A 72,089-nucleotide genomic window follows, 5' to 3' on the forward strand; every position below is an offset into this window, starting at 1 on the left:
ATTGGCCTTTCCCGATGATGATGATACCGGGAGCGTAATTGGATTTAAAAGTGAAGGGGGCCTAGAGGGCGAAGATGCTACTCCCGGAGAGGACTAAAATATATATATTTTTTTAAAATATTTTTTTTTGTTTCTTATAAGACCGTTTTGGTCTTTTGTAAAGAAATTTGATCGGGCTGTCTTACCCTTGTAAATGATTTTGACATGAATATAAAAATTTTCTTCCTTTCATATCTTCTGAATCTTTTGCCTTTTGTTAACTTTTACAAAGGTCAAAAGTGCCTTAGCATTGAATAATTATTCGAAGGTCCAAGATTGAGATAGTAAGGACCAATAGTAAGTACTACACTCGACCATTTCTTATATGTAGTCCCTGAGTGAATGTTTGAACTCAAACTGAGGTGGCCCTTAGGCTTGGTAGATAGATGTCAAATGAAATGATTTGCTTGAAGCAGAGTAGCCTTTTTAAGCTTGACACGTAGTCCCCGGTTCAAGGTAATAGTTCGAACTTGAATCAATGTGGTCCTTCGGCTTTGTGGTTGAATGAGAATGATTTCTCAGACTCGAAGTGAAAAATAGCCCTTAGGCTTTATGGTCGAGTGAGTGTTTGCTCGAACTCGAAGTAAGAGTAGCCCTTAGGCTTAATAGTCGAGTGAGTGTTTGCTCGAACTCGAAGAAAGAGTACCCCTTAGTCTTAATGGTCGAGTGAGTGTTTGCTCGAACTCAAAGAAAGAGTAGCCCTTAGGCTTAATGGTCGAGTGACTGTTTGCTCGAACTCAAAGAAAGAGTAGCCCTTAGGCTTAATGGTCAAGTGAGTGTTTGCTCTAACTCGAACTAATGTAGCCCTTAGGCTTTATGGTCGAGTGAGTGTTTGCTCGAACTCAAAGAAATAGTAGCCCTTAGGCTTAATGGTCGAGTGAGTGTTTGCTCGAACTCAAACTAATATAGACCTTAGGCTTTATGGTCGAGTGAGTGTTTGCTCTAACTCGAAGAAAGAGTAGCCCTTAGGCTATATAGAGATCGATATCGTTGATTTTTTGGTTGGCAGTCCCTGATATATGGGGTAATTATTCAAACTTCGATCATGATCGGCCCTTAAGCCTGTTTACATAATAGATCGGGAACACGAAGTAGAAGAATATTTCTGAGATATGAGATATCGGTAAAGAAGAAATTTCTCTTTATAAGTCATTATACATGTGTTCATGTTTTGTGCCAGGGCTCGAGCAAACTACGCGGGCATGGTTCATTTGACCATTTGGCCCTTAGAAATGTTTCCTATCGAGACCCTGTCATGAAGTAACGTTCTTGCATCGAACTTGATATATTCGAGGGTAATGCCCCCCAGTATTCGAGGTTGATTGTAAAGAGGCCTCGGATACTGTTTAATTGTTCAAAGTTAGCACGATCAATGGTTGCCTCATTAAAAACCTCGCCAAAAAACCCATTTGGGACAAAACCGGTCTAAGAAAAAAAGAGTACAATGCGTGCTTTCAGACCTAAAGGCTTCGAGTTGAATAATCCATCCCTGTTTCTGGTCGAACACCTGCAAGGGTTAATTTCGAAATACAACTAAACATGTGAGGGTTGTACTTTAGCAGTAGTATCATTTTAGGTGCGACACATTCCAATTACTCGGTAGTTGTTTGTCGTTTATTACGTCGAGCTTGTAGGATCCTTTTTCCGATGATTTCGAGAACCTGATATGGTCCTTCCCAGTTCGTACCCAGTTTTCCTTCATTCGGATTTCGGGTGTTGAGGGTGACTTTTCTTAGTACCAAGTCCCCGATTTTAAAATGTCGAAGATTGGTTCTTCGATTGTAGTATCTTTCGATCCGCTATTTTTGGGCGGCCAATCAGACGAGAGCGGCCTCTTGTCTTTTGTCCAATAATTCTAGTCTCGTGTTCATGGTCTCGTTATTCGACTCCTTTGTTGCATATCGAAACCTGATGCTAGGTTCTCCGACCTCAATCGGGATCGGAGCTTCGGCTCCATAGACCAATGAGAATGGCGTTGCTCCGGTACTGGATTTCGATGTTGCGCGATATGCCCATAGGACCTCGGGTAGTATTTCTCTCCACTTTCCTTTGGCGTCGGTCAATCTCTTCTTAAGATTTTGGATGATAGTTTTGTTGGTCAATTCGGCTTGTGCGTTCCTATTGGGATGATACGGTGTTGATAGGATTCTTTTGATCTTGTGATCCTCGAGAAATTTAGTTACTTTGCTGCCAATGAATTATTTTCCATTATCGCATACAATCTCAGCTGGCACCCCGAATCGACATATGATGTGGTCCCAAATGAAGTCTATCACTTCTTTTTCTCTAACTTTCTCGAAAGCCTGTGCTTCAACCCATTTAGAGAAATCTTCAGTCATAAACAAAATAAACTGAGCTTTACCTGGGGCCGACGATGTCCATTCCCCATTTCATGAAAGGCCATAGAGATAGGACCGAGTGGAGTAGCTCCCCGGGTTGATGAATCATGGGCGCTTGTCTTTGGCATTTGTAGTATTATAGAACGAACTCCCTCGCATTGTTGCCCATATCGGTCCAATAATACCCTGCTTTGATTGCTTTGTGGACCAGCGAATCGGCACCGGAATGGTTTTCACAAGTGCCTTGATGAATTTCCCGTAGGTTATAATCGGTATCTCCTGGTCCCAAACATATTGTCAATGGTCCATCGAACGTCCTTCTATACAATGTTCTGTCTTCGAACAGGGTGAACTGTGCTGCCTTTATGCGCAAAACTCTCGATTCTTTTGAATCTAATGGAAGTTTCCCGTTCTTGAAGTACTCTATATATTTGTTTCTCCAATCCCAGGATAGACTTGTGGAGTTTATCTCGGCGTGACCTTCTTTGACCACCGCCTTTATCAGTTGTACGACAGTCCTCGAGTTGAGTTCGTCATGTTTGACCGATGAACCTAAGTTTGCAAGAGCATCGACCTCGCTGTTCTGTTCTCGGGGTACATGTTGCAAAGTCCATTCTTTAAATTGAGTCACCTGTAATTTATCCAAGTACCTCTGCATTCGATTTTCTCGGACTTCAAAAGTCCCGTTAACTTGGTTTACCATGAGGAAGGAATCACACTTAGCCTCTATGACCTCCGTTCCCAAGCTTCTAGCTAGTTCGAGACCTGTAATCATGGCCTCATACCCGGCCTCATTGTTAGTCAATTTTGTAGTTCTGATAGACTGTCTAACTACATTACCTGTGGGTGATTTTTTTATAATGCCTAATCCAGACCCCTTCGCGTTCGAGGCACCGTCCGTGAAAAGGGTCCAGACTCCCAAAGAGGTACCCAATTTTATCAATAGCTCTTTTTCAATCTCGGGTACGAGGGCCGGTGAAAAGTCAGCCACGAAGTCCGCCAAGATTTGAGATTTGATAGCGGTTCGGAGTCGATACTCGATATCATATCCACCGATTTCTATGGCCCATTTGGCCAATGGACCTGAAAGCTCGGGTTTGTGTAAAATGTTTCGAAGAGGATAAGTTGTTACAACATGTATCGAATGACATTGAAAATATGGTTTTAGTTTCCTAGAGGCGCTTATTAAAGCAAACACTAATTTTTCTAAGTGGGGATATCTGGTTTCGGCCTCGCCTAAGGTCCGACTGACATAATAAATAGGAAATTGCGTACCTCGTTCTTCTCGAATCAGGACTCCACTTACCGCTATCTCCGAGACAGCTAAGTACAAGTAAAGCTATTCGTCCACTTTCGAGGTATGAAGCAGAGGCGGGCTCGATAAATACCGCTTTAGTTCTTCCAAATCATGGTGGCATTCCGGAGTCCATGCAAAGTTGCTTTTCTTCTTAAGCAGTGAGAAAGATCGATGGCTCCTATCTGAGGATCTCAAAATGAATCGTCCCAGGGCGGTTATCCTCTCCGTTAATATTTGCATGACCTTCACATTATCTACTACCGTGATATCCTCGATAGCTTTGATTTTATCGGGGTTGATCTCGATTCCTCGGTTGGACACCATGAAACCGAGAAACTTGCCCGAGCCAACCTCGAATGCACATTTTTCGGGGTTGAACTTTATATTGTACTTTTTTAGTACGTTGAAAGTTTCCTGCAAATGCTTTAAATGGTCCTCTGCTCGCAGGGATTTAACTAACATGTCATCAATATAAACTTTCATTGATTTTCCTATTTGTTTTTCGAACATTCGATTTACTAGGCGTTGATAAATTGCACCAGCATTGTTTAGACCGAATGGCATTATGTTATAACAGTAGGTATTGTACTTAGTGATAAACGAGGTCTTTTCCTGATCCTCCGGGTTCATCTATATCTGGTTGTACCCAGAGTAGGCATCGAAAAAACTGAGAGTCTCGTGTCCAGACGTGGCATCGATCATACGATTGATGCTAGGCAAAGGAAAGGAATCCTTATGGCATGCTTTGTTCAGGTCTTTATAATCTATACACATTCTAAGTTTATTTCCTTTCTTAGGGACTACCACCACATTTGCTAACAATTCGGGGTATTTTACTTCTCGAATGGATCCTATTTTAAGAAGTTTGGTTACCTCGTCCTTGATGAAGGCATGTTTGACCTCGGACTGGGGCCTTCTTCTTTGCTTTACCGGATGGAATTTTGGATCCAAGATCAGCCTATGAGTGGTTATTTCCGGTGGGATCCTTGTTATGTCAATATGGGACCAAGTAAAACAGTTTATGTTAGCTATAAGAAATTGAATAAGCTTTTTCCTGAGCTAGGGATCTAACCCCGTGCCCAGGTATACCTTTCACTCGGGCAGATGTTCGATTAGCATGATTTGCTCCAGTTCTTCGACCGTTGATTGGGTAGCATCGGAATCAACGGGGACCACAAAGGATCGAGGGACCCCATAGTCATCGTCTTCGTCAGTCTTCAGATTCTCTAATTGGGTCGAGGCTGATGTTTATGATTGCTATTTAGTATCCCATTCCTCTTTCGAATCTGATCCCTTTGTCGATGATAGTGAGGATATCAGAATCATTTCATTGACGGCAAACATTTCTTTTGCGGCTGGTTGCTCCCCATAGACCGTTTTGATTCCCTTTGATGTTGGGAATTTCAGAACCTGGTGAAGGGTCGAGGGCACTGCTCTCATGTTGTGGATCCATGGCCTCCAGAACAGGGTGTTATATCTCATATCGCCCTCGATTACGTGGTATTTCGTTTCTTGGATGATCCCGGCCACGTTTACTGGCAAGATTATTTCACCCTTAGTAGTTTCACATGCCATATTAAATCCTTTTAGTACCAGCGTCACGACCCAAAATTCCCACCTTCGGGACCGTGATGGCGCCTAACATTTCACTTGCTAGGCAAGCCAACGTTAGAATATAATTAGCCAATTTTAACAAAATTTTAAATTAATTAATAACAAGAAAACAAATGCGAAAATAAAGTCTGAAATAAAGTGAATATTTCATAATAATCGCGATATCTAAATACCATCCTAGAACTGGAGTCACAAGTGCACGAGCTTCTAGAATAATACAAATAAAGGTCTAAATAAAATTCAAGCTGTTTGAAATATAATACACAGCTGAGATAAGATAGAAGGGGACTTCAAAACTGCGAACGTCGTGCAGTTATACCTCAAGTCTCCACTGGTAGCTGTATCTGGGCAAATCTACAGTACGCCGCTGGGACCAACTCTGAAATCTGCACAAGAAGTGCAGAGTGTAGTATCAGTACAACCGACCCCATGTACTGGTAAGTGCCGAGTCTAACCTCGACGAAGTAGTGACGAGGTTAAGGCAGGTCGCTTACATTAACCTGTACACAATAATAATAATAATATGAATAATAATAATAATAATAATAATAATAATAATAATAATAATAATAATAATAATAATAATAATAATAATAATAATAATAACGGGAATAGTAGTAAGACCGGTAACTAATCTCAATAATTAAAGTCAATTCAGCAGTCACAATCCCTCAACTTGTTTCCATTGCGGCGTGCAACTCATTCCAACAATATAAACTTTAAATAAATATATTGCGGCGTGCAACCTGATCCCCCAATATAACCTTTCAATTAAATTCCGTTGCGACGTGCAACCCGCTCCAACAATATAAACTTTAAATAAATCTGTTGCGGCGTGCAACCCGATTCCCCAATATAATCATTTTTATTTCCGTTGCGGCGATCCCCCAATATATTTTAACAACTCTTAAATGTAATAAAAAAATACTTCAATAAATACCACGTTCAATAAGAAACTATTAAGCATCAAGTCATATAATAATTATGCTTTATTAGAAATAAGTGATGACAAGTAGCAATTTATTGTGGAAATTAAGGATGTAATAGGCATTTTAATAATTAGTATGCTAAACGTCAAGTGGCAACTAAGTCACATAAATCAAATAAGCATGTAGCAATGATAGCATGGATTCAAGGCATGATATTGAGCAAAAAACAGGAGAGAAATAATTAATATAATAATTAATTCATGATTTAAAACGATTTATGATTTTTCAAGTAATTATGCAAATAATTAATTTGACTATGTATAGACACTCGTCACCTCGCCTATACGTCATTCACATAAAATTCACGTAGCAAATAATTCAAGGGTTCTATTCCCTCAAGTCAAGGTTAACCACGGTATTTATCTCGCTTCGCAACCAAATTCAAGTTTCCAATATACCCTTGCCTCGCGAATTAGTGTCCGAAATCCTCAAATCTAGTCATAGACAATTCAATATATTCAATACAAATCGTTGGAATTAGTTCCATATGAATTTATAAATTTTTCGGATTAAAATCTGAAATTCATCCCAAAAGTTCACAGTGGGGCCCATATCTCAAATCTCGAAAAAACTTACGAAATTCAAACACCCGTTCCGAGACGAGTTCAACCATACAAAAATTACCAAATTCCGATGTCAAATAGACCTTCAAATCTTAATTTTACATTTTTGGAAGATTTTATAAAAATCCCAATTCCTTCCATCTAAATCCGAAATAAATGATGAATATTGACGTGCATTTATGAAATATAATCACTCTTGGTTATAGAACACTTATCCAATTCAAAGTCGTGAAAATCCCCTTTGAAATCGCCCAAATCCGAGACTTAAAACTCAAAAATGAGTAAAAATGGCGACTTCCGAATTTATGGGCTCTGTCCAGTCTTTTTTGCATCTGCGGATACAAGTTCCGCATTTGCGGACTCGTATTTGCGAGACAAATCTCGCATTTGCGATTCCAGGCTGCCAGGTGAAGTTCCGCATCTGTGGACATTCCTGTCGCATTTGCGACTGTGCAGAAGCGTTGATGAAGCCGCAGAAGCGAGAGGTTCCGCATTTGCGGTCCTCCGTTCGGAGAAGCGGTCGCACACCTGTGTGATTCATCTCCGCAAAAGCAAAGCCACAACCCAAGGCCAAAGTTGCGGAAGCGATCAGCTTCCCGCAGAAGCGGCTGCGCACCTGCGGTCACCATTTCGCAGATGCGATTACACCAGGTTCTGCCAAGAACCAGTTGCTTTCAACATGCTCTAAATGATCCGAATTTCGTCCGAAACACACCCGAGCCCTCGGGGCTCCGAACAAAATATGCACACAAATCCAAAAACCTCATACTCGCTCGTTTAATAAAAATACCAATTTAACATTTAGAACTACGAATCAGACACCAAATCAAATGAAATTTTTAAGAAAACTTTAGAATTTCTATTTTAACAACCAGACTTTCGAATCACGTCAAACCAACTCCGTTTCTCACCAAATTTGATAGACAAGTCATAAATATAGTAATGGACCTATACCGAGTTCCGGAACAAAAATACGGACCCGGTATCAATAAAGTCAAATATTGGTCAATGTTTTAAAGTCATTAAACCTTTAAACTTCAAAATTTCGACAACATGCGATAACTCGAGCTAGGGACCTCCGAATTCAATTCTGGACATACGCCTAAGTCCCAAATCACGATACGGACCTATTGGAACTGTCAAAACACTGATTCGGGTCCGTTTTCTCAAAATGTTGACCAAAGTCAACCCAATTGAGTTTTAAGGCTCTATTTCTCATTTTAATCAATTTTTCATATAAAAACTTTCCGAAAAATTATACGGACTGCGCATGCAAGTCGAGGAATGATGAATAGTATTTTTTGAGGTCTTAGGACACATAAATAATTATTAAATTTAAAGATGACATTTTGGGTCATCACATTCTCCACCTCTAAAAACAAACATTCGTCCTCGAACGGAATTAGAAAAAGTACCTGAGCTGGTGAAAAGGTGTGGATATTTACTCCACATGTCCGACTCGGACTCCCGGGTAGATGCTTCTACCTGCTGACCTCTCTATTACACCCGAACTGAAGGATAACTCTTAGACCTCAACTGTCGGACCTGTCGGGCTAGAATAGCTACCGGCTCTTCCTCATAAGTCAAATCCTTGTACAATTGGACTGAACTGAAATCTAACACATGGGACGGATCACCATGATATTTCTGGATCATAGACACATGGAACACCGGATGAACCACTGATAAACTAGGTGGTAATGCAAGCCTGTAGGCTACTTCGCCCACCCTTTCAAGAATTTCTAAGGGTCTTACATACCTAGGGCTCAACTTGACCTTCTTTCCGAACCTCATTACACCTTTCATAGGTGAAACCCGGAGCAATGCTCTTTCTCCAACCATGAATGCAGTATCATGAACTTTACGGTCAGGATAACTCTTTTGCCTAGACTGAGCTGTGCGAAGTCGATCCTGAATAACCTTGACCTTATCTAAGGCATCCTGTACCACATCGGTACCCAACAATCGAGCCTCTCCCGGTTCAGACCATCCAACTGGCGAACGAGATCGCCTTCCATATAATGCCTCACATGGATCCATCTGAATGCTCGACTGGTAGCTATTATTATAAGCAAACTCCGCAAGTGGCAAGAACTGATCCCAAGAACCTCCAAAGTCTATAACACAAGCGCGAAACATATCTTCCAATATTTGAATGGTGCGCTCTGACTGTCCGTCTGTCTGTGGATGAAATGATGTACTCAACTCAATCCGCGTGCCTAACTCACATTATACATCCCTCCAGAAGTGTGAGGTAAACTACGTACCTCGATTTGAAATAATAGACACGGGCACACCGTGAAGGCGGACAATCTCACGAATGTAAAGTTTAGCTAACCGCTCTGAAGAATAGGTAACTATCACTGGAATGAAATGTGCTGATTTGGTCAACCTGTCCACAATGACCCAAACTGCATCAAATTTTCGCTGAGTCTGTGCGTCAAAGAGGACTACAACTGGGCCGGTAAGCACATAGTGGTTCCTACGCCCGAGGAGGCGATCACTACCCACGTGGAGGGTTTCCTGAGTGTTTACACTTATCCCTTCATGTTGGGCCCCTTGGACCCGGTCATCATCGCCTTTTGTAAGAGGTACGAGGTGACCCTAGGTCAAATTCATCCCTCCTTGTTGAGGATAGTCATTCTCCTCCGCTTCTTTGTAAACAAGATCGAGGGGTGTCCCTTCACCATTGACCACCTCATGCGTCTGTACAGTCCCTGACTCTATCGAGGGGGGCTAATAAAACTTACTCGTCGGGCCAGTTAGGCCTCGTTTTCGAGCATCGACGAGGATCGGGACCGAGGCTGGTTGGGCCAATTCATTCGAGTGAGGACCTTAGACTTAATACCGGCTGAGGACATGCCATTTCCTGAGAAATGGAACACGAAGCGTAAGTATAACCTTACTTTTAAGGTTTTATTTATCAATTTTCTTTTGCCTTTCTTCTTATTGATTCTTTGTGATGTAGTTGTTGCTCGGATGCCGGATGCAGTTCCTTGACTCAAGAAGTGGGTCGAGGGAATCGTGTTGCAAAAACCCTATTTCGAGTGCGCATGGCGCGAACTTTCGAAGGGCCGGTGGGAGGCCCGTGCTCACTGTGAGATTTCTCTACTGAGTGAATTAACACTTAGTTTTCTTAACTGCATCCGTTCTCACTTTTTCTTTCTTGTAGGTCTTTCTAAAGATGTCAAAATGAGGCCCCCGTCCGGTGATGAATACATCCTCCCCGAACCATCTGTTCCGAGGCAGGATAAAGAGAAGAAAAGAAAAAGGGCTGTGAGTTCTCCGAACTCGGAGAAGAAAAAACCAAAAAAGAGACTGGCGTGTAAATCCAAGGAAAGTGCCAGTGTCTGGGAGGTCCCATCCGATTCTCTTAGTCGACTGAGGGACGAGTCCGAAGAAGAAGAAGAAGCCTCCGAGCTGATGACCCGCATGAGAAGTGGTATCGAGCTGCCTCAAACCGGGGTAGCCGATGAGGAGGAGGCATCCGAGGCCTCCGAAACAGGGAAGGACGAGGCCATTTTGCCCCTAGTTGGGGAGGTCGACAAGGAGACCACAACCGGTACTCTTCGGGCTGAGGGAAATGCCTCGAAAGATGCGCTCGGTGTGATAGATCTTTCCAGGTCACCATCATTCACCTACTCAGTGATAAACAAGGGCCAGATGCTGAAAGGACGCCCAAATGAGGGGCCTCAAGGGACGGCAGATTCCTTCAACAACTTCTTCAATGGCTTAGATTCTACCGCCTTGGAGGATGTCAGCGGGTTAGGAGATTTACCGATACCAAAGAAGGTTCCATCTTCGAGAACCAGTGGATCTTCTTCGAGTCTGAGATTAGTAGGCCGGTTCCCAGCCCCGAGTGCAAATCCTGATCGAAAGCGGTCAATCATCATATCCATACCAGAGGATGCCCGGGTTCTCTCCGCCCCCGTGAGGGTTGCCAGCTATCTTTGATGCCTGGTGACCGAAAACGATCAGGCCAAAATGGATAAGGTGGAGGGCCCCTGTCTTTTCAACGAAGCTAAATAGGCGTTAAATCAGGTAACTTCGAATGCCTTTTTATTATTTACTTAGATTAAGTTGCAAAAAATCGTAACGTCCTTCTTTGTGTTCGCATGTCTCGATGCTTCATCACGAAACTTTTCTCCGATATCAGGAAGAGTTAAACCAATACGAGGCCGAAACCCGGGTGCTTGTTGAAAATAGGGATGCTTACAAGCTGTGATAAGCTTCAGTCTTAGCTAGAAGAGGCTCGGAAGGAGCATGCCGGCCTGATCGATCAGGTAAGACGAGTATTTGAAGTTAGTGACAATAATTCAGACACAGTAGTTAACAACCCGAACCTGCAGGTTCAAAAGAAACTTGACCAGATCGAGCAGCTCCAGGCGGAGGTGGATACGGTGAAGGCTAAGGCCGAAGAATGGAAAAAAAACATAGACCGCCTGGCCTCGGAGAAGGAGACTACCCATGCATAGTTGGCTTTGGTCGAGGTCCAGCTTCGGGCTGCAAAGGAAAAAACCTCGGTACAGGCCAAAAAGATCAAGGAGCTTCAATCTCAGCTGAACTCGGCTATCTCCGATCAAGAAAATCTGGCCAAAGATCTTGAGGCAGCCAAGTTAGAGGTTGCCGTGGTCAGGGCCGAGGCTGACGATAGGGTGGCTCAGCACAAGGTCTATGCCAAGGCGTCTCAGGACCAAGCGAGGAGTATGTGAAGCATGCGAAGTGGCAATCCCAAAGGGAGGCCCTCGAGGGAGTCCATGCTTGGGATTTTAATTTATTGGCTGAAATCGAAAATGCCAAGATATACGAAGCCAAGACCAAGAATGTGGCTTATCCCGAGGAGGAAGATTCCGAGGGGTCCAAAGATTCGGGTGAGTCCGATGGTGGCGAAGACCCCATAGGCGATGGCGTGGCCCCCGATGAAGACTAGGCCATTTAGGATCTCTTTATGCGTTTTTGCCTTTTGTTTTTTGTATCATCTTTTTGTTGAGGCCGTTTTCGGCGTTTGTAAAGAATTTGTACCGGCGCTATACGGTTCTTGTTAAAAGAATTTTTGATATATATAAGGCTTTTCCCTTTCACAGCTTTTGAATTTTTCCTTTGCTTTTTTATTTGTATTGGCAAAGATCGAAATGCCTTAACACGAAATAGTTAGGTCATGTTCAATGGTTCGAACAAACCTTGCCTTTAACATTATTTTATTTTAAGGCATCGTGGGGATTCAGTGTTACCGAAAACGTTTCCCCAAAGTAGTTTAGGTTCATAATTTACCGAGGGTAGCCTTTAAAAATGGTTAAGAAATTTCAAGGCTTTGTTGATTTTGTTACGGTCTTCAGACGTCTCCTAGCCGTGTTTATGTGGACGTAGCCTTTATAGTTCAGGTGTTGTCCCGTGTTAATATCATTATCCCGAGTTATCCGGGTTTGCCTAAGATGGCAGTCCCCGAGTGGGGGTGGACTTAGCCTACAAAATTTGGGGATTGCCTAACAGGTCTTTATAGCCCCGAGGTCTAATAGCTTGGATCGTTCGAGTTTGTTTTTCAGACGGCAGTCCCCGAGTGAGAGAGTGATTATTCGAACTCAGGTTAAGGCGGCCCTTGGGCTCATTTCCTTTAGGGGATCAGAAGCACGGAATTCCTTGAGAAATGTAAAGGAAAAAGCTTTAAAAGACAAGATGTTTGCAAAAAAGAGACTTCTCTTTATTCTTGTGCATAATAGTAATGTATGTGTACATGCTTTGTGTCAGAGTTTGAGCAGTCTATGTGGGCACAGTTCATTTGACCGTTTGGCCCTTACATTAAATCCTATCAATCGAGACCCTTCAATCCCGAAGTCTTTTTCCTTGCTAAAGTCGATATCAGAGGGTAATGCCCCCAGTGTTCGGGGCTGTCTGAAGAGGGGCCTCGAACACTGTTATGATCATCATCACTGGTTCGTTGCTAGCCTTCAATTCTAAGTTATCACTATTTACTTGTTGCCTCGTTGGAAACCTTGCCGGAAAACCCATTTGGGAAAAAACCGGCTTAAGAAAAAAAGAGTGCAACGCGTGCTTTCAGACCTAAAACCTCGTACTGTCCCTTCTTGGTTACCTACAGGGGTTAGTTTAAGATGTAAATAAAGGAAATAACGGGTTTATACCTTAGCAGTAATATCGCTTTAGGCGAGTTATATTCCAGTTGTTTGGTAGTTGCTCGTCGTTCATTGTTCCGAGCTTATAGGATCCTTTTCCGGTGATCTCGATAATTTGGTACGGTATTTCCGAGTTCGGCCCTAATTTTCCTTCGTTCGGGTTTCGGGTGCTTAGCGTGACCTTTCGTAGTACCAAATCCTCGATATTGAAGTGTCGAAAGTTGGCCCTTCGATTATAATATATTTTGATGCGCTGTTTTTGGGCGGCTAACCGGAAAAGGGCGACTTCGCGCCTTTTATCTAATAGCTCCAGGTTCGTACTCTTAGCTTCGTCATTCGATTCCTTGTTGCATTTTGGAATCTGATACTTGGTTCCTCGACCTCGGCCGGTATCAAATCTTCGGCGCCATAAACCAAAGAAAACGGGGTAGCTCCGGTATTGGACTTCGAGGTTGTATGGTATGCCCATAGGACTTCGGATAATATTTCCTTCCATCTTCCTTTGGCATCGGTTCACCTTTTTTAAGGTTTTGGAGTATGGTTTTGTTGGTAGATTCAGCTTGTCCATTCCCACTAGGGTGATAAGGTGTCGATAGGATCTTTTTGATCTTGTGGTCTTCAAGGAATTTGGTTACTTTGCTTCCGATGAACTGTTTCCCATTATCGCATACAATCTCGGCCTGCATTCCGAATTGGCATATGATGTGGTCCCAAATGAAATAGATGAGCTCCTTCTCCCTGACCATCTCATACGCCTAAGCTTCCGCCCACTTAGAAAAATAGTCAGTCATAAATAATATAAATTGAGCCTTACCGGGTGCCCACGAAAGGGGGCCAACGATGTCCATTCCCCACTTCATGAACGGCCATGATGACAAAACCGAATGCAGTAGCTCCCCGGATCGATGGATCATCGGAGCGTGTCTTTGGCATTCATCACATTTTCGAACGAACTCATTTGCGTCTTTTTCCATGTCGATCCAGTAATAACTGGCTCTGATTATTTTTCAAACCAGCGATTCGATGCCCGAATGATTTCCACAGTTACCTTCGTGGATTTCCCTCAAAACATACTCAGTATCGCCCGCCTATAGACATATTGCAAGTGGGCCATCAAATGCTCTTCTGAACAAGGTTCTGTCTTCGGACATGCTAAATCGAGCTGCCTTTGTACGCAGGGCCCTCGACTCTTTTGGATCCGAGGTCATTTTACCGTATCTGAGATATTCCACATACTTATTCCTCCAGTCATAAGTCAAGCTCGTCGAGTTGATCTCTGCGTGTCCTTCTTCTACCACCAATCTCATAATTTATACGACTTCTCCCGAGTTGAACTCGTCGTCTTCGACCAACGACCCCAAGTTAGCGAGGGCATCGGCCTAGCTGTTTTGATCTCGAGGTACGTGTTGCAAAGTCCATTATTTGAAATGATGTAATGTCACATGTAATTTGTCCAAGTATCTTTGCATTCGTTCCTCTCTAACCTCGAATGTTCCATTGACTTGGTTTACTACAAGGAGGGAGTCGCACTTGGCTTCGATCACCTCTGCCCCCAAGCTCTTGGCTAGTTCAAGGCCTGCAATCGTGGCCTCATATTCAACCTCGTTGTTAGTCAATTTCACGGTCTTAATAGATTGCCTAACTATATTACCTGTCGGTGGCTTTAGTACGATGCCAAGTCCGAAACCTTTTGCGTTTGAGGCACCATCCGTGAAGAGGGTCCAGATTCCCGAGGAAGTTCCTGAGTTAACCAATAACTCTCTTTCGACATCGGGTATTAGGTTCGGTGTAAAGTCGGCCACAAATTCTGCCAAAATTTGAGACTTAATGGCGGTCCGAGGTCGATACTCAATATCATACCCACTTATTTCTATGGCCCATTTGGCCAATCGGCCCGAGAGTTCGGGCTTATGCATAACGCTCCTCAATGGGTAAGTAGTTACGACACATATGGGGTGACATTAGAAGTAGGGTTTTAGCTTCCTAGAGGCGCTTAGCAAAGCGAGCGTCAGTTTTTCCATGTGAGGGTACCTAGTTTCGGTCTCACCTAAGGTCCTACTTACCGCTATCTTCGAGACCGCCAAGTACAAGTATAGTGGTTCGTCCGTCTTCGGTGTGTGAAGAAGGGACGGGCTCCATAAATACCTCTTGAGTTCCTCCAAAGCTTTTTGGCATTACGGTGTCCACGGGAAGTTGCTCTTCTTCTTCAACAATGCGAAGAATCGATGGCTCTTGTCGGACGACCTCAAAATATATCATCCCAGGGCGGCTATTCACCCGGTTAGCCTTTGCACGGCCTTTACATTATCCACGACCGTGATATCTTTGATGGCTTTGATTTTATTTAGATTGATCTCGACTCCCTGATTGGATACCATGAAACTAAGGAACTTACCCGACCCAACTCCAAACGCACATTTTTCTGGGTTCAGCTTCATATTGTACTGCTTCAGTATGCTGAAGGTTTCCTGTAAATGTTTTAAATGGTCCTCTGCTCGTAGGGATTTAACTAACATTTCATCAATGTAAAACTCCATTGATTTTCCTATTTGTTCCTCGAACATCCGATTTACTAGGCATTGGTAAGTAGCACCGGCATTTTTTAATCCAAATGGCATTATGTTATAACAGTATGTGCCGTATTTAGTGATGAAGGAAGTTTTTTCCTGATCACCCAGGTCCATCCGTATTTGGTTGTACCCGGAATAGGCATTGAGAAAACTGAGGATCTCGTGACCGGACGTGGCATCGATCATACGGTCGATGTTGGGCAAAGGAAAAGAGTCTTTGGGGCATGCCTTATTCAAATCTTTGTAGTCTACACACATTCTTAGTTCATTCCATTTTTTAGGGACTACCAATATGTTTGCTAACCAATCCGAGTATTTAACCTCCCGAATGGGCCCTATTTTAAGAAGTTTAGATACCTCATCCTTTATGAAAGCATGCTTGATCTTGGACTGGGTCTTCTCTTTTGTTTAACCGGTTAAATTTTCGGGTCCAGGCTTAGCTTGTGAGTGGTTATCTCCGGCGGGATTTCTGTCATATCGAGGTGGGACCAAGTGAAACAATTTTCGTTAGTTATAATAAATTGAATGAGTTTTTCCCGAAGCTCGGAGCTTAGCCCCGTGCCCAGGTATACCTTTCGATCGGCCAAGCTTTCTCGCAATATGACTTGTTCCAACTCCTCGACTGTCGATTTAGTGGCGTCAGAATCATCAGGGGCTATAAAAGATCTGGGAACCCCATAATCATCATCCTCGACTTCCTTTTGTTTGTCCAAATCTGCCGAAGATGGTATCAGTGATTGCTATTTGGGCCCATTTTTTACCATCTGTTTTGGGCCCTTCAATGTTGAAACTGTAGATGCCGGTATCACCTCCTCGACCGCGAACATTTGCTTCGCAGCCGACTGTTCTCCGTAGACCGTTTTGACTCTGTCAGGTGTTGGGAATTTCAGTGCCTGGTGTAGTGTCGAGGGCACCGCCCTCATGTTGTGGATCCATAGCCTTCCGAATAAAGCGTTATACCTCATATCCCCTTCGATCACATAAAATTTAGTCTCCTGGATAGTCCCGACGGTGTTTACGGGTAATGTTATTTCGCTCTTAGTTGTCTCACATGCCATGTTGAATCCGTTCAGAACTCAAACTGCAGGCACGATTTGGTCTTGTAGACCGAGCTGCTCCACGACCTTTGATCGAATGATGTTGGCTGAGCTACCTGGATCAATTAACACACGTTTAACCTGGATTTTATTTACGAGTACATATATTACCAGTGCATCATTGTAGGATTGCGCGATCCCTTCCACATCTTCTTCGTTGAAAGATAAAGTTCCCTCCGGTATGTAGTCTCGAGTTCGCTTCTCCCTCATGATGGATACTTTGGTGCGTTTCAACATCGGCCCCTGTGGGATATCAACCCCTCCAATGATCATGTTAATGGCGTGTTGAGGTTCTTCTTGTTCTTCCTGTTTGTTAGAATCCATGTTCCTGAAATGATTCTTGGCTCAGTCGCTCAAGAACTCCCGAAGGTGCCCATTGTTGAATAGATGGGCCACTTCCTCTCTCAACTATCGACAATCTTCCGTTCTGTGACCGTGAGTGCCATGATATTTGCACATCTGGTTAGGGTCCCTTTGGGTTGGATCGGACTGTAGAGGTCAGGGCCATTTAGTATCTTTGATGTGCCCGATAGCTAATATAATGGCGGCATCATCGACATTGAAGTTATATTCCGATAGCCTCGGTGCGTCTTTGGACCTGTCGAAGCCATTTTTGGTCATAAGTCCCTGACTGCTTTGACCTCAGTCATTTCTCTTTTCGTATCTCATGGAGTTTCACCCGGACCCGCTGCTTCTTCGATCTCTATTATACGGCTGATACCAATCGCTGTTTGGCCTCGGTTCGTGATATATATCTCTCCTGACTCTGTCGAGGGTTCTGACGGGATAGATAGACCCCGAAGGGCCCCTCGAGTTGATCATCTTCGACTTTGATTTTTTATTGATACCGGTTATGCACGTTGGCCTATGTAACAGCCGAGTATTCTACTAAGTTCTGCTTCAGCTGCTGTAAAGCCATTGAGCTTCGAATATTAAGTCCCTGAGTGAAAGCTTGAACAATCCAATCATCGGCGACCAGTGGCAGATCCATTCGCTCCATTTGAAACCGGACACGAACTCTCTGAGAATCTCGTTATCCTTATGATTGACTTTGAAAAGGTCTGATTTCCTAGTCTCGACCTTGATGGCACCTGCGTGTGCCTTTACGAAAGAATCTGCAAGCATAGCAAATGAATCAATAGAATTAGGAGGTAAATTGTGATACCATATCATAGCTCCCTTCGATAGGGTATCCCTAAATTTTTTCAACAGAACAAACTCGATCTCATTGTTTTCCAGGTCATTCCCTTTGATAGCACATGTATAAGAGGTTACATACTCGTTTGGGTTAGTTGTTCCATTATACTTGGGTATTTCAGGCATACAGAACTTCTTGGGGATCGGCTTCGGAGACACGCTCGTGGAAAAGGTTTTTGCATGAACTTCCTGGAATCCAGGCCCTTCAATATCGGAGGTGCTCCTAAGATTTGGTCTACCCTGGAATTGTAAGTTTCTACCTTTTTATCGTTAGCCTCGATCTTCTTCTCCCCCGATTCTATCCGTTTTGTCAACTCCTCGAGCATTTTTATGATCTCGGGGTTAGCCCCAGATTCGTGTTCGTTTGACCTTTCTATGACCGGTTCATCCCTGCGGATGACTTTTCGGGGAAGATCGGGCTCAACCCTACTCGGTGCACGGCTTTGGTTCTATAACTGAGCTATCGCCGCCTATTGAGCCTGCAACATTTCGAAGATCACTCGTAGACTGATCCTGTCTCCTTCAATATTTTGCGTGTTTTGAGTTTTTCGATCGGGCTCCATCACGAACACTATTTTTGGGGTCGGTAGGCAAGTTTGTATAGATAGCCACATGTGAATTAGCGTCAATCGGATCCGCGATTGGAATTCCAGCGGGATCAGCATGTGGTATCTCGTTACTGGGCGCTATGTTGTTATTTTCACCTTGGTGACCTGACTCGTTGTCAACATGCAGAGGTGCTGATTGAGAGTTTGACATTTTTGTATTTTAACTTGGAATCAAAGACACTTCAAAGAGCAAGTGTAAAACAGTATGTATGGAGATTTGTATCAAATAACCACTATTATCCTTAGCCCCACGGTGGACACCAAACTGTTTGAGCGGACTATCTGTATACGGTAGAAACCGAGCTCATCTATTGCATGGCAGATCGGGGATGAAACATAATGGATTGAAGATCGACCCGGGGTTCCATCGAACCAAGGCACGAGGTTAGAACATGCGTCTTCAAGATTATCGAGTCCGAAACCCCGGAACTGACCATGACTCCGAATTAGCTCGAGAACACATTATCAAACCAAAATAACGGAAGGCCGAAATATCCGTAACCGGTCGGATATCACGGCGGAAATCTCGGCACCTATCAATGAAACCGATTAATTAGCAAATCATGAGATTTTTTACCTTATATAGATTTGTACCTAAAGTAGGACTCCTCTACCATATAAAGATGGTCTGATTATTTGTAGAGGGGAGGGTAACACGCATCCAAAAGAAATGAACTGTTATTTCTAGTCATTATTATCTTATCACTTTGTTCCGGCACCGATTGCAGCATCTTTGACTGGAGAGTGACCAACCTTCAAGGCCAAGATTGTTCAACCTGCGCGGTTTGTATTTACCTTTTTATCATTTATTTCAATTTGAATCTGATTTCTCATTTTTATATCAGGTTAGATCACGTATCCTTAAAATTATGTATAAATTCAATTATTATCCGATTTTAAAAGTAAACAGATAGCTTATTTTACATGTGAAGTTGAGTAAGATTTCTGACAACGGCAGAGAGCTTTTGGAGATTTAATAAAGTATTTTCCCTCAAAACTTGATCTCTAGTACTGCTACTACAGCTCGTTTATTTTCAACTTTTTAGTCCTTTTACGTGCTTAAATCGTAGCCTTTCACAATCGTAATATGAGTTTGTGCTTTCTACACTGAATAGTGTAAGGTTTTCTTACGCAATTTGATAGATTATTCTTCGTATCAAGTCTGATATAATAATTTGATAAGAGTAATATTTGTAATGACCGGCTAACTATATTGATAGTGTAAATATGTTTACATTGTTAGGGGTCGTTTGATAGGACGTATTAGGGGAAAATAATACTATATGTATTAGTTTTAATATTATTTTTCTTTTAACCTATGTATAATTAATATATATATTAATTATACACTTTATTTGGTATTATCCTATGTATAAAAAATATATAGCAAACCATAGCATTAGTAATATCATAATTTTTAATACATGGATAAGCATGTATACACCCTTATGCAATGTATGTTATTTTTAATACACCAAACCAAACAATAGATAAGAAATAATCGTAGCATTACTAACCCCGCATTACTAATACATCATATTCAGTACTATTCTTACTAATCCCAACATATAAAATATGTTTATAATATTAATGTATATAACTTAAATTTTTGTTACGTTGTTCTTGGTTGAAAAGTGGTAAATCAAATTGCGATATTCTCATCTTTCTTACCTATATTAAAATTAAAAGATAGATAGAAACAATTAGATCATTTGATTGAAATGTATATTAAAACTAAATCACTCGCATGATTGGAGATATACGATTAATCCTTTGATCTTTTATGAATTATGTGTGTTTATGATTAGTGTTCTTTAATTTTTACTAATATTCTCATATATTGTTGATTGCTAGCCAGTTGCCCATAGAATGATTACGTGCCAATTGGCATTAACTGGAAAAGCTAAAATCAACTTTTAACCTGTATTGGACAGTTTCTTGCCAACGAGAAGCTTCCACTATTATCTCCAAAATTCTTACATAGCATAAAATTTATTGGTAAACGAAAAGATAAAAAGAAGTGTAAAAAATGGTTTGAAAAAAAATGTAAAAAAATGGATCTATAAAAACAAGATTTTAAAATTTCCAAATCCAAATATTGAAATAGCTCGCAAACCATACAAAAGATGTAAATCATATCTAGTGCGACGAGTTCTGATTGATGAGGCTCCTAGTTAAGAAAATTGATCCTAGGTCTCCCATCTCCCTTGCGGTCTCTTTGTTTTTATTGAGCTTATTAATAGAAAAAGTCTAAAATTTGTGTTAGGACATTATTTATAAAAATTCATGATTTTTTTATCAAAATATATTATTTATTAATAGAGAAATCAAGACAGTGGACGTGATTGGTGCATCACCAACAAAGTTCATTAAATGGAGAAGGAAATCCTTAAAATGAAAAGGACCCATTACACCAAGGTTTTGGCGTTTAAAGACAAAATTCTAATCTAAAGGTGATTTTTCTTATTTGTCCAATTTTTCATTGACAAAATTAATTTGTATTTGTAAAAGAAAAAATTATGCGACACATCAAATGCATCTAACTATTTTTACCATTCGTAGTTATACTTTTAAAAAATTATCATTCGTAGCTATCTTTGAATTTTATAGTAAATTCATAAAATAAGAGATAAATTATTTTAAATTAAAATAAGAGAGCAACAAATTCTTAATAATTAGAAGTCTCGAATCATTCAATTTTTTTGTATTTCTATATGTTGCGCGAACAAATAATACACTACTATATGTAGTATTTCGTTTTGACTGTATTCATAAATTTATGACTATTCATACTTTGTAAAATAGCCACTATTATTATAAAAAAGAAAAGAATCAATTTCAGCATCTCCAGAAAAAAAGAACAAAAAAACAACTACATATGAAAACACAACATGTGGAACTAATCTAGTCATGGCCCACATTTCAACTGCCCCCCTCCCCCCCCAACAAACAAAATTGTTTCTTCCTCTTCTTCTCCATCCTCTGAAATTCAAAAACTGTAAAAACAAAACACACAATTTTCTCAAATCTTATTGAATCAATAATTCACGAAGATAAGAGAATCTTGATCCATCTTCCCTTTCTCTCTTCTCATCACATATTTACAGAACAACCCAACAAAATTCCAACTCATTTTCCCCCCAAGATAACATTATTTTCTTGTTTTTTCTGTCGATTCCTATTCTCTAAAAATCAAATCTTGTTCTTCCAAGATAACTTTGTTTGTTCTTGTTTTCTCACAATTTTATAATCAAAATCAAATCTTTTAATATTTTTTCTTGTTTTTTCTCAATGCAATCACCTAACATTCTTCCTATTTCTAACCCCAATTCATCAAATATGATCCCAACATCATCTACAGCTACTGCTGACACAATGTTAATTCATGTACAAGAAAATGATGATTCTAAGATTGAGAAAAAACCCCTTTTGTCTAGAACCTTTAGTTACACTCCATCTTCTTCTTCTTCTTCAAATTTGCTTAAGCAGCAGCAAAGGAGGAGACGTATTGCAAGTGAAAACTCCCTTTGTTCAGTAGCTGTTGAAGGTTGTAGCCAAGATATGGGAAGGGCTGCTTCTGATACTTTTATTGTTACTAAGCTTAGCTTTACCCTCTTGAGATATCTCGGGTAACTTTTTTTTTAGCTATATTTTGGTAATACTCCCTCCGTCCCATTTTATATGTTGCGCTTTGATTGAGCATTAGAGTTTAAGAAAGAACGAAATACTTTTAAAATTTATGGTCTAAAACAAGTTACACGTATTTGTGTAGCTACAAATTATGGGTAAAAGTAGAAATGTGTCATTTTTTGGACAAGACTAAAAAGGAAAGTGCATAACATGAATTGGGATAGGGGGAATAATAGTTTTGTTGTTTACATGTTTGAATTTGTTTATTGTTTTGGTTTGTCTTCTTGGAAAGGCTTGAAAGTTCTGAAATTTGATCCTTTTCCCCTTATTTTGATGTCTTAGATTGTGGTGATGATGTGATTGGCATTACTATGTTTGTATCTTTCTGTTAACACAATTAGTCTCTCAGTTTTTGGTTGAAAGAAGCAGAAAGAAAATAGATTAGGAGTGGTGTTTTATGACTTCTATGTGAACCTATTAAGGGAATAGTTATTGGCCAAATGTTGCATAATATGTGGATCTGTCCAGAGGCGAAGCTAGGATTTTTAGTTGATGAGTTCTGCACCACAATCCTTTTTATTTACTAGGTTCCGAATAGACTATTAATATATATTCATTGAATTTTTAACACAATACAGGGTTTGAGCTAAAGCTACTGAGTTATGACAAACCTATAACTATAAGGTTGGCTCCGCCTGGATCTTTCGGTTCATGGAATGGAACTGGATATTGCCAGTTGCTACCTAGCAAATTGTAACTTAGGCAAGCTCTTTTAAACTACATTTTGAGTATGCTTCATGAGACCTCAAGTAAAAAAATCTCCCTTTTTCTACGTTTAAGGAAATTTACTTGTAAGAAGACATTTAAAGTAAGATAACCAACGGAACTATAATCATTAACTTTATTATCATTCTACTATTTTTAGTGACGCACATGCTAAGTGACGGGCGTGTGGGCGTGCACTGTTGGGGGTTCGTGACTTGGTCGGTCCCGTAGCAACTATAAAGTTGCATACTTTGTTAAAACCATTGATACTTATATGTTTTAGAAAAATTTCTGTAAATTGGGCTGAATGCCATGTTTGGGCCTTGCGCCAATGCTGTTTGGACCCTTAAGGGCTGTCTTACCATCCTCTAATTGTTTTCGATTGAAAATCTATACTCAGTCATGTTTATACTTGTTTACCGTATAACTCAGTTTTATGACTCTATTTTGATGCATATAAATGTTTTGGGCCGAATGCCCTGTTTTACTGAAATGCCCGAGAGGCTTGAGTTACTTATGACTGAGTGAGGCCGAGGGCCTGATTGGTGAGGATGAGTGTGGATCGGGGTTGCCCGCCTGCAACATACTTAGTCCCTGGTCTGTATCCATACCTCATCATTTCTCTAATGTCCATCTTTGATCTCTGTGGTGACTGCATCCCCGGGTTTTGCTCGGTATCTTCTATTTTCGTTGTCTGCATGATCTCAACTGCATGCAAAGAGACCTCGTCTAATCCTTCTAAGAACGGAACTGCATGTTCCTAATAAGTTGATTGGATCCATTCGTCGTGGATTACAATATCTTAGCAAGCCCACTCGAACTGCATGCACTGGTGTAGGGTATGCGGGACTACCCCTGCCCTGTGTATCCAAGGTCTTCCTAGCAACAGGTTGTATGAACATGAAATATCCATCACTTCGAATAGTATGGGAAACTCAACTGGTCTAATTTGCAGGGCCAAATAGATTTCTCCAATGACGTCCTTCTGTGACCCGTCAAAATCCCTTACCCTCATGTGACTTTCCTTTACTTCTCTCAGATGAATACCCAACTCTCATAGGGTAGAGAGCGGGCACATATTGACTCTTGATCCCCCATCAACGAGTACTCTAGACACCAACTTATCTCTGCATTTGACGGTGATGCGTAAAGATTTGTTGTCTATAGGAAGTTCATCTCTTCGGAAAGTGATCATATTTGCTTAAACCATCTTACCGATGGTTGTTGCTAGTGCCTCACTGGTGGTGTTGCTCGGCACACTCACCCCACTTAATACTTTCATCAGGGCGTCTTTATGACTGTCAGAACTCATTAGTAGATCCATGATTGATATTTGTGCTGGGGTTTTCTTTAATAGTTCCTCCATGGAGTATTCTTTGGTTGACATCCTCTTCCAAAACTTGGCGGCCTCCGGATCTGTTATATTCCTTCTCTGAATCGGTTCCTTTCTTAAATTTCCTCGGTTTACATCCTCATGAGCATAACACCTCCCTGACCTGGTCATTCCATGAGCCGCTGCGGAATTCGTCATCTTGGCATTCCCTTTCTGCTAATATGACCACAAGACTGTCTTGTATTCCTGATCCACTTCATCTAGACTGTAAGACAATAGGGTTGTAATTTCAACTACTATAATATAGTGTTGCATATTGCTAGTATAATGTGTTTCTGAAAGATTAAACAACAACCATAACTAAGCCTCAGTCCCAAACAAGTTGGGGTTCCTGAAACCCCAACTTGTGTTTCTACATGTGTTTCTGAAAGATTAAACCTGCTCAAAATTTACGAGTGGTTGAGCATTACATGTAACCATGGTTTTTCCAGCTTCAGAGAAAATATAGAGTTTACGATCAATTGTACTTCACATTTAGGAAAGAGGCTATCACTAAGTAGAATTGAGCACCGCCTTATTTCACCTTTCATGTGGTTTAATGGGTTGTGGGAACTTGAAAGTAACTTAATATTAATGAAAACTTAATATTAATATAGAGATACCGAACCATGATAGTGGTTAACTTAAGGACAGGAGCAGACGCCATAAATGGCAGTAAGATTAGTGTTATTCACCTTCGCTTCTCATGATTCAAGATAAGCTAGCGACGCATCTATCTTTGGTGGTTTGGCCATTCAACTTGCATATTCAAGAAGCCGCTTTCTAACAATGACAAGTTGGAAGTGAAGTGGAAGGAATAAGCTTTGCCTGCCAGTCTCCTCGGAATGATTTCTCTCCCTGCCTCCCCCTCCCTTTCCTACCAACCAAACTTTGGGAGAGGAGAAAACACTTCTGCTGATTTTCTTCTGTCCTTCATCAATGTAAAGGAGTTATGCGTAATCATTCCGACCTTTTTCATACCAGATTATCGTCTTTTAGATCAGCATGTCCAAGTCATCCCCCTAGAGATATGTGGTCCATCTTAGATGGTCAAGTTAAATCAATGCTTTCTCTCTGTGCCCGTATTTGCTAGATCGGTTCAGCTATCTAAAGGCTCCACCCCCATCAATTTTTACCCTACACAGCGACTTATTGGATATTCTCTGTTGTTGCACATCTGTACATGTATTTAAGTGGACTACTAGAATTCAGCTTCTCCACTTGCTATGAAGAAACCACTTGATTGTTTATCACCCAAATGGTTCATTTCACCCTACCCATTCATGAGGAGCTTTTAGAATGCTTAGCACTCTTTTAATATTAACCATTTTAGCTAGTCAATCAATGTCATTGCAGTACTCTCTTGGTAACTCTTTTAGTATTCTAATCTTTTATGCTTGTCAATACCGTCAGTCTCTTGAAAATTGCAATCTGTAACCCTTTATCTGCCTCCTTGACAAGTTTCATTTTACAGTTCCTAGGTCCAAGATGCTTCTATAACTTCTGTCCCTTTCTCCTCCAATCTTTAGATGACAACGCTGGAAACCTTCAAATTGGTTATTTCAACTTGTGTTATGGAACTCATTTTGGTTGGGAAACTAACAACCAGAATGGAGTATTATGGTCCACTACTTAAATCCAATGTAAACACCATTGCCTGGATGTCTATGAACAAAGTTCTGATTGGCACTTAACTTGCCTTTCACTTTCTTAGGTATCCTCCAACCTCATGACACTCTGGTAGCACTTCTCCATTTCAACTATCCTATTATTGATCTATTGGGTAATGCTCCAGTAGCATTTCTCCTTTTAAACTATCGTATTATGATTCTATGTGTTACGTTTTAATCTTTCGTATCATTCTCCTGGAAAATCGAGCCTAAATATCTTAATTGTTTGCATTTAGGCACCACAATCCTGTCTGATCTCACCTCAACTTTACTCTTCTCATACTTTCGTGCATATAGTAAGTCTTACTTATACTTATCCTTAAACCCTCTCTTTACGGTGCTTCTCCAATGTTCAAACTTTTGGTTGCCACCTAGCTAGCTTCGTCAATTAATAAAATATCAGCAACAAATAACATACACCATGGGACCTTATCTTGTATAGTGTTAGTAGCTCATCCATTAGTAGGGTAAACAAGTGAAGGTTCAATGGTTTCATTCCACGGTTATGGTTGCCCAAGTAGCTTACGGTTTTATTATAGTGATTGCTTGCACTTGTTCCTGTATTTTTCTTTGTTTTCTCCTGAAGTGAATGCTTCATTTATTTATTTTTTATTTTTGTGATTGGAAAATTGTTATGACATTGTACTCTTCAGTAATGAATATTAGCTATTGGGTGTTGAACTTACTAGCTATCCGTGAATGAGAATAAATTTTGAACAAAAGCAGAATCTTAATGTCAGTGTATATGAAAGGCACTTTCTAAATGTTTTCTGGTCATCTATCTTTATTCAGGGTAGGCTACAGATGGATCGTCCGGTTTCTTGCCCTTTGCTGTTATGCTATGCTACTTATGCCTGGTTTTATTCAAGGTCTGGAACATCTAGGATATGTCGTCCGAACACCTGACTTTAAATACCTTGATCACTTCATATGATCGTATTTACATGTTATCTTGTGGATATCATCCTTTCCATTTTCCTTGTTTTCTTTTCTTCCTTTCTGCTTTTGCCCCCTTATATTTTAGAATATAAAGTCCATAAATAAATCATGCTTGTCTGATGCAGTTGGGTATTACTATTTCCATTCCAGTCAAGTACGTAGAGGCATTGTTTATGGAGATCAACCGAGAAATAGGTATTACGTTATAGGATCTAGCCCTTATTTTCATAGAATGCTTGAGCATACTTTTATGTCTTCATACCTTGTTAAAGTCTCATGGTGCAGGCTTGATCTATACCTGCCGAAAAACATGAACGGGCCAAAGCCTGTTGTTGCATTTGTAACAGGTGGAGCATGGATTATTGGGTGCGTAACTAAGTCATTTCCTTCAATTATGTCCATTTATCCTTTTAGTAACTGAGGAATATCCTTTGCTGCAAAATCTAGTCTGAGATAATATCAGCTGCAGCTTCTAGCTGTTCGCTAAGTGTGGAAACTGTTGCTTACATTGTAAACTATGCCTAGTTACATGGCTACATTCGTAGAAACTTTTAAGCTTACATTGCAAACTATGCATGGTTAAAATAGTTTCTCCTTATTTTCTTGTTTGAGCTAGTCAATGACGGTTTAATGAAATTTTGCTCTTAGTTATACTTTCTTCTTTGCTTTACAGTTACAAAGCTTGGGGTTCTCTTCTAGGACAACAGTTGTCAGAAAGAGACATTATTGTGGCATGCATTGATTACAGGTGATCTCTATTTATATCTGAGCAAAAGCAGTGCTTAGTGGGAACTGGGTGTTTTCGGGCGTAATGTGCTTTTACTTGATGGATCATTTAGATGTATATTAAGGAACTCATGCTCTCTGTTCTTGCACAGTTATGAGTTACACAGTTTTTCATTTGTTATTTACGCAGGAAAGCAATGGTCTTTTTTTATTACTACGTGATACACACATTATCTGAAACCAAAAAGAAAAGATTTAGCTTTCTCGCATTCATTAAAAAAGAAGCTTTCTTGTATTATAATTTCCAGCTCATTCAAAAGAAGCCAGCCAATGTTATAGGGAAATATTAATTTACCAAATGCAACATAGATTCCAACGCATCCATTGTTTCTCACACCTTGCATATACTATACGTTGGGTCATTAGATGCACGCTTCGGTTGCACTTGCATGCAACCACTAGTCAAGTTTGATATCTAAAGGCATTACAGTAATTGGTTGCAGAAATTTTCCTCAGGGAACAATTAGTGACATGGTTAAGGATGCTTCTCAAGGTATCTCCTTTGTTTGCAATAAGATTGCCGAATATGGAGGTGATCCTAACAGGTATCTAAGATGTCTTTCTCCTTACAGTTTTTCATCAATAATTCCCTTTGATTAAGAATGAAATATTGTGGTTTATTCTGCTTGTAGAATTTACTTAATGGGACAATCAGCTGGTGCACATATCGCTTCTTGTGCCCTTTTGGAGCAGGCAATCAAGGAGGCCAGTGAGGAACAGAGAGATTCTTGGAGTGTCTCCCAAATTAAGGCGTATTTTGGTCTATCGGGCGGGTAAGTTCTTGTTCAAGTTCCCATGATTACAAGGCTTGTAGTCTTTGACACTTCTTCCTTTAGGTCTTTTGCAAATCTTAAATTGCCAGATGAAATTAGAATCTGAATTGAGCTGAATCCAGCTTTCTTTTTTATATTTGAACGATATACAAGCTTAATAAGACAGAAAATATTAGAGCCCAGTAGAAAACAGGCGTGAATTTATCTTGCTTATTTAGATGCTGAAAATATTGTTTGTTTCTTTTGGAGCTCAAAATTTTACTTGTTTCCTTAGAAAGCATGAAGTAATTTTGCAATAGAATCAAAAACTATAAATCGCTTAATGAGGTCACTGGCAAAATGTTTAATGACGTATATTTTTTTCTTGAATTGGGTAGTAGCATTGATGGAACTAATACCCCTTTTTAACACCTGAATAGGTATAATTTCCTGAACCTTGTTGACCACTTTCATAGCCGAGGTCTGTACCATTCAATTTTTCTAAGGTATATATTTCTGACTTCTGGTACTATATTAGTGCTTTTACGGATGTTTACTGCTTATAAATTTTTCCAGTACATATCACTGATCTTTCTTTTAACACCTGCATAGCATAATGGAAGGGGAACAAGGGCTGCGACGATATTCACCTGAAGTAATGGCACAGGACCCGAACATTAAAAGTGCTGTTTCTCTCCTTCCTCCTATTGTTCTTTTCCATGGTACTGCAGACTATTCCATTCCGTGTAATTCCAGGTCTGAACCTCCTCCTTATGCATTTTTGTTATTGTTGCTATAACTGCACCACGTATTATTCAGCCATTTTCCCCCTTTTTTAAATGTAACTTTTATGCCTTATAGTTTCAAGTTCATCATGAGTCTGAATTTTGGGAAGAGGATAGTTTTTTATGCTCGATATAGTATGTATAGTGATAGATGATCTAGATTCCTCACCTTAACAAGTAAAATTTCTATGTAAGGCATTTCCAGTGGATGCAGCCAGCTTGTCACTTGGATATAAGCTGTATAGGTAGATATGAATAACTACCGAGGAGTATAAAGCTGGTTAATTAATTGTAGGACTGAGTGGTAGCATTTTTTATAGAAAGGTAGCCCGTAAAATGATATCCACAAAATCCAAAATAGTTGGATACAGTGTTGTAAATAGCGAGCGCTACAGCGCTAATAGCGTGTAGCGACGCGAGGCGAGACAGCATCGCTATTTTGGTCTGTTGCGTTGCGAGGAAGAAAAGGCGAGCGCCTCTGCATGTGTAGCGAGAGGCGCTGTGAGGCGAGAGGCACTGCGAGGCGTCGCTTTTTGAATAAAACGGAAGAAAAGGCAACATTAATATTAAAACACAAAGTTAGGGCTTGGGTTTCACTTTTCTCCTTCAGCGACGAGCAGCGACCTTCTTCTTCTCCTTCAGCGACCTTCGATCTTCTTCTTCTTCTTCTTCCATCATCAGCCATCATCACCAGGTATGTTACTTTCTTTTCTTCTCTTCTTCTTCTTCTCCTTTTTTCTTCTACTTTCTTCTTCCTCTATTTCAGCAGCGACTTCTTCTTCTTCTTTATTTTTCTTCTTCTTTCTTCTTTCTTCAATCATTCAATGATCAGCTCTTTCTTCTTTCTTTCTTCATTTTTCTTCTTCTTTCTTTGCTGATTTCCAGAGGCAGTAGCCTTTTTTTTTGCTCTGTTTTTCTTCTTCTTATTAATATATTATTGTTATTGAGTTTTAGTTATATGTATATAATATTTTATGTTTTTGTATAAATTGTCGCTTCACATAAAAAAGGCGAGCGCTTCGCTGCGCGCCTCTCGCCTCAGTGAAGCGGGCCCTCGTCGCTATTTGTCGCCGCACGCTATCCGAAACACTGGTTGGATAAAATGGTGTCACTACTATGACATCTTATAAGTGTATTTAAGAATGTTTGATCTCAATTTGGACCAATGATGTTGATAATGAAGATTCAGGGTAAAGGGGGGAGGGCAGAGGCGGACCTAGGATTTGATAGTGGCGGGGGCACCACTATCGAATAAAAATTTGAGCAAATGCTGGAGTGAGAATCGAACCCAAACACTACACTAAAAGTCAAGTTTGTGCCGCATCAAATCGACCAATGCCGCCTAAGCTTTGAGTTTTAGGGTGCCAATTAAAATATATACCTATTATTTAAGATATATACACATATACATGCACTTTTTCGAAATTACCGGGGGCCGGTGACCCCCTATCCTAAGGGTTGGTCCGCCTCTGGGGAGGGGGGGAGTTGAGTCTTTGGCAAGTAGTGAAAAACGGCCTTGCCGAGTTGAGGGCTTGGCCAGAAACTTATCATGTGGTGCAGTTAACATATCTGCCAAGGGTATTAGCAGGAAGGGATCTCCGCTATGTCCTTTTTATCTTTAATGCCATTTTGTTTCCTAATGTATTGATGAGTGAAGTGAGGACATTTGACCTTATATCGGGAGGACCTTTTTTCAAAGTATCATGTACTTATTTTGCACTACTCTATGCAGATCCGAATATCCTTTGCACTCTTTGCTAACATATTTCTTTTAATCCAGCAAGAGTTTTGCTGATACTCTTAAAACACTCGGTGTCAAAGCTGAATGTATCTTATATGAAGGAAAGACACATACAGATTTGTTTCTTCAGGTAATTCATGCCTCGTTTTGCTTATTTCACACTTCATTCATTTCCTTGTTCGTGTTTGATTCTTTCTTATTATGGGCTGTGCTAACATTTAGGATCCAATGAGAGGTGGAATAGATGATATGTTAAATGATCTAATTACAATGATTCATGGTGATAACTTGGAAACTATCAGAGCAAATTCGACTCCAAGAAAACGCCTTGTACCTGAGTTCATGTTGAAGTTGGCTCGAAGTGTTAGCCCCTTTTAGCGATCATTCTACTGCTGCGTTCTTCATTGGATTCTGTCGGATCATTGTGCATTGAACGAAGAGTTCGACTAAAGGCCAGACCTTTCGAATAGATTAGCTTTCTTCCTATTTTTGTCCCCTGCTTATTCCTTGTTTTAGTCAGGTTATAGTGGATTTGCAACAAAAATAGGCATACAAATAGGTCATTCTTGGAAAGGAAAAATCCTTCACCCAATTATTCTTATGATATTGTAACATATTTTTAAGTCCTTTTTCTTAGCTATTGTGTCTCCTTTAGAGGAAAGTTCTGTGAATTCTGGATCCCAAGCCACTGTAGCACTAGTGAAGTTGCAACTACTTAGACTACAAGTCAAGTTCCAATTTTTTGCATGGTTTACTATTTTGTAAGTATGGTTTATTAGAATAAATAATTCTACCCATCTCTCATTGTATCTATATATTGTATACGGTCGAAATAGATTTCGGCCTTCATACGTTTGATCGAGCTCAAGTGTTAAAAAGTCGGAATGAGATTTTGGGAGTGAGCTCCGAAGTTGGTACTAACGAGCCTCGAGCCCGAAGGTCGCTCGAGGAGTCGGCTCGATAAGGTGACCGAATCGATCCGCAAGGCACTGCTTCGATGTCGGAAATGTGCGACGCCCATCTCGAAGGTCGAACTCGAGCCAAGACCGAAGGGCCCGACCCGGTAACGAGTTCGAGCTAGTGTCGAGTTCACAGACAAGAGCCGTTGCAATCGCACCAAGAGAGAGAATTTTGGCGGAAATCGAGGAAGAGACAAGTCATCATGGGTCTTCCACTATATGCTTTATTTTATTATTTTTTGTAATGACCCTCTACTATAAAAGGGGAATCCTTGTAAGCTATGGGGGGCAGAGAAATAGAAAAACACACTGTAACAAAAAATCACTTCTCATATTGAAAGATATCCCTTTGTGCTTGTTTTACCTTATCTTATTCATTCTTGTTGCTCACTATTTGCATTCTCATAGTCTAGAATACACATATCTCTATTTCTCTACACGATTTATATCAAATTGTATCGCATATCCTTAGAACCATATATAAATCTAACGTTATCCGATTTTTTCGGTAAACAGTTTGGCGCCCACCGTGGGGCTAAGGGTAACAGTGATCGTTTGATATAAATCTAAGGTACACGCCAGCTTGCAACTTCAAATCAGCAATGGCTTTACCTATTGACCACGAAGTCGGCCTTCAAGATGAAACTAACAACTTGGCACCCGGGGCCGGAAGGCCACTTAACGATGGCACCGAGGCTCGAATCGAAGTACCCGAAATTCGAGCCGAAGTACCATTGGATGTCAATTCACAAATAGCTTTGGAGGCGAATTAGCGTTCCGAACCGGAAAGAAGCATTCAGGGCGGTACTCGATCCGTAGCCCGAGACACCCATAACACAGGGAAAATCGGGGCCAGCTTACGTATGATCTTCGAGATGTTACAAGCCCAACAAGTAACAAGTAGCAATAGCTCAGTTACAGAGCCAAACTCGCGCACAAAGCAGGCCGGATTCCAATCCACTTCGAGAAATCACCCCCAGAACGGAGCCCGCCATAGTGAAATCAAACGAGAAAGAATCGGGGACCACTCCCGGAATCACTAAATTGCTCGAGGAACTCACAAAACGAGTCGAAGCCAACGAAAAGAGAGTGGAAACATACAATGCTAGGGTCGATCAAATCTTGGGGGCTCCACCGATGATAAAAGGGCTTGATTCGAAGAAATTCATACAAAAGTCTTTTCCTTCGAGTGCGGCACCGAAACCCATCCCCAAAAAATTTCGTATGCCCGAAATCCCCAAATATAACGGTACGACCGATCCTAACGAACATGTTACATCTTACACATGTGCCATCAAAGGTAACGATTTGGAGGACGATGAGATCGAATCCGTGTTGTTGAAAACGTTCGGGGAGACCCTCTCGAAGGGAGCGATGATCTGGTATCACAATTTACCCCCAAATTCCATCGATTCTTTTGCCATGTTAGCGGATTCGTTCGTAAAGGCACATGCTGGTGCCATAAAGGTTGCAACAAGGAAATCAGACCTCGTCAAAGTAAAGCAAATGGGTAATGAAATGCTGAGGAAATTCGTATCCCGATTTCAAATGGAACGCATGGAATTACCACCGGTTACAGACGATTGGGCCGTACAAGCTTTCACCCAAGGGTTGAACGAGCTAAGTTCGACAGCATCACACCGGCTAAAACAAAATTTTATCGAGTATCCAGCAATAATTTGGGCAGATGTACACAACCGATACCAATCAAAAATTAGGGTCGAGGATGATCAGTTGGGAGCTCCGTATGGACCCGTGCATCAGAATAGGAGAGCTACTAAAAACCAAAAGGAGATCGACAAAGAACAAAGGTCGAACAGAGACCGTTATCAACCATACGTCGCAGATCGGGTGAACAACGGTTCAACACGCAATACAGTTCGAAACAATCGAAGGATTGATCGAGGGAAAAATTCTCGGGGACTTATGAGTAAGAGCGGCTTTGATAAATATGCCGATCCTATAGAAGCACCTCGATTATCAGAATATAACTTTGGCGTTGGTGCATCCTCTATCGTGTCGGCTATCGGATGCATCAAAGACACTAAATGGCCTCGACCCATGTAGACTGATCTTGCCCAAAGAAATCCCAATCAAATGTGCGAATATTATTGCACCCATGGCCATAGAACGGAAGATTGTAGGCAACTGAGAGAGGAAATAACCCGCTTATTTAACAAAGGGCACTTTCGAAAATTTCTGAGTGATAGGGCAAAGAACCATTTTAAAAACAGGGATTTTGGCAAGCAGAACGAGCAAGAAGAACTGCAGCACGTCATTCACATGATCATCGGCGGCATCAATACCCCTCAGGGACCAGTGCTTAAACGCACTAAAACATCGATTGTAAGGAAAAGCGATCTCGGACTCAAGATTACCCATGGGGACTTTGTCCTTCGATGATGAAGATGCAGAAGGGGTCATCCAACCTCATAACGACGCACTGGTAATATCCGTACTCATGAATAAAATTAAAATTAAGCGTGTGTTAATCGATCCAGGTAGCTCGGCCAACATCATCAGATTGAAGGTCGTAGAACAGCTCGGCCTGCAGGACCAGATCGTACCCGCAACTCTATTTCTCAATGGGTTCAATATGGCATGTGAAACCACCAAAGGCGAGATAATCCTACCCATAAACGTGGCCGGAACCATCCAGGAAACAAAGTTTCACGTGATCGAAGGCGATATGAGATACAACGCCCTTTTCGGAAGGACATGGATCCACAACATGAGAGCTGTACCTTCGACCCTACACCAGGCCCTCAAATTCCCGACGTCGAGAGGTGTCAAAACGGTGTACGGAGAACAACCAGCCGCAAAGAAAATGTTCGCCGTCGAGGAAACTAAACCAATATCCCCGCCTTCACCGATAAAGGGATCGGGCTCAGAAGGAGAACGAGACACCAAATAGCAATCACAGACATCGGCTTTGACCCAGCCAGATAACCAGAAGATCAAAGAGGATGATGATCAAAGGGTCCCTCGATCTTTCATGATTTCCGATGACTCCGATGCCACCAAATCAACAATCGAGGACCTAGAGCAAGTCACATTAATCGAGCACTGGCCCGAGCGAAAGGTATACTTGGGAACGGGATTGAGCCCCGAACTAGAAACTTGTTCAATTTCTTATCGATAACATTGATTGTTTGGCCTGGTCCTATTTAGATATAACAGGGATCCCCCCGAACATAACGATGCATCGGCTAAGCCTGGACCCCAGGTTCAGACAGGTGAAGCAAAAGAGAAGACCCCAGTCCGAGGAAAAGCACGCATTCATAAAGGACGAGGTAACCAAGCTTCTCAAAATAGGGTCCATTCGGGAGGTGAAATATCCCGAATGGTTAGCCAACGTAGTTATAGTGCCTAAAAAGGGGAACAAACTTACAATGTGTGTGGACTATAAGGATTTGAACAAAGCATGCCCCAAAGATTCCTTTTCGCTGCCCAACATCGATCGCATGATCGATGCCACGGCCGGCCACGAGATCCTCACTTTTCTCGATGCCTATTTCGGGTATAATCAAATCCAGATGAACCCGGAGGACCAGGAAAAGACTTCATTTGTCACAAAATATGGAACGTATTGTTATAATATGATGCCCTTCGGGCTAAAAAATGCAGGGGCTACTTACTAACGCCTAGTAAATAAAATATTCAAAGAACAAATAGAAAAATCAATGGAAGTTTATATTGATGACATGCTAGTTAAATCCCTGCGCGCAGAGGACCATTTAACCCATTTGCAGGAAACGTTCGAAATTTTGAGGAAATATACATGAAGCTCAACCATGAAAAATATGCTTTCGATGTTGGTTCGGGCAAGTTCCTCGGCTTCATGGTGTCAAATCGGGGAATCGAGATTAACCCCGATAAAATCAAGGCCATCGAAGATATCATTATTGTGGACAGCGTGAAAGCCGTACAAAGGCTAACAGGTCGGATTGCAGCCTTAGGCCGGTTCATTTCGAGATCATCTGATCGAAGTCACAAATTTTTCTCTCTACTCAAAAAGAAGAACAATTTTTCTTGAACCCCGGAGTGCCAACAAGCATTAGAGGAACTAAAATGATATCTATCAAGCCCACCACTACTTCACACTCCAAAAACAGACAAAAAACTTTGCTTGTACTTGGCAGTATTAGAAATCGCCGTGAGCGGTGTCCTAGTTCGAGAAGAGCAAGGTACACAATTCCCCATTTATTATACGAGTCGAACCTTAGGAGAAGCAGAGAATAGATATCCGCTCCTAGAAAAATTGGTGCTTGCACTGATAAGCGCCTCTAGAAAGTTAAGGCCGTATTTTCAGTGCCATCCCATATGCGTATTGACCACTTACTCGCTTCGTAATATTTTGCACAAACCCGAGCTATCAGGCCGACTGGCCAAATGGACCGTCGAACTCAGTGGGTATGATATCGAATATCAACCCCGTACGGCCATCAAGTCTCAAATTTTAGCAGACTTCGTGGCCGATTTCACGCCAACCCTAGTACCCGAAGTCGAAAAAGAACTTTTGTTGAAATCAGGTACATCATCGGGAGTATGGATCCTTTTTACGGACGGGGCTTCGAACGTGAAAGGGTCCGGGCTAGGCATAGTTTTGAAACCACCCACGGGTAACACTATTAGGCAATCTATTAAAACTATCAGGTTGAATAACAACGAGGCCGAGTATGAATCCATGATTGCAGGTCTCGAGCTAGCCAGAAACTTGGGAGCAGAAGACATTGAAGCCAATTGTGACTCTTTGCTGGTAGTGAGTCAAGTAAATAAAACCTTCGAAGTTCGAGAAGGTAGAATGCAAAAGTATTTAGACAAACTGCTTGTCACTTTGAACCATTTCAAACACTGGACTTTACAGCATATTCCACGAGAACAGAATAATGAGGCTGATACGCTTGCAAATTTGGGATCGTCGGTCGAGGTAGATAATTTGGGCTCGGGGAATGTTGTTCAACTTTCGAGATCGGTAATCGAAGAAGGTCACGCCGAGATAAATTTTACAAGCTTAACCTAGGATTGGAGAAACAAATATATTGAATACTTGAAGAGCGGAAAGCTCCCATCGGACCCTAAAGATTCTAGGACCCTACTGACTAAAGCTGCTCGATTCACGTTGGCTTCGGACGGAACGCTGTATCGAAGGACATTCGATGGACCGTTGGCAGTATGCTTGGGTCCAGGAGATACCGATTACAGCCTACGAGAAGTGCACGAGGGCACTTGCGGGAATCACTTCGGTGCCGACACATTAGTTCGAAAAATAATCAGAGTAAGGTATTATTGGATCGAAATGGACAAAGATGCGAAGGAATTTGTTCGTAAATGTGACAAATGTCAAACGTTTGCACCAATGATCTATCAACCCGGAGAGCAACTTCACTCAGTCCTATCCCCGTGGCTGTTCATGAAATGGGGAATGGATATCGTCGGCCCTCTGCCATCGACCCCAGGTAAAGCCAAATTTATTTTATTTATGACTGACTATTTTTCTAAATGGGTTGAAGCATAGGCGTTCGAGAAAATAAGAGAGAAAGAAGTTATAGACTTTATTTGGGATCATGTCATATGCCGATTCGGATACCCGCCGAAATAGTATATGACAATGGAAAACAATTCGTTGGCAGCAAAGTAACAAGATTCCTCGAATATCACAAAATAAGAAGGTTACTATCGACGCCATACCACCCCAGTGGGAATGGATAGGCCGAATCAACGAACAAAACTGTCATTCAAAACCTAAAGAAGAGGTTGAATGACGCTAAAGGAAAATGGAGAGAAATCTTGCCCGAAGTCCTTTGGGCATACCGGACGACGTCAAAATCCAGTACGGGGGCGACCCCATTCTCCTTAGTATATGGGTCTGAAGCATTAATACCAGTCAAAGTTGGTAAACCTAGTACCATATTTCGATTCGCGATGGAAGAATCAAATAACGAGGCTATGAATACCAGCCTCGAATTATCGGACGAAAGACAAGAAGATGCTCTCATCTGATTGGCCGCCCAAAAGCAGCAAATCGAAAGATATTATAATCGAAGGGCCAAGCTCCGCCATTTCAAGCCCGGGGACTTAGTGTTAAGAAAAGTCACTATCAATACCCGTAATCCGAACGAAGGAAAACTCGGACCGAATTAGGAAGGACCATATCAAGTGCTTGAGAACATCGGAAAGGGATCGTACAAGCTTGGCATTATAAATGGCAAATAGCTATCAAGCAGCTGGAGTGTATCACATCTGAAACGGTACTACTGCTAAGGTACGACCTTTCCATATTCGTTTACATTTCAAAACTGACCCCTGCAGAAGTCCTAACAAGGCTAAGATGGATCTTTCGATTGAAAGCACGCGTTACACTCTTTTTCCCTTAGATCGATTTTATCCCAAATGGGTTTTTCGACAAGGTTTTTAATGAGGCAACCATTGATCGTGCTGCACTTACAACAATATCCAAGGTCTCTTTACAATCGACCTCGAATACTGAGGGGGCATTAGGCCCTCAAATACATCGAGTTCAGATGCAAGAGAGTTATTTCACAACAACAGGGTCCCAATAGGAAAAATTATAAGAGCCAAAAGGTCAAAACGAACCATGCTCATGTAGATTGGCCCGAACCCAGGCGCGAAACATGAACACATGTATAATGACGTGCGAAGAAAGTTCTCTTCTTTATCGACATCTTATATCCAAGGAAAATTCCTCTATTAGGAGATTTATTATGCAAACAGTCAAGTTAAATTCGACCATTATGCCTACGGGCTACATTGCATCGAGTTTGAATCATTCACTCGACTGATAAGCCTACGGGCTACCCTTTATTTTTCGAGTTCGAGCATGCACTCACTCGACCACTAAGCCTACAGGCAACTTCGACCATTATGCCTACGGGCTACATTGCATCGAGTTCGAATCATTCACTCGACTGATAAGCCTACGAGCTACCTCTTATTTTTCGAGTTCGAGCATGCACTCACTCGACCACTAAGCCTACGGGTAACTTCGACCATTATGCCTACGGGCTACATTGCATCGAGTTCGAATCATTCACTCGACTGATAAGCCTACGGGCTACCTTTTATTTTTCGAGTTCGAGCATGCACTCACTTGACCACTAAGCCTACGAGCAACTTCGACCATTATGCCTACGGGCTACATTACATCGAGTTCGAATCATTCACTCGACTGATAAGCCTACGGGCTACCTTTTATTTTTGAGTTCGAGCAAGCACTCACTCGACTGATAAGCCTATAGGCTACTTTTATTTTGAGTTCGAGCAAGCACTCACTCGACCATCACGCCTACGGGCTACATTACTTCACTCGACGATTACGCCCACGGATTATATTTCTTCAAGTTTGAATCATTAACTCAACTTTGATTGAATTGTAACGATCCTTGTGAAAACATTTGTAAGGCACGCATAAAGTCTTCACAAATCGGCCAAAGTTGTCTATATATAATTTTTTTTTTACATGATTGATTACAAACAAAAAATTATGAACTAAGCTTCCTGATCATCCTCAGTGGCGTTTACTTCTCTGTCAGGCTCTCCCCCATCCCTGGATCCGCTCTTGCTACAGTCATCATCATCATCATCGCCATCAGAAGCCAAGGCTTCAACTTCACCTTCGAGCTCTTTAGCCTTTTTTATTTCTTCAGTAAGGTCGAAACCCCGAGCATGTATCTCCTCGAGGGTCTCGCTCCGAGACCTACATTTAGCAAGTTCGGTAATCCAATATGCTCGGGTGTCGGTAGTGTCTGCCGCCTCTCGTGCCTCCATCTGAGCAGCCTCGGCATCAGCCCGATACACGGCAATGGACTTATCCGCCTAGATTCTCGACTGCTCAACCTCCGCCTTGGCTTCAGCAAGCTGGGCTTCAAACTCCTCGATCCTCTTAGCTTGAGCCGAACCCTTTTGCTTAACGTTTCAAAGCTGAACATCGGCCGATAATAAGTTGGTCAAAATGGTCTCTTTTTCCGCAGCGAGGCGATCGACAGTCTCCTTCCACCGATTACATTCAGCTTTGATTTGATCGACTTCTTCCCGAAGTGACCCGATCTTTTCAACCTTTTGCTTCAGCTGAGACAATGAAGGGTTAACTTCCACAGTCGAGTCAAACCCATACTTTAACAGAATGAGGCTCACCTACTTGTCAAGTTCGGCCTCTTCTTCACGAGCCTTAGCCAAATCTGCTTGGAGGTCCTTTATAGCCTCGTCCTTTTAGCTGTAAAGAAGCCGCAAGGCGTCTCTCTCCCCCGAGACCTTCTGAAGCTCGACCTCACACTGGCTAAGGTCGACTCGAAATCTACTAATGGCATGCACAGTAGGGAAAAAACACGAGTCAAATTCGGAAAAGAACAAAGAAACCAAGTATAGTAAAATCATTACCCGAGTAATGAAACGTTGGGCCTCTTCTAGTAGAAGAGAAGCGTCCCCAATATCGGAAGCATCACCGACTCCGGTAAAGCAATCCCGAAAGGGATCCCCTGCACTAGAGCCTCCGCCCATATTGGGGGTTTTCAATTCTCTAGCTTCCTTTAACGCCTCCTCAGAAAAGGTAGGAAGAGAAGGTGAATAACCCACTGTCATAGTCCCAAGCGAATCACTCAGGGCGTTCCGATCAAGACTCGGGATCCCAGAGTCAACCCCAACCGGTACAGCTGCCATCGGCTCAGGAGCTTCGGTGATCTCGATAGCTCTCGCAGATCGGGTCACCAAAGCCGAGGCACCTCCTTCTTCCTCTTCTTTTTCTTCTTCTTCTTCTTCTTCTTCTTCTTCTTCTTCTTCTCTCAGTCGTTGGACCGAGTCAATCGAAAGGGCAATTGCCTTCCTCCTCACCCTTCGAGTTTTGGGCTTGGTGACCTCTGACTGAGAGGCAGCTTTGCGCTTCCTGTCTTTCCCCGGTTTCGGGACCGGGGACTTGGTTCCTTCTTCACTGCTTGAAGGCCTCAAAGCGGTGTCCTTGGTTATGCCTGCATGAAAGGAAATCGGTAACGAATGGAGCATAAAGAATACTTCAAAGGAGACGAGAAGTAAAACCTTAGGCTTCCCATCTGCCTTTAGCCAAATCACGCCAAACGCGTTCGGCATAAGAGGAAGTCGAGGCTAACTTTCGAACCCAATCCTCGAGATCGGGCACCGCTTGTGGCATCCAAGGGGAAGTTGTATATCAGGAAGAGACATCAGAAAAAATCGGGAAAGGATACAAAAAGCAACGTCTTATGAGAATAACTTACGGCCGAAATTCCATTCCTCGGGGAACGACATCTTCTCTTCCGGAATAAGATCACAGGTCCTCACCCGAATGTAACGCCCCATCCAACCCCGATCCTTTTCTTCGTCGATGCTAGACATCAAAGCCTTCGATGTCCGACGATAAAGTCTGATTAATCATCAAAAGATTTGAGGCCGATACAACCGTATGAGGTGATTCAGGGAAAAATCCAGCCCCTCGGCTTTGATGGAGAAGAAGCGAAGTAGGATTACTATACGCCATAGAGAGGGATGAATTTGACCAAAGGTGACCTGATATCTCTTGCAAAAATCAATGATCACCAGGTCGACCGGACCCAATGTGAAGGGATAAGTGTAAACACTTAAAAACCCCTCCAATGGGTAACAACTCTCTCTTCGGGGGATGGAATTTGCAACACAACCTCGGAACCCCAGTGGCAGTCTTTTATAACGGCCTCGAGATGACCCTCTGTTATAGAGCACATATACATCGACACGTGCTCGCATCGACCCGGGATGTATAAAGGATTCTCAATCTTAAAATCGATCTTTAGAGTACACGGTGCGAGAATGTAGTCATAGGTAGACGGCTCCACCGGCGCCTTGTCGCCGGACGACCGTGAAGAAGAAGTTTTCTCCTTCTGAGGCACAGTTTTCAAAGTCTTGGCCATTGATATAGGAGGAAGAAAGACAAAGGAAAGTGAAAAATTGACGACACCAAAACTCTGGTAGCAACAAGAAAGGAAGAAAAGATGAGAAAATTTGAGGGAGTAAATGCGTGAAAGAAGTAAATGATAGATGGAAGAGCTATTTATAGGCTCGCATCATGACGGTTCAATATCACAGGTGGCCGACCGCCATCTGACAAACATTAAATACCTTGAAAGGCTGAATCGATGGGACAGCTATCACATACGTCATAATCGATCCCTGTAAAAACGTCGTCTTATGACCCGATCAAACCACCAAAAATCACATCGATTCTCACCGCATCCTTCGTGAGAAATGGGGGGACTATCTGTATACGGTCGAAATAGATTTCTGCCTTCCTACGTTCGATCGAGCTCAAGTGTTAAAAAGTTGGAATGCAATTTTGGGAGTGAGCTCCGAAGTCGGTACTAACGAGCCTCGAGCCCGAAGGTCGCTCGAGGAGTCGGCTCGATAACCTTATCGAGCCCGTGACTGAATCGATCCGCAAGGCACTGCTTCGAGGTCGAAAATGCACGACGACCATCTCGAAGGTCGAACTCGAGCCAAGACTGAAGGGCCCGACCCAGTAACGAGTTCGAGCCAGTATCGAGCTTACAGACAAGAGTCGTTGCAACCGCACCAAGAGAGAGAATCTTGGCGAAAATCGAGGAAGAAACAAGCCATCATGGGCCTTCCACTATATGCTTTATTTTATTATTTTTTGTAATGACCCTCTAATATAAAATGGGGAATCCTTGTAAGCTATGGGGGCGAAGAAAAAGAAAAACACACTGTAACAAAAAACCACTTTTCATATTGAAAGATATTCCTTCGTACTTGTTTTACCTTATCTTATTCATTCGTGTTGCTCACTATTTGTATTCTCATAGTCAAGAATACACATATCTCTATTTCTCTACACGATTTATATCAAATTGTATCGCATATCCTTAGAACTATATATAAATCTAACGTTATCCGATTTTTCCGGTAAACATATATATATACACGTTAGGCGTCCCTGTCACGTAACGTTTCTCTAGCCAAGAATCTCATTATTGATCGAACTGATGTGGATCCAATTCATTGGCAAATGAAAAATATATGGTCTTAACACAGAAAAAAAAACCTAGAAAAAATAGTAAAGATTTATTAAGACAAGAGAGCTATAGGTGAGCAAGCAAGAAGAATAGGTACAAATAGGCGAGGCAAAAGGCTCTCATCTCTAGTAAGATTGTGTTCAAAATATGATAATCTAACCCTTATCGGCTCATATTAGCGTGTGCTTTGTTACAGATAATCATTCCTCGATCTTTGAGTCTTTTCAATGCCCAACTATGCTATAGCAAAATTCAGCATACTAATTAATATCATGGCAAATGAAGTCCATACAAAATTTAGCAGATAATTTTTACATTTTTTTACTTTTTTGTTATCCGCCGATTACTCTCAGAGCTTATCCTTAATATATTGACAGAAACAGACAGTTGACATTGCAAGCTTACATTTTTTGTGTTAATTGACGAAACTTATAAGGTATCACCTAAAAGTTTAAATTGTGGACAAATATTTTTAGAGAATAAGGGTTCTAAAATACGCAAATACACTATACTTTGAATATATGTACAACAAATTTAATCATCACACAAGAAGTGAAATGAAAGCCATTCGAGTAATATATTGGCCACTTCTTTTCTTGCAAAAAACTTCGTAGTGGAGGGAGACAATTACAGCCGTCAACTTGAGAATGCATACTAAAAGTTGGCCCAATTGAAAAAGAAAGGGTAGAATTTTCAAACTATTGAAAAAGGTTATAAAGAAACGAAGATGTTCTATGTAGTTGTCTATCTAAAGCGACCGTTTACATAATTTTCGTCCTTAAACTTTGTGGAATCGAATAAGGAATCTAAATATGAATGCAAGAGGAAACTTTTATTTTCATATATTGGTAATTTGCTTCATTTATGGGCATTATTACAACTATTTAGAGAGTAAAATAATGCTTTCTCTAAGTCTGATAACATAGATTAATAGAAATCATGTTATTATACAAGGAAAAAAGAATAAAATTAATAATCTAGAGGGTAAAATGGACATTTAAGAAAGTCAATTGAGATATAAGGGAGAAAGTGGAAATTGTTCAAAGTTGGAGAGGAAATTTGATTTTAAAAGTAAAGTTAGGGGGTGTAAAATGTTTTATAAATCAAATTCATAAAATGCGCAAATGTAATTTATAAGCAGTGTTTTAAAAGATGTGGGCGTAAGGCGGGACGTTTTACATATGTCTCAGCGGGGCGTAAGCCCCGAGGCGCGGGGCGTAAGCTCCATAGGTATTTAATTTTTAATATTTTATAAAATAATATAATGAAAGTTAATATTTATAAACAGGTAAAATAGCATAAAAATTGAAGAAAACTATATATATGTGTGCTTCATCCCCACAAAAAACTAATCAAAACAATCTATTATACGTTACTTACAATCACAAGTAATTTGAGTCTAAAAGAATAAAGTTTTCTATATGGAGGAACAAAAAGGATGATTAACCTGCAATTTGAACTTTGAATTTGTTGCTATGAAGAAAAATGTAGTTCTCTTTGTATTTGTAAAAAAAATTAAATATTCGTTGCTTTTGGGAGATATTAGCAAACTAGCAGACAAGATAAAAAATTGGAAAAACCATGAATTAGGGCTTAAATCAATAAAAAAGGTCTTTACTTTTAAATTTAATACTTTTGAATTCCTTTTTAAACCTTTTGAGTAATTACCAAACTAACTTTTGAGAATTTGAGTATTATATGAAAGGCTAATTCAACAAATTTTATTTTAATTTGAAAAAGTCTTTGGGGCTTACTCCTTACTAAAAAAACGTGCCCCGAACGTCCGGGTGTACACCCCGAACGCCCGGGCATACGCCCCAAATTGCGGGGTGTACGCCTCTTGAGACTTTCGCCCCACACCATCGCCCCAGGGCGTTTTTGGTACGCCTCGTCCCGGGACTTGCCCCAAAAACGCCTTTTAAAACCGAGTTTATAAGTCGGGCAGACCAAATGCTATTCATATATCGTCGTACATCAATATGCGATTTGTAAGCGATTTATAAGTCAGCATTCTTGTGATGCCACTTTTTCTCCAGAACTCCTGCTTTCCCTCCAAAACTACCTCTCTTTTGAAGAGGATAAATATTGAAAGCAGCAATGGCAGGTTAGAAACTTAGAATTCTCAATACGGAAAAGGGTCATATATGCCAGTGCACTATGCGAATTAAGACAGATATGCCCGTCGTTAATAGTTTGGCACAGATATGCCCAATCCGCCCAATACTTGCTCATTCATGTCCTTAGTTTAACAGAACCATTATTTTGTCTTTCTAAATAATTAATAACTGGACCCAACCAAAATCTACTGACCCGATCCGTTAGGACCCGACCCACCCTTATTTCAAAGATATTTTTTGATATATTATTTTTGTTTGATTGAGAAATTGTGTGATAATCATATTTATTTATTTGAGTAATTTGATAATCGATTTTTTTTTTGTTATACATCATTTGGAGAAGTAATCCTACTAAAAGTAGTAATTGATATTTATTTATTATTTTAATAATATAATATTCGAATTAGTTTGTGTTTTCTTCAATCATTTTACCATCTATTTTTATTTTTCTCAGTGGTGCTTGTTATGAAATAATATTTGTTATGAAATAATTAATTAATAAAAATAAAAAAATAAGCACCACTGTTTTAACAATTTATTACTTATTTCATAACAATTTGTAATGCATAAAATAATCCAATAAACTAATAATCAATCATATAATGATAACTTATCTAAACAAAAAAACGGATCCATCAGATTAAGTTATAGACAACATGGAGTTATTGGTATTTGTATTGGTGAAAAATACAAATAGATAGTGAAAAAATAAAAATAGATGGTAAAATAATTGAAGAAATTACAAACTAATTCGAATATTATATTATTAAAATAATAAATAAATATCAATTATTACTTTTAGTGGAATTACTTTCCGAAATGATGTATAACAGAAAAAAATTGATTATCAAATTACTCAAATAAATAAATATGATTATCACACAATTTTTCAATCAAACAAAAATAATATATCAAAAAATATCTTTGAAATAATGGTGGGTCGGGTCCTAACGGATCGGGTAAGTAGATTTTGGTTGGGTCCGGTTATTAATTATTTAGAAAGACAAAATATGGTTCTGTTAAACTAAGGGAATGAATGAGCAAGTATTGGACGGATTTGGCATATCTGTGCCAAACTATTAACGACGGGCATATCTTTCCTAATTCGCATAGTTCACTGGCATATATGACCCTTTTTCGTATTGAGAATTCTAAGTTTCTAATTATTATAATTAATTCCATAAGAAAATACTATTTTTTTTAATAAAATCCGAAATTAACTCAAAAATTGCCCGTAAGGCCCACATATCGAAACCCGATAAAAGTTACAGAGTAAGAACGCCCATCCAACCACGAGTCCAACCATATAAATTTTACCAAAATCCGACATCAACTCGACCCTCAAATCTTCAATTAAAGTCTATGAAGATTTCTACCATTTTCAACCCAATTCTTACCCATTTGAACTTAACAATCCTTCCACGACCTTATTGGTATGTATACATAATACTCTTACACCCAAGAATCATACTATTAATCACCCATATTTACTCCAATCCCGAAATCGAAGAATTGAGGAAAGAAATTCTTACCTTTTTGAAACCCTAGCAAGATCCTTGTGATATCTTCAAACCTTGAACAAAAATTGATGGATAAATGACTAAGTCTTCACTTTCTCTCTCTAAAATGCTCTCACATCTCTCTAAAATATCAGATTTTGGTTAAAAACTGAGCTTCAAGGGCTATAAATCGAAGTTGGGTCGGGTCAAAAATTAGAAAGAATAGAAGCTCCGACGCAGTTATGTGATCGCATAACAGGTATGCGGTCCGCATACTGGCCGCATAATTTGGCCTCCAAAGCTGGGCGTTACTGACCCAGTCTGCGGTCATTATGCAGTCCGCATACTTGTTCTGCGGTCGCATAATGCACCGCAGATTTTTCTCAAATCTCGCCCCTCACCTGATCCACTTTGCGACCATTATGCGGTCCGCAGAGTGATTCTGCGATCACATATTGGTCGCAGAAATGACCCTTTTCCGACAAAATTTTCTTTTACACATCGGCGCATTGTTCAACCCACAAAGTCCGAGCCGCAGCTCACAAGCTTGCCGCGAGAAATTTCTATAATCTTTGTACTAATTGATCTATCTCGGCACCACTAAACCTTAATTTCCTTAGCAAAATTTTCTCCGGGGTCATTACACATAAGTTAATATCCGGTCAATCTTTTCAACTTAAATTCTAAACCTTGGAACTAAGCTCTCCAAATTATTTCAAAATCTCACCGAACCCAAACCAATTACCCCGGCAAACCAAATAACAACTGTAATTCACAATTTGAGCAGTAATTGGGAGAACAGGATTGCAATAGTCAAAATGACCGGCCGGGTCATTACGGTTCTACTTCAAGCTTGTCTTTGTACATCAATGTCTACTGGTGCTGGTTGGTTCTACTTCAAGCTTGTCTTTGTACATCACATTTTCATTAAATGTGACATTCCTGTTTCTTAGGATCTTTCTATTTTGATCATCCCAAAATCGATAACCAAAATTATCATCACCCATAGCCAATAAAGAAACATTTCTTGGCCTTAGGGTCAAGCTTATCTCTATCATTAGAATTTACATGCACATAAGCAACACAACCAAAAATTTTCAGATGTGAGAGAGTTGCCTCCTTTCCTGTCCATACCTCCTTAGGAATTTCAAAATCCAGCGGTACAGAGAGTCCCATGTTTATGAGGTAAGATGCCGTGTTAACAGCTTCAGCCCAAAAATACTTCGGCAATCCAGAATGTATTCTCATACTTCTCGCTCGTTCATTCAGGATTCTGTTCATCCTCTCAGCAATGCCATTTTGTTCCGGTGTTCCAGGAACTGCCTTGATCATTCTAATCCCATTCTCAGAGCAGAATGCTTTAAACTCTTGACTATCATACTCTCCTCCATTATCAGACTTCAGACATTTTAACTTTAGACTTGTCTGATTTTCAACTTCAGCTTTTCATCTTTTAAAGGTAATAAACACATCAGATTTATTTTTCAGAAAATAAACCCATACCTTTCTTATGGAATCATCAATGAAGGTGACATAATAGAGTGAGCCTCCCAGAGAAGTTACAGGTGTTGGTCCCCACACATCTGTATGCACTAGTTCCAGCTTCTCTTTCTTTGGCGTCCTTCCCACCTTTGAGAAACTAACTCTCTTTTGTTTTCCGTAAATGCAATCTTCGCACAAACCTAATTCAACATGCTTTAGGTTTGGCAACTTTTCTTTGGATGCCAACAACTTCATTCCCTTCTCACTCATATGCCCGAGCCTCCGGTGTCACAATGTTGTATCATGACCATGATCAACTGTTGCAATAGTATCTCGTTGTATTGCAGTTGCATACAACGTTTCCTTCTTGAAACCTCGTGCAACAACCAAATTTTCTTTGGTTATCTTTCACGATCTGTTACCGAATGTTGTTGTATATACTTCATTATCAATCTGACCCATAGATATTAAATTTTTCTTGAGGCCAGGAACATGTCAGACATTTTGCAATTTTCATAGCGTGCCTTGTGAAGTCTTTATATGAAGTTCACCTTTCCCTACAATGTCCAGAGGTTCGCCGTCTGCTAGATAAACTTTCCCAAATTTTCCAGCAATATAATTATGCAATAATTCTTTGCATGATGTATAGTGAAAGGATGCACTTGAGTCGAGAATCCAAGATTCGACTGGACTGTGTGCACAACAAATTAGTGCATCACCGACTTGTTCAGCAATTGCATTTGCTGAATTATCATCCTTGTATTGATCGTTCTTCTTCTTCTTTGGCTCTCTACACTAACTACTGTAGTGGCCTTTTTTATCGCAATTCCAACACATAATGTCTTTGCAATTTTTGAATTGCCCTCTTATCCTTGACTTTGATCTGCCACGACCATGACTTTATCCACTTTGGTTGTTTCTCCCCCTGCTTTCGGTATTCAAAGCATATCCAGGGGAATCACTTGATTCTCTCAGCGAATATCTTCGCTTAGAATAAAGTCTCTAATATCATCCAATTTGAGTTTGGTACTTCCCGATAAACTGCTAACTGCAGTTACTGTTGCAGACCAACTCTTCGGTAGAGATGATAGTAGAATCAATGCCCTGACTTCGTCATCGAATGTTATATTGATAGAACTCAACTGAGTTAATATTACATTAAACTCATTGATATATTCCGTAACATATCCACCTTCTGTCATCTTTAAGTTGAACAATCGACGCATCAAATAGACTTTATTTGAAGCAGATGGCTTCTTGTACATATTTGATAATGCCTTCATCACGCCTGCAGTGGTCTTCTCGTAAATGATGTTAAACGCCACATGTCGTGTTAGCGTCAAACGAATCACACCAAGAGCTTGGCGATCTAATAGATCCCAATTCGCTTTGGCCATATTCTCTGATTTTATCTCGGTCAGAGGTAAGTGTAACTTTTTCTGGTACAAATAATCCTCTATTTGTATTTTTCAGAATCCAAAATCTTTGCCATTGAACTTGTCAATCTTAACCTTCCCTTCTTCCGATGCTATTTTTCACAAAAATAATTTATGAGAATAGTGCATGTGAGTAGTAACGATGATCAATAATGTCGCACTATTCTTGAGAATAACACCTACACCGATACCGTACTTTTCTACCAGAATTATACTGTTTGTGCTTTGATACCAGTTGTTGGAAAATGTGTCAGGCTAATAGAAGGGAAAAATATTTGAAATAGAAAAGCAATAAATTGCATAAGATAAGACAAGATTTACGTGGTTCGATAATTTTGCCTACACCACGGCCACACAAAGAATAACTCTTTATTAATTGAAGAGAGAAAGAAGAAGTTGAGGGATACAACAACAACAACAATAACCCAGTATAATCCCACTAGTGGAGTCTGGAGAGGATATTGTGTACGCAGACCTTACCCCTACCCTGGGGTAGAGAGGCTGTTTCCAAGTCAAGAAATCATAAGAATGTCGATGTAAACGCTTACATCATAAGTTCATCTCTTTTTGATTTTTCTTTCTTTTATTTTGTCCACTTTTCTTTCCTTCACATACAATAACAGGTTTGCTACTATCAAATTTTTCATACAGTAAGTCAACATTATCAGCTTCTATATTACAACAATTATTTACCGGAAATTTGCAGCAAAATTTAATAAAATGGATTTCTTGATAATGTAAAGTAGAAAACAATTACGAAATAAATTCTTGTAATATTTATTTATTATTTGACTAGATCCTGCAAAGTAAAAATTTGAAAGTGTGGTATTTCGTAGTCATCAACTTGAGAAGACTTAAACTAAAAAAGAAAAAGAAAAAAGAAAGAAGACTTAAAGTGGACCAACTGTAGTGTTATGATTTTTAAGTGTTAGTCCAAGAAGACTCCAAGTCAAGCCCCCTAAACGAGAAAAGAAAGTGATAATTTTCTAAGAGTAATGCCTGTTGAGAAAAATTATAAAAAGAGTTTAGCATATACTAATAGTGCAAAAATAAAATTTATACTATCAAGTCACCAAATATTTACATGTTATTATATATAAAAAGTAAAATTTGTATTCTTGAACGTGAAGCAAGTTATCTGCTATAATAGATGATAAAAAAAGGCAGCCCGGTCACTAAGCTCCCGCCATGGGCAGGGAAGGACCGGAACACAAGAGCCTATTGTACGTAGTCTTACCCTGTATTTCTGCAAGAGGTTGTTTTTTCGCCTTGAACCCGTGGCCTCCTGTTCACATGACTAGAGGCGTAGCTAGGATTTGAAGTTTATGGGTTCAAGATTTTAGTTTTCTTAAGTCACTGAGTTCTAAATAAATAATTTATACATATTCAATAGATTTCTTAAGACAAATATATGATTTATACAAAAGCTACTGGGTTCGGCCGAACCCGTAGCCAAAAGGCTAGCTCCGCCTCTGCACATGATATCAATTTTATCAGTTACACCAATGCTACCAAGGCTCCCCTAATAGTGATCTGATAGTGCAAAAATAATTTACACTGTTGGTGAATATTAGTTAAACTCACTATAAAAAAAATTAGTATATAAGCTACTTAATTGATTAAGCACCCTCATATAGTCATATTTTAGAGAATTTATCCCTTTTCTCTCCAACTTGATCTTCTTCTCTTCCTCATAGCTTTTGAAGCCATGAATTACAAAACATTCTCATTTTTCTTCTTAGCCTTTTTTGTCTTAATTCTTTGTCTATCCTCAACAACATCCTCTCGGAAATTATCAGGTTTAGTAATCCCTTACTGAAGTGTGATAATTTCTTTTTGGTCCTAACTTTTTGTCCAATTTATTGTTATTAAGAGTTAATAATGTGTATAATTTGGTTTTCGTTTTGTTCTTTTACGAGTATTTGGATTTGCAATTTTAATTGTGAGAAAACAATTCTGCAAAAAAAAAAGTGTTTTGGCCCCTGTAACTGCTATCTAATAAATATTTCTGGTAAATATTTGTTAAAATTGGCTCTTGAAATAAAGATGGGCAAATTGGCACAAAGAGAGATTTATTTTATTTAATCCATGTTTTTGCATATAAATAAGTTCTAAGTGCATTTCTGGTATGTTTCACATATTATGTGTAAAAACAAAATTCCTTTTTTCTGATATTTTATATGCAGACAAACACTGTTATATAAAATGAAACTACTAGCATAATAGTTTGTATTTAGATTATAGCCGATTTAATTCTGCTGTATTATAATTTAAATCATCTTTGGATTTAGGTTATAGAGGTGATAGCTATAAAATTGGAGAAGGATTGTCCCTTAAATTTGCAGTGCCACGTCGTTCGAAGATGTATACTCCAGGAATTCACGCTGACCCATCAAAATCAGGGCCTGGTAAACTTCAGCACAAAATTATTATTTCATCCATCTCAATTTCTTTGGTACTATTTTATTGGTAGCGGAGGTTGAATTACAAAAAATCTAGATTTTTTTACTGGTAATTAATTGCAAAAAAAATTATAAAAAATCAAGTTGTCATTTTGATGATTATCTTTCAAATAGTGAAGAACGCAGTATGATTAACCAGTGGTTTCGGGTTCGAGTTGATTATAGATTGGTAGGGAGTTCTTTATCCTCTAAAGCGGAACTTTCTTGCGCAAATTCGTTACGTCCCAAAGCAGGTACTAGACACGGAGTAGGAAACCAAAAAGAAAAAAGAAAAAAGGACTCATCCTCTGTAAGTTCTTGTTCATTTTATATTTGCCTAAGAATACACACTATTAAGTGTATGCGTAAGTACTTGTATATATATTATTATTATTATTATTATTATTATTAAATATTAAATAAATATTTGGACTTTGGCTTGGGCCAGACCGGTTATTAAATTAATATTTGTATTTTTATTTATATAACAGAAAATCAGTTTTATTTGAATTAAAAATCCAAATAAACAGGCACACATGTTAATGAAATAAGGTGACTTTTTGTAAAAGGCATGACTTTTGCTCTATAAATAAACGTAAGATTCCCTACAAAGAGATTCAGAAAAATATGCAAGTATCAAATAGTGGCTTGTTGTATCGTGAAAAAGATTGTCTGTATTTTTTCCAAATCTGTATACATGCAATAACTTCTTTAAAGAAAGTCGTTCTCACACCTCAAGCCTTCTCAATCCCGTTTTCCAATTATTGTTTCTCTAACATCCCCTTCTTCTTTACATGTTTACAGATGGAGGATCATGAACAGAGATTGAGATATAAAGGGCTGAGTAACATAGTTTCTATTCAACTAGAATTTTTCTGAATGGAGTTAAGCTTGTAATAAGGATTTATCTGTGTTAAGTTTGAATTATGTTTACACTTCTTCTGAGTTTTTGCTAATTGTGTGTAAAGACTTGCTTATAGGAGACGAGTTGTAGGGCATGGCATTAGCTTGTTGAGTATGTGTTTAGATTGTTAAATTAAGATGAGGTATTTACTCGTTGAGTATGCCACTCATGGTCCCCAACTAATTGGTCGTAACAATAATTTATTGAAAATCTTAAATTGAGAACGCATAATTTTTGTTTTGTTTTGTTTTTTCGCGTACGGTATCCGTATTGGAGCACGACTATGTTCGGATTCACGCCATGTAAGGCCCATCTAAGGGGGAAGCGCGCCCCAACAGGATTTTTTTCATACCCATCACTCGAACCCGAAACATCTAATTAAGTACAGAAGGATCTTATCCATCCCACCACAACTCATGTTGATAACGAGAACATGGGTCTTAAATCTTAATTATCCATCCTAATTATCTATCATAACTATTAATTGCAAGTAATATTTTATTTTCCTGTTAGAATTAACTAATACGAAAATAAACGGGTGAGATCAAATTTCTGTACATCCTGCAATTGCATGCGCATCCACTCGTTTTATCTTCTTTAACTAGTCGATTCGTAGCAAATAAAAACAAGAATTAGCAACAAACAAATTCTGTAGCTAAACAAAATAAATTCATCGATGACTCTATTTAGTGATGGATTAATGATATATTATCAAAAAATTCTATCAGCTACGATCGATGTGGCGACAGATTAGCGACGAAATTCACAGCTAATTCTATTTTTTTTTTTTTTTTTTTGTAGTGAGCAACATGAACATGAATTGCTCGATGCAGATGTAAACAGTACCTTAACATGTTATAATGAAACCGTACAAGAGGAGCGATGATGTTAATAAACATAAAATATTCTGGATTTTTCGGATTTTTTTTGTTAAATAAATATTATTTCAATCTTACTTTATTAAAATTACGGATAAAGCTTTGAGAATTAGTGAATATATATTCAGTAAAATTTGAAAAAACTAATAAAAATATTATCTATTAAATATTCTTATGGGAGAATTTCTTTAGTAATACATGATAATTATTTTCTTAGTCATCTAACAATAAATTTTCATCGACGTATGCTTTCAAGGTTAACCGAATTTAATAATTAAACATAAAATTCATCAATATAATACCTAAATAGTGATATGTTCTATTTAATTTAAATTGTTGAAATACTATTTCAAATTCGAAAAAGATACAACAATTTAATAGATTTTGACATATGAATATAGAAGAACTGCAAAGAGATTGATGTATTTCCATAACACAAAGTGATGGTACAACCTACTATTATTTAAAGTAAATAAAAATGGATGCACTTCATAATTCTATTAAATATTACATCACATGAGAGGATTTCAAATATTTCTTAAAGAAAATTGATATAAAGTCTTAAAAGTATATATAAAAATTATATTTTTATATGTCGTTTATATGTCGGTTTGGTCCGAATTTTTCTACTCAATACCCAACCAAATCAAACCAAATCTAATCGGGATTTTTAATCGGTTTGGATTGACTTTTTGGGTTGATGCAATTTGTCGGTTCGGTTTGAACACCATGAACGTGCCTGCCACTGTTATTTGGCTAAGCCCGATTTTATCAAAGGAATTCATATTATTAAGAGATTCTTACACGTAAATTCCCAATCTTTCAGCTACCAATGTAAGACTATGTTTGCGCTACCAACAATTTCTTTTATCTAGTCTCCATATATAACTCGTTCTACTTATAATTTACCAAGCTTGTTGATAACACCTAAATCCTATTTCTTTTGTAACTACAAATAAGAAACGCCCAAAATGCTAATCTGATCTGAATTGATCATGGAACGGTATCCTATTAAAAAAAAAAAAACCAAAAGACGAATTTAACACGAGAATAAGCATGTCAACTCAAATAAGTTCCAATGGACTTTATCTCAGAGTAAAAATAACTAAGGCCATTCCATTTTAATCATGAAAATAGTAGAAAGAAGTTGACCTAATGCTGCAAATAAATTAGAGCAGGAGGAGTGAAGATAAAATGGGAGCTAGTGGCCAAGAAGGCGTGAAGAAAACTATTCTATTTTCAGAGGGAAAAAGGGAAGAAAATGGATCGTAAAATAGATAGGCCAACGAATTATTGAGGAGAGATGATTAGGTATGACATGGCGCTACTTCAGCTTAATTACTGAGGGCATGATCCTTGATAGGAAGGTATGTAGGTTGAGAATTAGGGTAGAAGGGTAGCGGTTAAGCGGGCGTGTCTTATTTATATGCAAAGGCGAATCCAGAATTTGATGGCTACGGGTGCCACTATTTTAATGCAAACTAACCACTAGTAAAGAAGACTGAATTAGGGTGTACATTCAGTCGATTCGATCCGTTTTGGATTAATTCAGTTCGGTCCGATTCGATTTATTTTGAATTTATTCAATCCAATTTTAAAAGATTTTTATGCATAAACGAATATGTGATGCACCCCTTCAATCTACATGCAAACTAATTAATATTATATTATGTCTTGGATGCATCACTGTAAAAAAATTCTATAATTAATAAAATAACATTAGATGGATAAAAAGAGAAAGTGATTAAAATACATCCAAATAAAATTTGAAGATCGAGAAAAAGACAAAGGAAGCAAATATATAATATAAAAATGAGATTGTACAAAAAAAAAATAATAATAACAAAGATGAAGAAAATAAGAGAAATTAACAAAAGGAGCATAAAAAGAAGAAGTAATAGGTGAACAACTAAAACATCCGGAGAGTCTCGATCCTAAATATTGCGTGTGGGACTTCCGCACTTCAACCATGGTACCTTCAGTCATTTTGAGACTTTGGGTGCCACTCGTTGGTTATCTAAGATATTTTGAGAAAAATACTAGTATATATATAAAATTTTATTCGAAAGACCGAGTGTCACGACCCCAATTTCCCTCCGTAGGATGCCGTGATGGCACCTAGTCTCTAAGACTAGATAAGCCTAACAATTTGCGGAATAAATGAATATAAAACTGAACTCAAATCTCAACATATGATATATAAATAGAAACTGCGATTCAAATAATTACAACTCCCAAAACCCGGTAGAAATAAGTCACAAACTTCTAAGAGAAAATACTAAGTGTCTCTATACATCACAGTCTAAAGAAAATAAGAAAAACAACATAATAAGGATAGAGAGGGACTCCGAGGTTTGCGGATGCTGACAGATATACCTTGAAGTCTCCACGTACGGTTCAACTCACTGGTATCTGGCCTGGTAGAAAGAACCTGGATCTGCACAAAAAAACGTGCAGAAGTATATTATGAGTACACCACAACGCTACCCAGTAAGTGCCAAGCCTAACCTCGGTAGAGTAGTGACGAGGTCAGGTCAGAGCCCTACTGGAATAAAAGGAAATGAGGCAGAAAATATAATAATACAATAAAATAATTGAAAAATGAACAACAAGAAATTTCAGAAAGGTAACAACACAGTAAATAGAGGTAAATAACAGGAGCGCTCCCGAGGTATCGTCTCATAGTCCCAAATGTAAATATACAACAAGGAGATCTTCCGAGGTACTGCCTCGTAGTCCCAAAAGTAAATATGCAACATGGGATCTCTCGAGGTACCGCCTCGTAGTCCCAAAAGTAAATATGCAACAAGGGATCTCCCGAGATACCGCCTCCTAGTCCCAAAAGTAAATACACAACTCGTAACCTATGGAACAACGAATTTACAGCAAGGAATCATACAGTTAAAGACTAAATACAAGATCACAGAGGCAAGTAATTCAACTAAGTATGTTGCACAAATTTCAAGTAAAAGTTAAGACACGTAGACATGCGATACTAGGATTAACATAACAGCTACACATGCTAAGGCAATTCAGTTAAGGAATTTAAAACAAGACTACTCATCAAGAACCGAAATTTCCGTATTTATCTTGTGTACGCACTCGTCACCTCGTGTACACGACGCTCACATATCACAAATTATTACAACATTACCAAATCCTAAGGGGAGGTTCCCCCACACAAGATTAGACAAGTTACTTACCTCAAATCAAGCTCAATCAGTCAATACGAATGTTTTTCCCTCGACTTTCCGACTCCGAATGGCCAAAATCTAGCCAAAAGCAATTACATACTAGAAATACAACTACAAGAAATTAATTTAAATAATAAAACTACGACTTTAGTAAAGAATTAAAAATTCGCCCCAAAAAGTCGACCGGGCCCACGTCATGGAATCGGTAAAAGTCACAAATTACCAACACTCATTCGACCACGAGTCCAACCATACCAATTTTATTAAAATCTGACACCATGTCGCCACTAAAATCCCCAAATTAAACTCTCCAAATTCCTAGCCTCAAACTCCCAAATTTTACCTAAATTAAACACACAAACTAGGTAGAATAATTAATGGGGAAACAAGATTATTGATAAAAAATGAGCACAAGAGACTTACCTCAAGAAATTTCTCGAAAATGCTCTCAAAAATCGCCATGACCCGAACTCAAAATGTTTAAAATGAAGCAAAATCGCGAACCTTTGTATTTAAGTGTTCTGCCAGTACTTCCGCTTCTGCGGTGTCATAGAAGCGACCACTCACCTGCATCTGCTGCTTCTTCGGCTCTTGCGTCGCCTCACTCCACTTCTGCGGACTCCCTTCTGCAAACCTCCAAGCCACTTCTGGTCCCAACTTCCTTGCTCAATTCTGCTTCTGCAGTTCAAAGCCCACTTTTGCGGGTGCACATCTACGCAAACACGTCCGCTTCTGCGGACATGCCTCCCAAGCACTCGTCCGCTTTTGTGATCACTCTTCTATGGAATCGACTCCGTTTATACGACCTTCAAGGCGCACCTGCGGCCACATGCCATTTCCCTCAGCCCCACATCTACGCCCAAATGCTCGCTTCTGCGAGCTCACACCCGCAGTCAATCTTGCGCAGGTGCGATTGCATTAAAACTGGTGCACTTCAGCCATTAACACAAGTCTAAATTTAATCCGTTAACCATCTAGAATCCACCCGAGGCTCTCGGGACCTCGACCAATTATACCAACCAGTTCTAAAATATCATACGAACTTAGTCGATCCTTTAAATCATATCGAACAACACTAAAAACACGAATTGCGCATCGATTCAAACCTAATAAACTTTAAAACTTCAAACTTCTACATCTGATGCCGAAACCTACCAAATCAAGTCCGATTCATCTCAAATTTTGCACACAATTCATAATTGACATTACAGACCTACTCCAACTTCCGGAATCGGAAACCAAACCACGATATCAAAAAGTCCACTCCTGGTGAAACTTCCCAAAAATCATCCAGTTTTTCAACTTTCGCCAATTGACGCTAAAATGACTTACGGACCTCCAATTCAATATTCGAATATGCTCCTAAGATCAAAATCACCTTACGGAGCAATTGAAACCGCCAAAACTCCATTCCGAGGTCGTATTCACACATTTCAAACTACGGTCAATTCCTAGAACTTAAACTCCCAATTTAAGGACTATGTGTACCATTTCACTCCGAAATCAAAAATAAATCTTTCTGGCAAGTCACGTAACCACAAAATAAAATAGAGGGGGCAATAAATAGGGTTTCGAGGCTAATACTTTCAAAACGACCGGCCGGGTCATTACACCTGGCATGCCACCCCCAATTACATACATAAATCCCTTTGTTTATATGCAGGTATCATTAGCGCTAGTCTCGTATTTTTAATTCTTTCGTATTTGCATATTTCTTTTTACTATATATATTATTTTTTTCGTTTCGGTTATTATATCACATTCGCTTGTTATGGTTACTACTTATTGTTTCTACTTTCCTTTTAGTTTTTTTTCCTCTCTCGAGTCAGAGGCTATCGGAAACAGACTTTTTACCTTCGTAAGGTAGGGGTAAGGATTACGTACACTCTACCCTCCTTAGATCTCATTTTGTGGAATTTCACTGAATTTGTTGTTGTTAAAATAGATATTGTACTTAAGTCTTTATAGTAAGTATTCCAATGTATACGTGACATAGTATATTAATCCAAAACACATGCAACATTTCACTAGAAATATCAAGTACCACTTAACCTTAATAACTATATTGAGTTCTTGAAAAAGACTAATTGAATACTAACTCATTCTTACTCATAGCTGAACTAGACATCATAGTCATCAACTTGAGAAGACTTAACCAGCTAAAGTAATATTACCTCCGGCTAAAGTAATATTACCTCCGTTCCAGTTTATGTGAACATATTTCCTTTTTGATTCATTTCAAAAAGAATGATCCATTTCTAAATTTGAAAATAATTTAGCTTAAACTTCCAATTCTGCCCTTAATGAGAAGCTTTTATAGCCACACAAATACTCTGGACTCCTTTTTGACTTGTTTAGGACCACAAATTTAAAAAGTCTTTATTTTTTCTTAAATTTCGTACCCAGTCAAACAGGTTCACATAAATTAGAACGGAGGGAGTATAAAATAAATTAACTTTTAGCTCAAAACTCCAAGTCAACCCCCATAAAATTGATAAAGAAAATTGAGAATTTTCTAACAAAGGGCAGTTCATTCGTTTCTGAATTCCTAATCAATATTGTACTCTTTAGGAAAATTATATATAAAAGATTTAGCATATAAGCTTATTGATTAATTACCTCTTCTAATAGCTTTTGAAGCCATGAATCAGAAAACATTCTCTTTATTATTATTCATATTCTTTTTTGTCTAATTTTCTCTCTATCCTCAATAACGTCCTCTCCAAGATTATTATCAGTTTTAGTAATCCCTTCTCTGTATAATGTAATTGTTCTTTTGTTTTCGTCATAACTTATTATTATTATTATTAATAGTTGATGTGAATAATTATCAGTTGAAGGAAGTAAATAAGTTTATTTTTGTGAAATATGCCATATAGAGATTTTGATCTAGAAATACAACTACGGAAACATTTTCTACTTCAAATTAGGACGGTGGCATTTGGACAAAAAACAGGCTTTTTTTCATTTTGTTTTAGATTTATTCTTGTTTTGTTTAATTTTGTTTACCCTTAAAATAAATAACAATTGAATTTATATGCGGTTAAAGGATATGCGATTTAATTTAACGCGAATGAACTATGAAAAATAAATAATTCAATTCAAAAAAATCAAAGCGATCAAACCAAATGTAATAGATGAACAAGTCTAGCTTTGCAATAGACGTTTGGAAATCGGTCCCGATTTCGCCGTCAGAAATCTTCTCCTTCCAGTAAACGTTGATCTGCAGTTGATATCAGGCGAGATTTACGCCATAACATCCGGTTGAGGACAAATATTACGGCTCCCTCCTTATCGTGCCTAACCGTCGTTTCCCTTAATCTGGGCCATTCACTCTGCTCGAACCCGATGCTCAGCCATATCCGATCCCGGGTGCATCATCCGTCCTCCCCGGGCTCTGTGACGGGGATTCCCTCGGCTCTACTCGAGGTCATGTCAAATCGTGTTTCCCTCTCGTTTCTTTATCGGAAAATCGGGGATAGCTTTATCCTCGATTTTACCCGTACACAGATAGTCCACTCACTTCTCGGAGAGCAGATTTATCGAAACGACGAGAAATGATTAATTAACTGCGGTTTCTTCCTCCGTACGCTACAATCGGGTCGACAAGTCAATGAAATATCCCATCAGTCGCGCCGTTCTGACTTGAGACACGTGTCAGCCACCGGTTGACCATCCTCGAATGAAAAATGTTACGCATTAATTATCTTCCTCCTATAAAAGCTTGGGTTTCCTTTTTTCCCACTTTTTTACCTTTCAATTTCAAACCTTTTTAAGTTACGCCCGAACTTTTTACTTGCTCATAATTCCTTTAAATCTTCATACATTGTTTTTCACATCTTCATTTCTTCATCTCCGATCTTCAAATCTTTATATTTCTTCTTTGAATTTTCAAGTTTGACCTTCAAACCTTCATATCCGCCTTCAAACCTTCACAGTTCTAGATATCGATGGCGAAAATCTCAAAATCTGTGCCTCAAAATACTGCTCCTTCAACTACTACTCAGGCCACTGACATCGAAACAACCCTGCCGGCGACAGCCCCAGAATCTCCCCTTAAGGACTTTATTTCCGGAGGCTATTCTATAGACAACGATTTTATGAAGGTATCATATAACACACCGTTGATATTGCAAGCTTACATTTTTTGCGTTAATTGACGAAACTTACGAAGGTATCACCTAAAAGATTAAATTGCAGAAAAATATTTTTAGAGAATAAAGGCTCTACAACAAGTAAATATACTATACTTTGAACATATATACAACAAATTTAATCATCACACAAGAAGTGAAATGAAAGCAAATCGAGTAATATATTGGCCACTTCCTTTCTTGCAAAAACAACTCGCAGTTGAGGGAGACATCACATCCATCAACTTGACAAGGCATGCTAGAAGTTGGCCCAATGGAAAAAGAAGGGTAGAATTTTCAAACTATTGAAAACGGTTGAAAAGAAACGAAGATGTTATATTTAGTTGTCTATCTAGAGCGACTGTCTATATTTCTTTCGTCCTTAAACTTTATGGAATCAAATAAGGAATCTAAAATATGAATGCAAGACGAAACTTTTATTTTCATATATTGATAATTTGCTTCATTTATAGGCATTATTATAACTATTTAGAGAGTAAAATAATGCTTTTTGTAACGACCCGGTCGGTCGTTTTTACTATTGCAATTTTGTTCCCCCATTTATTGCTTAATTGTGAATTACAGTTGTTATTTGGCTTGCCGAGGTAATTGGATTGGGTTCGGTAAGGTTTTGAAATGATTTAGAGCGCTTAGTTCCAAGGTTTAGAATTTAAGTTGAAAAGGTTGACCGGATATTAACTTATGTGTAACGACCCCAGAGAAATTTTGCTAAGAAAATTAAGGTTTGGTGGTGCCGAGGTAGATCATTTAGTACAAAGATTATAGAAATTTCTCGCCGCGGCTCAGACTTTTTGGGTTGGACAATGCACCGATGTGTAAAGGAAAATTTTGTGAAAAAAGGTTATTTCTGCGACCACTATGCGATCGCAGAATCACTATGCGGACTGCATAATAGCCGCAAAGTGGATCAGGAGAGGGGCAAGATTTGAGAAAAATCTGTGGTGCACTATGCGACCACAGACCTGCTTAGCGGTGCATTATGTGACCGCAGAACAAGTATGCGGACCGCATAATAACCGCAGACTGGGTCAGTAACGCCCAGCTTTGGAGGCCAAATTATGCGGCCGGTATGCGGACCGCATACCTGTTATGCGGACCGCATACCTGTTATGCGATCGCATATGTGACCGCATAACTGCCTCGGAGCTTCCATTCTTTCTAATTTTTGACCCGACCCGACTTCGATTTATAGCCCTTGAAGCTCATTTTTTAGCCAAAATCTGATATTTTAGAGAGAGGTGAGAGCATTTTAGAGAGAAAAAATGAAGACTTAGTCATTTATCCATCAATGCTTGTTCAAGGTTTGAAAATTTCACAAGGATCTTGCTAGGGCTTCAAAGAGGTAAGAATTTCTTTCCTCAATTCTTCAATTTCGGGTTTGGAGTAAAGATGGGTTATTAATAGCATGATTCTTGGGTGTAAGAGTATTATTTATACATACCAATAAGGTTGTAGAAGGATTGTTAAGTTCAAATAGGTAAGGATTGAGTTGAAAATGGTAGAAATATTCATACACTTTAATTGAAGATTTGAGGGCCGAGTTGATGTCGGATTTTGGTAAAATTTATATAGTTGGACTCGTGGTTGGATGTGCGTTCATATTCTGTAACTTTTGTCAAGTTCTGAGACGTGAGTCCTACGGGCAATTTTGAGTTAATTTCGGATTTTATTGGAAAAATTAATATTTTCTTATGGAATTAATTATAATAATTTGTATTGACTGAATCGAATTAATTGTGGCTAGATACGAGGCTTTTGGAGACCAATTCTCGTAGCAAGGGCATAGCGGAATAAATAATTACACGGATTGAGATAAGTAACAATTATAAATCTGGTCTTGAGGATATGAAACCCCGGATTTTGATATCATGTGATTATTTTGGAGGTGGCGCACATGCTAGGTGACGAGCGTGTGGGCGTGCACCGAGAGGATTGTGACTTGGTCCATCCCGGAAAACTGTAAAGTTGAATAATTTATTGTTAGCTATATGATCTCTATGTGTTGAAGAAATTTGACTATAAATCATGTTAGAAATCATGCTTAGGCTATGTTATAGTACTGTTGAGACCCGTAGAGGTCGCGTACTTGTTGAATTATTTGCTAATTGCTGTCTTGTACTCAGTCATGATTTTTCTTGCGTATTATACCTTAGTCTTTCTGGATATTTGTTGATATACTATGTTATCTTTGTTTGGGCTGAGCTTTGTGATTTCTGAGAGCCCGAGAGACTTGAGAGGTTGAGGACTGAGTAAGGCCGAGGGCCTGTCGGTGAGGTAAGGATATTATGGTACGTGAGTTGTCTGTGCATGATATTATAGCACGTGAGTTGTCCGTGCAGATTATGGCGCTTGGGCTGTAGGAGCCCCTCCGGAGTCTATACACACCCCCAGTGAGCGCGGGTACCCATTGAGTGTGAGTGCTGAGGGCTGAGAACCGAGTGGTTGAGTTGTTGTGATAAGTTGAGTGACTATTGCCTGAGAGGCTGTACTTGCTTTACATTTGTTGTTGCACTTGGTTGCTATCTGTCATTGTTGTAAAATCTCTAAAAGAATTTATATCCGGATTACTTGAAATTGAACTGTATAAAATTGATTTGACTTAAACTGTCGGATTTGAAAGTATGTCTATTCTTTGCTGGAACTACTGAAAGTGAACTATGACTGTGTAGCTCATCATTATCTTCAGTTCCTTAGTTATTATTGTTACTTGCTGAGTTGGTTGTACTCATACTACACCCTGCACTTTGTGTGCAGATCCAGGTGTTCCTGAACATAGCAGGTGTTCATCATTTCGTGCAATTGATTTTCAGGAGATTTTGAGGTATCTACCGTATTCCGCAGACCTTGTCTCTCCTTCTCTATCTCCTTGTTTACTGTGTTTGGTCCCAGACTATTATAGACCGTATTTTTCAGACTTATACTCATATTAGATGCTCATGTACTCAGTGACACCAGATTTTGGGAGTGTTGTATCGGAAATTGCTAGAGTTTTGGTATTGTATTAAACATTACATTTTTTTTATTTATTTAAAGGAAATCGTGGGTTATTGATGTTGTCGGCTTGCTTAGTATTGAGATAGGCGTCATCACGACAGGTTAGGATTTTAGGTCGTGACACTTTCTCTCTGATAACATAGATTAGTAAAAATCATTCATGTATTATAGAGGGAAAAAAGAATAAAACTAATAATCTAGAGGGAAAATAGAAATTTAAGAAAGACAATTGAGATATAAGGGAGAAAGTGACAATTGTTCAAAGTTGGAGGTGGAATTTGATTTTTAAAGTAGAAGTAAAATCAAAATCATAAGTGTATTCAGGAATACGATTTATAAGACGCATTCAAAAAATGTGATTTATAAGTCGCATTTGAAGTGTGATTTATAAGTCGCATTCATGAAATGTGCTTCTATGTAACATCAGATATAACCTTCCCTCAAAACCTACTTGTCACGATCCAATTTCACCTATAGGTCGTGATGGCGCCCAACACTACAGCTAGGCAAACCAACTAGTAATTTAAATACATATTCAATCCTTTTTAAAATTAACTGAATAATTAAACTCTTCTTACTTGCAATAATCAAGACAATGTGAAAAGATCTAGTAAATTAAAATAACTAAGAAAATAATTAAATCCAAAAATTCTACCAATGTGTGTGCCAAGACCTGGTGTCACAAGTGTATGAGCATCTAGTAGATTATACAAAAATTCAAATATTGTCTGAAATAAAATAGACAGAACAAAAATTCAGGGAGAGGCACTAATTGCTGCAGAATGGCTCAGAAGGGCAGCTCACCACTAAGCCTCTGGATATCGTGGATGCGCGCCGATAGGTCCAACTATAGCACATGTATCAGGTCCTGCACAAAAAGTGTAGCAAGTGTAGTATGAGTACGTAAACAACATGTACCCAGTAAGTATCAAGCCTAATCTCGAAGAGGTAGAGACGAGAGGTCGACTTTGACACTCACTAAGGGTCAATAATAATAATAAAAATAAAATATGAAATTATTTAAATCAACATGATTCATAGAGCTAACAATAATCTTATTTAACCAACAGAAATAATTAAATTCCTTCAAATGCAATAATTTTCAATCTATTAATTAAATTCACAAGCTGCAATTGAAATGCCGAGGTATCGTGTAATTATTATTATTATTAGGCACGATTTCTGTCGAGGTCGTACGACCTGATACAGAGTGTCGTGTACACTGACGAGGGACGTGCGGCGCGATCCATAGATGCATCTATACTACCGAGGCGTTCGGCCTGCTCCACAAAAAAATGAGGACATTTTCTTATGTACCTCCGGAATGAGAGTATATTTATTATAAGATTAATTCGAGAGGATGATCAATTTTTTTTAATAATTAATTAATTTAAATAGAAAATTAAGTATATATGAGATTTCCATCTTTTACTAACTTTCCCGAAAATTTCACAATATAGTTCAAATAATTTAATTAAATAAAGGATACAATTTACGCGCATAATTCATGCTTTTAGTCCTAACTACCCGGACTTTAGCATAGATAGTAGCTACGTACGGACTCTCGTCACCTCGTGCGTACGTAACCCCCACAATTAGCAATAATTATTAATTTAATCACCTATGGGGTAGTTTCCCCCTCACAAGATTAGACAAGAGACTTACCTTAACTTGCTCCAATTTAATCTACTAGTAGGCTTTTTCCTCGATTATCCAATTCCGTATGGCTCGAATCTAGCCAAAATAATTCGATACAATCACTAAATATTATAGGAATCAATTTCATAAGAAAATACTATATTTTTCAATAAAAACACGAAATTAACTCAAAAATCGTCCGTGGGGCCACGTCTCGGAATTTGGCGAAGGTTACGAAATATGAACGCCCACTCAACCACGAGTCTACCCATACTAAAATTACTAAATTCCGATAACAATTCGGCCCTCAAATCCTTAAATCTATCCAAGAGGGTTTTTCAAACTTTTCCAACTTAATTCACCAATTAAATGATAAAAACAGTGATGGATTTAGGTAATTTAACCAATATTGAGTTAAGAACACTTACCCCATTATTTTCTCTGAAAAATCTCCCAAATATCGCCTCAATCCGAGCTCCAAATCGGTAAAAATGGTTTCAGAACTTAAAATTTTCTGCCCAGTGATTTCTTCTACGCGATCGCGAACTTCCTCACGTGATTGCGTAGCACAAATTTTACTGCCCAAAAATAACCCTACGCGATCGCGGACTTGTCCATGCAATCGTGAAGATCAAAATTACAAGCCTACGTGATCGCAAACCAATTCACGCGATCGCGAAACACAAAAGCATGGCCTCCCCTTCTGCTCCACTTACTCTACGCGAACGCGACCTTCTTTACGCGTTCGTGAATACCAAACTCCCACACCTAAGCGATCACGACCCTATTCACGTGATCGCGAAGAACAAAAATATCATTGCCTCAAATAAGCCTACGCGATCGCAAACTATCTCACGCGATCGCGTAGAACAAAGTCACCTCTGTCCAAATTACCCTACGCAATCGCAGACGAACTTCTGCAATCGCGTATAAGGAAATCAGAAGAATAATACGAGCATCTATCACGGATCTCCCAAAGGCCAAAAATGATCCGTTAGCGGTCCGAAACTCACCCGAGCTCTTCGGGACCTCAACCAAATATACCAACAAGTCCTAAAATATCATACGAACTTAGTCGAAACCTTAAATCACATCAAACAACGCTAAAACCACGAATCATACTCCAATTCAAGCTTAATAAAACTTAAAATTTTCAACTTCTACATTCGGTACCGAAACCTATCAAATCAAGTCCGATTGGCCTCAAATTTTGCACACAAGTCATAAATGACATAACGGAGCTATGAAAATTTTCGGAACTGGATTTTGACCCCGATATCAAAAAGTCAACTCCCCGGTCAAACTTTCAAATTTAAATTCCTGTTTTAGCCATTTCAAGCCTAATTTAACTACTGACTTCCAAATAAAATTGCGAACATACTCCTAAGTCCAAAATCACCATACGGAGCTATTGGAGCCGTCAAAACCCAATTCTCGGGTCATTTTCTCAAAATGTTGACCGAAGTCAAATTTGGCCTTTTAAAGCCAAACTAAGGAACCAATTGTTCCGATTTTAACCCGATCACTTCCAAATTCTGAACCAACTATTTCTGCAAGTCATAAATTAATAAAAGAACATACAGGGAGTTTTATTTAGGGGAACGGGTTCTAAAAGTCAAAATGACCGATTGAGTCATTACATTCTCCACCTCTTAAACAAACATTCGTCCTCGAACGGATTTAGAATTGTACCTGGAGTGCTGAATAAGTATGGATATCTGCTCTGCATGTTTTCCTCGGCCTCCCAAGTCGCTTGCTTGACTGGTTGGCCCCTCCACTGGACTTTTACTATAGAAATCCCCTTGGACCTCAATTGGCGAACCTGTTTATCAACAGTGGCAACTGGCTCTTCTTTATAACCCAAGCTATTATCTAGCTGAACTGTGCTGAAGTATAACACATGTGACAGGTCGGCTTGATACTTCCGGAGCATAGATACATGGAAAATCGGATGAACTCCTGATAGACTGGGAGGCAAGGCAAGATCATAAGCAACCTCCCCAACTCGTCTCAACACCTCAAATGGGCCTATAAACCTTGGGCTCAATTTCACCTTTTTCCCAAATCTCATGATTCCCTTCATCGACAAAACTTTCAAGAGAACCTTTTCACCTACCATAAAAGATAAGTCACGCGCTTTCTTTCTGATCCGCGTAACTCTTCTGTCTGGACTGTGCTGTATGAAGTCGCTCCTGAATCAACTTTACCTTTTCCAAGGCATCTTTCACCAAATCAGTACCATATAACTTAGCCTCACTGGGCTCAAACCATCCAATGGGCGAACGACATCGCCGACCATATAAATTTCAAATGGAGCCATCTCGATACTGGATTGGTAACTGTTATTATAAGCAAGCTCGACCAAAGGAAAGAAACGATCCCACTGGCCTCCAAAGTCAATCACACATGCCCTGAGCATATCCTCCAAAATTTGAATTGTTCGCTCCGACTGCCCGTCGGTCTGCAGATGAAAGGTTGTGCTGAGCTCTACACGGGTCCCCAATTCACTCTGTACTGCTCTCCAAAAATGTGAAGTAAACTGAGGGCCTCTATCTAATATGATAGAAAGTGGCACACCGTGCAACCGAACTATCTCCCGAATATATATCTGGGCTAACCTCTCTGAAGTATACGTAGTCATAACAGGAATAAAGTGTGCCGACTTGGTCAACCTGCCGACAATGACCCAAACTGCATCAAACTTCCGCAAGGTCTACGACAACCCAACTACAAAGTCCATAGTGATACGGTCCCATTTCCACTCTGGTATAATCATCTGCTGAAGTAGACAACGTCGCCTCTGGTCCTCATATTTAACTTGCTGGAAATTTAGAAACCTAGCTACAAACTCAACTATGTCCCTTTTCATTCGTCGCCACCAATAACGGTGCCTCAGGTCACGATACATCTTCGTAGCGCATGGATGAATAGAATACCGAGAACTGTGTGCTTTCTATAGGATCTTTTTCCTCAGTTTCACATTAGGAACACATAGACGATCCTGGAGTCACAGAACACCATCCGCTCCAATAGTAACTTCCTTGGAACCAACCCGTAGTACTGTTTCTCGAACAACCATTAAATGTGGATCATCATACTGGCGAGCCTTGATCTGCTCAAGTAGTGAAGACTGGGCCACAACACATGCAAGAACTCGGCTGGTCTTTGGAGTGTCCAGCCTCACAAGTTTGTTAGCAAGGACTGAATATCCAAAGCTAATGGCCTCTCCTCTGCTGAAATGAAAGTCAGACTACCCATACTCTCCGCCTTTCTACTCAAGGCGTCTGCAACCACATTTGCTTTGCCCGAATGATACATGATAGTAATATCATAATCTTTTAGTAACTCAAGCCATCTGTGCTGTCTCAAATTTAGGTCCCTCTGCTTGAACAAATGCTGCAAACTGCGATGATTAGTGTAAACTTCACAAGACACCCCATAAAGATAATGCCTCCAAATCTTAAGAGCGTGAACAATCGCAGCTAACTCCAAATCATGCACTGGATAATTATTCTCATGGGGTTTCAGTAACTCGCCCTTCCTGCATCAATACACAACCCAAGCTAATGCGTGAAGCGTCATAATACACTGTATACATCCTCGAACCGGAAGGCAACACTAACACTGATGTTGTAGTCAATGTTGTCTTAAGCTTCTGAAAGCTCACCTCACAATCATCGGACCATCGAAATGGAGCACCCTTCTGGGTTAATTTGGTCAAAGGTGCTGCAATAGATGAAAAACCTTCCATGAACCGACGATAATAACCTGCTAAACCCAGAAAACTCCTCATTTCAGTCGCCGAAGTGGGACGATACCAATTCTGAACTGCCTCAATCTTTTTGGGATCAACTTTAATGCCCTCGCCCGATACAATATGCCCCAAGAATGCTACAGACTTTAGCTAGAATTCATATTTGGAAAATTTAGCATATAGCTTTTGTTCCCGCAGCGTCTGAAGCACCACTCTCATATTCTGCTTGTGCTCTTCCTTGTTGCGCGAGTAAATCAAAATATCATCAATAAATACAATGACAAAAGAATCAATATATGGTCTGAATACCATGTTCATCAAATCCATAAACGTTGCCGGGGCGTTAGTTAAACCAAAGGACATCACCAGAAACTCATAATGACCCTATCTAGTCCGGAAAGCGGTCTTCGGAACATCCGAATCCCGAATCTTCAACTGATGGTACCCCGACCTCAAGTCGATCTTAGAGAACACCCTAGCACCCTGCAACTGGTAAAAAAGATCATCAATATGCAGCAACGGGTACTTGTTCTTAATAGTGACTTTGTTCAATTGACGATAATCAATACACATTTGCATCGTTCCATCCTTCTTCTTGACAAATAATACCGGTGCACCCCAAGGCGATACACTCGGTCTGACGAACCCTTTGGCTAGTAACTCCTCAAGCTGTTCTTTCAACTCCTTCAATTCTTTTGGAGACATGCAATATGGTGGGATAGATATAGGCTGGTTATCCAGAGCCAAATCAATACAAAAATCAATATCACGATCAGGTGGCATGCCTGGAAGATCTGAAGGAAATACATCAGAGAACTCCCGAACTACAGTCACTGAATCAATAGTCGGATATGTAGTAGTATCCCGAACATAGGCTAGATAAGCTAAACAATCCTTCTCAACCATGTGTTGAGCCTTCATAAAAGAAATAACTCGATTAGATGCACTAACAGACGAACCCTTCCACTCCAACCTAGGAAATTTTGGAATAGCCAAGGTAACAGTCTTGGCATGGCAACCTAGGATGGCATAATATGGAGATAACCAGTCCATGCCCAGGATGATTTCAAATTCGGTCATCTTAAGCAATAGAAGATCTGCTCTAGTTTCATAATCACAGAATGTAATAATATAGGGCCGGTAGATCCAATTCATAACAACAAAATCGCCTACAGGAGTGTACACATAAACAAGAGTACTCAAGGACTCACGAGAAACACCCAGGAAATGAGCAAATAGAGACGACACATAGGAATATGTAGACCCTGGATCAAATAATACGGAGGCATATTTTCTGCAAACAGAAATAATACCTGTAATCACGGCATCTGAGGCCTCTGTATCTGGTCTGGCCAAAAAAGCATAGAACCGAGCTGGAGCGCTAACTGGCTGGCCTACGCCTAGCTGACCTCCACCTCTAGGATGACCCCTACCCACCTGTCCTCCACCTATTGGTGGTCAGACGACTGGTGGAGAAACTAGTGCGGTAATCATAGGCTGCTGACCCTGCTGCACGGGTCTACCTCGAAGCCTGGGGCAGAATCTCCGCATGTGAGTCGGATCCCCGCACTCATAACAACTCTTCGGTGCAATGGGCTGAGAATCTGGCCCTGGTGACCTGAATACCCACTGGAAGAACACTGAATAGCTGGTGGGCGATAAGAACTCTCTGGTATAGCACTGAAATAAGGTCGCACTGAAGCACCTCGAGGAGGCGGTGGTGCTGGATATGGGGGTCTGCTAGACTGCTCTCTCACGAACTGACCTCTGCCCCCAGAAGGAGCACCTCTAAACTCTCCAGAATATCTAAACCGCTTATCTCTCATAACCTGCTCTCGGCTATGCTGACACACACCCTCAATCCTCCGGGCTATCTCCACGACTAGCTCATAAGAAGTACCCATCTCAACCTCTCGAGCCATAGTAGCCTGAATGCCAGTATGTAACCTGCAACAAACCTCCGCACTCTCTCCGCCTCAGTAGGGAGTATCATAAGTGCATGGCGAGATAACTCAGAGAACCTCGCCTCGTAATCGGTCACTGACATCTGACCCTGCTGGAGCTGCTCAAACTGAAACCGCAACTCTTCTCTCTGGGGGGGTGGAATATACTTGTCCAAGAAAATACGGGTGAACTTGTCCCAAGTCATGGGAGGAGAATCTGTTGGTCTTCCAAGACGATAAGACTTCCACCATCTACGGGTCCTGCCCTCTAGCTGAAAAGAAGCAAAGTCTACCCTATGAGACTCCAATATCCTCATGTTGTGCAATTTGTCCCTGCACCGATCAATAAAGTCCTGGGGATCCTCATGTTGCTCACCCCCAAAGACAGGAGGATGTAGTCTAGTCCATCTGTCCAATAGTTTATGCGGATCAGCGGCTGCAACTGGCCTGGGCTCAGGTGTAGCTGCTGCCACTGGCTGGGCTCCACCCACGGGTAGTGTACCCTGGGTCTGATATACAGCAACTGCTTGCCCATGAGCCTGTGCGGTAGGGGTCTGTGATCCCCTGCCTGCCTAAGATGTGGCTGGGTCTATCGGAAATAAATCGGCCTGAGTCATAGTGTCCATGAATCGCAGCATACGACCCATGACATCCTGGAATCCCGATGGAGATGTGAAATCCACCGGAGCTGTCTCTGCCATATGCACCTTGCCTTGTTCCTCAATGATGGGATCCTCTGCTGGACCCACTGGAGGCATAACTGGAACAGTCCTGGGCCGTCC

At 39.8% G+C, this 72,089-nt stretch overlaps 1 protein-coding gene and 1 long non-coding RNA gene across 2 annotated transcripts; both read left to right on the plus strand.

Annotated features, from left to right (window-relative positions):
* The first annotated feature begins 21,427 nt into the window (after positions 1 to 21,427).
* Positions 21,428 to 31,552, plus strand: LOC104109557 (probable isoprenylcysteine alpha-carbonyl methylesterase ICMEL1). Its single transcript, XM_009618889.4, has 11 exons — positions 21,428 to 22,070; positions 26,671 to 26,747; positions 26,943 to 27,012; positions 27,103 to 27,183; positions 27,491 to 27,565; positions 28,047 to 28,148; positions 28,236 to 28,376; positions 28,796 to 28,861; positions 28,968 to 29,111; positions 30,921 to 31,011; positions 31,104 to 31,552. The coding sequence occupies exons 1-11, from the start codon at positions 21,733 to 21,735 to the stop codon at positions 31,257 to 31,259; spliced, it is 1,341 nt and encodes a 446-aa protein (XP_009617184.1). The 5' UTR covers positions 21,428 to 21,732; the 3' UTR covers positions 31,260 to 31,552.
* A 19,501-nt stretch (positions 31,553 to 51,053) lies between these two features.
* LOC104109556 (uncharacterized) lies at positions 51,054 to 52,830 on the plus strand. Its single transcript, XR_689254.4, has 3 exons — positions 51,054 to 51,206; positions 51,699 to 51,815; positions 52,653 to 52,830. It is a non-coding gene; the product is annotated as an uncharacterized lncRNA (long non-coding RNA).
* Positions 52,831 to 72,089: the final 19,259 nt, after the last annotated feature.

The sequence above is a fragment of the Nicotiana tomentosiformis genome, chromosome 10, assembly GCF_000390325.3.
Source record: "Nicotiana tomentosiformis chromosome 10, ASM39032v3, whole genome shotgun sequence".
Classification (NCBI taxonomy): Eukaryota; Viridiplantae; Streptophyta; class Magnoliopsida; order Solanales; family Solanaceae; genus Nicotiana; species Nicotiana tomentosiformis.

Bases quoted from the DNA above. Each gene is read 5' to 3' on its own strand.
- LOC104109557 (XM_009618889.4), top strand. From the start codon at position 21,733: ATGCAATCACCTAACATTCTTCCTATTTCTAACCCCAATTCATCAAAT. The intron at 28,377-28,795 runs GTAAGTTCTTGT...ACACCTGAATAG, and splicing joins TATTTTGGTCTATCGGGCGG to GTATAATTTCCTGAACCTTG. The intron at 28,862-28,967 runs GTATATATTTCT...ACACCTGCATAG, and splicing joins TACCATTCAATTTTTCTAAG to CATAATGGAAGGGGAACAAG.